General features: G+C 36.4%; 4 protein-coding genes, 1 long non-coding RNA gene and 1 pseudogene across 6 annotated transcripts; 1 reads left to right on the top strand and 5 right to left on the bottom strand.

Moving 5' to 3' along the window:
• Window positions 1–16,219: 16,219 nt before the first annotated feature.
• On the bottom strand, window positions 16,220–16,567 carry LOC130940000 (uncharacterized). The gene has a single exon (XM_057868058.1). It carries the CDS (start codon window positions 16,565–16,567, stop codon window positions 16,220–16,222), a length of 348 nt encoding a protein of 115 aa, XP_057724041.1.
• Window positions 16,568–27,275: 10,708 nt separating this feature from the next.
• On the top strand, window positions 27,276–29,436 carry LOC130940849 (ADP,ATP carrier protein ER-ANT1-like; annotated as a pseudogene).
• Window positions 29,437–29,551: 115 nt separating this feature from the next.
• On the bottom strand, window positions 29,552–31,402 carry LOC130940848 (tubulin beta-4 chain-like). The gene is made up of 3 exons (XM_057869115.1): window positions 30,978–31,402; window positions 30,626–30,895; window positions 29,552–30,356 (listed from the first exon to the last, which is right to left on the bottom strand). The coding sequence occupies exons 1-3, from the start codon at window positions 31,369–31,371 to the stop codon at window positions 29,704–29,706; spliced, it is 1,317 nt and encodes a 438-aa protein (XP_057725098.1). The 5' UTR covers window positions 31,372–31,402; the 3' UTR covers window positions 29,552–29,703.
• A 2,497-nt stretch (window positions 31,403–33,899) lies between these two features.
• LOC130941658 (uncharacterized) lies at window positions 33,900–34,587 on the bottom strand. The gene is made up of 2 exons (XR_009070690.1): window positions 34,215–34,587; window positions 33,900–34,132 (listed from the first exon to the last, which is right to left on the bottom strand). It is a non-coding gene; the product is annotated as an uncharacterized LOC130941658 (long non-coding RNA).
• Window positions 34,588–36,616: 2,029 nt separating this feature from the next.
• On the bottom strand, window positions 36,617–40,252 carry LOC130941861 (protein Iojap, chloroplastic). Its single transcript, XM_057870485.1, has 5 exons — window positions 39,908–40,252; window positions 39,149–39,275; window positions 37,947–38,085; window positions 37,744–37,832; window positions 36,617–37,120 (listed from the first exon to the last, which is right to left on the bottom strand). The coding sequence occupies exons 1-5, from the start codon at window positions 40,154–40,156 to the stop codon at window positions 36,999–37,001; spliced, it is 726 nt and encodes a 241-aa protein (XP_057726468.1). The 5' UTR covers window positions 40,157–40,252; the 3' UTR covers window positions 36,617–36,998.
• Window positions 40,253–46,019: 5,767 nt separating this feature from the next.
• LOC130941529 (protein CYSTEINE-RICH TRANSMEMBRANE MODULE 1-like) lies at window positions 46,020–47,273 on the bottom strand. Of its 2 annotated transcripts, none has more exons than XM_057870074.1 (3): window positions 47,048–47,273; window positions 46,590–46,761; window positions 46,020–46,282 (listed from the first exon to the last, which is right to left on the bottom strand). In XM_057870074.1, exons 1-3 carry the CDS (start codon window positions 47,079–47,081, stop codon window positions 46,237–46,239), a joined length of 252 nt encoding a protein of 83 aa, XP_057726057.1. In that variant the 5' UTR covers window positions 47,082–47,273; the 3' UTR covers window positions 46,020–46,236. The 2 variants fall into 2 exon arrangements, with proteins under 2 accessions (XP_057726057.1, XP_057726056.1); XM_057870073.1 differs by having other exon boundaries at window positions 46,590–46,764; window positions 47,048–47,212.
• Between the last annotated feature and the right edge of the window lie 24,816 nt (window positions 47,274–72,089).

The raw sequence follows: 72,089 nt of genomic DNA, 5'->3' as shown, positions 1-72,089 counted from the left end.
TACAAATCTTTAAGAAACGGTGACTCACAAGTGTATATGAAATACATGTTTTCAGTGTCTCTCATTTGAGCTGAGACATTGAGACACAATTAATTAGACACATAATTTTACATTTCTATCCCTTCTTTTTTTTGAAATACCAATTATGTACCTTGACCCTAACCCCTTTTTTCCCCATTATCTTCTTCATTTTGAGTTTCTAACACCAGAAAGGTAGAAACCTTCCAACATCCAGGTACCTTCTTCCTCTTGCATTTTCCTCCCTACATCCTTCTTCCATTGTTGTGTCCCTCCCTCATCCCTCATCCCTCCTTCATCTTCTTTTGTCACTACCATCTTCCCTCCATCATTCCTCCCTCTGCCACCACCGCTGCCTCCATTCTTTGCCACTCATCCAGATCTGTCGCCTACCACTGCAGCTCACGGCGCCGTCATCGTCTACCTCTCGCGACCCAGCAACTCACAGCGTCATCGTCATCCACCTATCGCGACCCATGATGACAAGTCATCTTATACTAGTTTTTTACAAGCCTTTTTCATCTATTTTTACTTGGTTTTCATGCATTTCTTATGCAATAAGTAAGTATTTGGATGAGAAATACATGGTTGTCTTGATTCAATCAAACATTGTTATATTAGTGCATTTGCATAAGATTTATGCAAGAATTGTTAGATGATATGAATGATGCAAAATCTTATGATTATGCCAAGGATTTGATGTATTTGTTTGGTTGATAATAGGTAAGGAGGAGCAGAAGAAAGGGTGAGAAAGAAGCAGAGAAGGCAACGTTGGTGGCCAAAGTTGGCCCACCAACGTTGCCATCCAACGTTCCAAAGCTTGCTGGCAAAGTTGTAGAAAAGGGTGCCAACGTTGGAGGGAATGTTGGTGAACCAATGTTACCCCCCAACGTCTTCGATAAAAGCCCAGAAATTGAAGTTGGAAAATTAGCAGTGACGCACACGCGTCGGCGTGGAAATCGACAATCCACGCGTGGGTGATACGCACACACGCAGATTGTATTTACGACGCGTACGCGTGGGCGACGCGCACATGTGAAATGGAAAAATTTACCATTCACGCGTACGCGTGGGCCACGCGTACGGGTGACTAAGCAAACGTTGGTGCACCAACCTTGAGTCAAACGTTACTGGCAACACCCAGAAATCCTTTTTTTTCAAGTAACGTTTGACTCAATGTTTTTACACAAATGTTGGTCACCAACGTTAAGACCAACTTCAATACAAATTGAAACCCTGTAAACTTGTGAACGTTGGTGAAGTTAACGGCCAAAGGAGTCATTCCTAACTGCTTCAATCATGACCAAGGCCCAGATCCAAGTACTTGAAGATCCAATTGAAGAAGAAAAGAAGGGTATAAATAGGAGGCTCTCTAATAAGATTGAAGGAGGGATTGGGGAAGATTAGGAATAGAGGCTGGAGGATTAGAGACTCCAGAGATCTCTTGGAGGATTAGAGACTCCAGAGCTCTCTTGGAGGATTAGAGACTCCAGAGAGCTTAGTGTAGAATTTTTCTTTTGTACCCATTTTACTTTCTGCACTTTCTTCTTTAAGTTTGTACTTAATTTAGTTTTACTTTTATGAAATTCCAATTTTCTGCACTTCTATTCTTCTGCAATTATACATTTCCGTTTTAAATTTCCTGCACTTGTTATTAGAGCAATGAACCACTGAATCCCCAATCATTAGGGGGGGAGCTCTATAATAATTCACATGATTGAGTGAACTTCATCTTCTTCTCAATCCGCTTGGGTAGTGGTACACGAAATCCTGATTTTTACACTTCTTCACAACTCCGTGCAGCTGACCAGCAAGTTCACTGGGTCGTCCAAGTAATACCTTACGTGAGTAAGGGTCGATCCCAACGTGAGTAAGGGTCGATCCCACGAAGATTGTCGGCTTGAAGCAAGCTATGGTCATCTTGTAAATATCAGTCAGGCAGATTCAAATGGTTATGGGGTGTTGATAATTAAAAGACAGATAAAACATAAAATAGGATAGAGATACTTATGTAATTCATTGGTAGGAATTTCAGATAAGCAAATGGAGATACTTTATTCCTTTTGAATCCCTACTTTCCTACTGCCTTCATCCAGTCATGCGTACTCCTTTCCATGGCAAGCTGTATGTTGGGAGATCACCGTTGTCAATGGCTACCGTCCGTCCTCTCAGTGAAAATGGTTCGGCTACGGGTTACGTATGGCTAATCATCTGTCGGTTCTCGATCGTGTCAGAATAAGATCCAATGATCCTTTTGTGAACTGTCACTGCGCCCAACAGTCGCGAGTTTGAAGCTTGTCACAGTCATTCTATCCCAGATCCTACTAGGAATACCACAGACAAGGTTTAGACTTTCCGGATCTCAAGAATGCTGCCAATTGATTCTAGCTTATACCACGAAGACTCTGATCTCAAGGAATGGAGGGCTCTGTTGTCAGGAGAGGCAATCATGTGTCGTGGACCAGGAGGCTAAGAGATATGCATTCAAGCTTATTTTCAGGTAGAACGAAAGTGGTTGTCAGGCACGCATTCATAAGTGAGAATGGTGATGAGTGTCAATTGATCATCACATTCATCATGTTTATGTGCGAATGGATATCTTAGAACAAGAATAAGCTTGAATTGAATAGAAGAACAATAGTACTTTGCATTAATTCTTGAGGAACAACAGAGCTCCACACCTTAATCTATGATGTGTAGAAACTTCACCGTTGAAAATACATAAGAACAAGGTCTAGACAAGGCCGAATGGCCATGCCTCTCAAATAACATGAAACAATCGAAAAAAAAGGTTCAAAGACCTGATCCCAAGATCAAAGATGATCAAAAGATGAAAATACAATAGTAAAAGGTCCTATTTATAGTGAACTAGTAACCTAGGGTTTACAGAAATAAGTAAATGCTGCAGTAATCCACTTCAGAGGCCCACTTGGTGTGTGCTTGGACTGAGCATTGAAGCTTTCACGTGCATAGGCTTTTCTTGGAGCCAACTTTGGTGCCAGTTTGGGCGTTTAAATCCAGCTTTTATGCCAGTTCTGGCGTTTAACGCCAGAAAATGGTCTCTGACAGGCATTTTGACGCCAATTTGGGCCATCAAATCTCGGGCAAAGTATGAACTATTATACATTTCTGGAAAGCCCAAGATGTCTACTTTCCAACGCAATTGAGAGCGCGCCAATTGGGCTTCGGTAGCTCCAGAAAATCCATTTCGAGTGCAGGGAGGTCAGAATCCAACAACATCTGCAGTCCTTTTTCAGCCTCTGAATCAGATTTTTGCTCAGGTCCCTCAATTTCAGCCAGAAAATACCTGAAATCACAGAAAAACACATAAACTCATAGTAAAGTCCAGAAATGTGTTTTTTTCATAAAAACTAATAATTATATACTAAAAACTAACTAAATCATACTAAAAACTACCTAAAAACAATGCCAAAAAGCGTATAAATTATCCGCTCATCAGGTAGCTATAGGATATCCGCTGTTTTGATTGAGATTCATTCACTCTGGAAGGGGGTTTGAATCTATTGAATGCTTGTGTGAGCCTCGGAAGGGGAATCATGGGTATTAGAATTGGGGCTCTATCTTTCATTACTCTCTTGATCAACACCATTCGGGAGGAATTAAGATCTTGAGAGTTAGTATGGCTACTGGATGAGAGACATGAACTTAACCTCTTCTCATGACAATTAGATCATGGAATTGACAAGATTGATTGTGATTAGAGAGACTGGGTTGCCAAGGAATTGGGATCCAATCAATTTCAATCTGCCATAGATCTACTCATATGATTTAGAAAGGAGTTGAGACCCATTTGATTCATTGTGGATTATAATATCTCCAATCCCTAATAATTTTTCTTTCTGTTAATTGTCCTTGAGTTCACTTTGAGTACTTTGGTTTACTGCATGCCTTTTTAATTTTCATGCACCCAAAGCCCTTTACATTTCCTGCAATTTATTTTTCATGCAATTTAAGTTTCTTGCCATTTAAGTTTCTGCCAATTTACTTTCAGCACTTTCATTTCTTGCAATTTACTTTCTATTAATCAATTCTCACTCAAATCACCCACTGTTAGCTTAACTAGACTAATCACCATACTAAAGTTTCTTGATCCATCAATCCTCATGGGATCGACCTCACTCTCGTGGGTTTTACTACTTGATACGACCCGGTACACTTGCCGGTTAGTTTGTGCGGAATCAATTTTATGGGCAAGTGTACTGGGTCGCATCAAGTAGTAAAACTCACGAGAGTGAGGTTGATCCCACAAAGATTGATGGATCAAGCAACTTTAGTATGGTGATTAGTCTAGTTAAGCTAACAGTTGGTGATTTGAGTTAGAATTGATTAACAGAAAGTAAATTGCAAGAAATGAAAGTGTTGAAAGTAAATTGGCAGAAACTTAAATGGCAAGAAACTTAAATTGCATGAAAAATAAATTGCAGAAAATGTTAAGGGCTTTGGGTGCAGGAAAATTAAAAAGGCAGTAAACCAAAGTACTCAAAGTGAACTCAAGGACAATTAATAAAAAGAAAAATTCATTAGGGATTTGAGATATTATAATCCACAATGAATCAAATGGGTCTCAACTCATTTCTCAATCATATGAGTAGATCTATGATAGATTGAAATTGATTGGATCCCAATTCTTTGGCAACCCAATCTCTCTAATCACAATCAATCTTGTCAATTCCTTGATCTAATTGTCATGAGAAGAGGTTAAGTGCATGTCTCTCATCCATAAGCTACACTAACTCTCAAGATCTCAATCCCTCCCGAATGGTGTTGATCAAGAGAGTAGTGAAGGATAGAGCCCCAATTCTAATGCCTATGATTCTCCTTTCGAGGCTCACACAAGCATTCAACATATTCAAATCCCTTCCGTAATGAATGAATCTCAATCAAAACAGAGGATATCTTATAGCTACCCAAGCGGATTGAGAAGAAGAAGAAGTTCACTTAATCATGTGAATTATAATAGAGCTCCTCCCCCTAATGATTAGGGGTTCAGTGGATCATTGCTCTAAGAACAAGTTCAGGAAATTTAGAACGGAAATATAGAATTGCAGAAGAATAGAAGTGCAGAAAATTGGAATTTCATAAAACTAAAATTGAATTCAGTACAAACTTAAAGAAGAAAGTGCAGAAAGTAGAATGGGTACAAAAGAGAAATTCTACACTTAGCTCTCTGGAGTCTCTAATCCTCGAAGAGAGCTCTGGAGTCTCTAATCCTCCAGCCTCTATTCCTAATCTTCCCCCAAGCCCCCCTTCAATCTTATTAGAGAGCCTTCTATTTATACCCTTCTTTTCTTCTTCAATTGGATCTTCAAGTACTTGGATGTGGGCCTTGGCCTTAATTGAAGCAGTTAGGAATGACTCCTTTGGCCGTTAACTTCACCAACATTCACAAGTTTACAAGGTGCCAATTTGTATTGAAGTTGGCCTTAACGTTGGTGACCAACGCTTGTGTAAAAACGTTGAGTCAAACGTTACTTGAAGAAAAAGGAATTCTGGGCGTTGCCAGCAACGTTTGACTCAACGTTGGTGCACCAACGTTCACTTAGTCACACGTACGTGTGGGCTACGCTTACGCGTACGCGTCGTAATGCAATATGCGCATGTGTGTAGCCCAGGCGTTCGCGAGACAGGCCAAAGTTCTTCATCCACGCATACGCATCATGGCCAAATTTTCCAAAAACTTTGTCAAAGATGTTGGTGAGCAATGTTTGAGGTAACGTTTGCACACGAACGTTAACCCAACCACGCGTGCGCATCACCCATGCGTTCGCTTGGATTGTCAATTTCCACGCCGACGTGTACGCATCGCCCACGCGTGCGCATCACTGCTAATTTTTGAACTTCAATTTCTAAGCTTTTATCGAAGACGTTGGGGGTAACGTTGGTTCACCAACGTTCCCTCCAACATTGGCACCCTTTTCTACAACTTTGCCAGCAAGCCTTGGAACATTGGATGGCAATGTTGTTGGGCTAACTTTGGCCACCAACGTTGCCTTCTCTACTTCTTTCTCACCCTTTCTTTTGCTTCTCCTTACCTATCATCAACCAAATAAATACATCAAAGCCTTGGCATAATCATAAGATTTTGCATCATTCATATCATCTAACTATTCTTGCATAAATCTTATGAAAATACACTAATTTAACAATGTTTGATTGATCAAGACAAGCATGAATTTCTCATCCAAACACATACTTATTGCTTAAGAAATGTATGAAAACCAAGTAAAAAATAGATGAAAAAGGCTTGTGAAACTAGTATAAGATGACTTGTCATCACAACACCAAACTTAAATCTTGCTTGTCCCCAAGCAAGTAATGAATGAAAACAGAGAGAGGTATAAGCCTTTATTGGAAGACATTCAATTTTGGTTAATGGGGTTTTTATGCATGATATTCTTAGTGATTTTTTTTTCTATGGCTAAGGTATAGACACCCCTTTGGATCTTTACTTGAATTACACAAAAAATGAGACTTGCTTTGGCTTGGTCCTTAGTTTTTCTTGCTCTCTTTCATGACTGAGATTTATTGCTTGCTAAGGCTAAATGCTATGTGTTAAGAAAGCTCTTTAAAGTAAGCTTTCTACCAGCTTTCTCGTCCTAGTTAGTTCAAGATGCTAGGTGTTGAGACACCCCTAAGAACTTACTTGCTCAAGCCTCTCCTTAGCACATACACATCACAGGCATTTGGCTTGTTTTATTCTTTGGACATTGGTGCCCAACATCTCTTTGGGTCACTAAATGCTTTGTCTTAAAGTAGCTTTTGATGGTGGACTTTCGGTTGACAATCCCGGGTTAGTTAACCCAAGTTGTCAGGTGATGAAGCACCCCTTAGAACCTAGTTGTCCAAGCTTATCTTTGTACAAAAACATCATAGGCATTGATGACCGGAATTCACACCCCACAAAATTTTGATTATGAATTCGTTCTTTTGGCAAGCGCACCAAAATTATCGTTAATTAATAACCCACAATGGAGTGGGATCGTATCCACAAAGATTGGTAGATTTGAGCAATTTTAATCAATTGGTGAATTAGTCAAGCTGAGCAATATAGAGTATGGTTGCAAAATTATAAATGAATAGGAAAGTAAATGACTCAAAAGTAAAGAGAAGCAGTAAAGTGCATAAAAGGAAATGGCGAGAATGTAAAGTGTAGAATCATAAATAACTTAATTTTAAATAGGAATGGGGATTGACAAAATTGTAAAGAAAGCTATAAAGAATGTAGAAGATAAGAATAGGAGAATTCATTGAGATTGAGAGATATTGTTCTCTTTGGATTAAATCTAGTTCATCTCATCTTTAATAATGCAACTCATTGACCTCTTGGCAATCATGATTGATTGAGCCCCAATTCCTTGGTGACTCAATCTCTCAAATCTTGATAATCAGCCAATTCCTTGGTCTAATTGCTCATGAAGAGAGATATGCTTGGTTCCTGATTATACCACACATCATCATAGGTCTAAGTAGTGGGTGGATTATATATCACCATATCCAATAACCAAAACCCAGATTCTACTCAAGTGTGAGAAGGGATTTCAAGCATGGTTTCATGTTTCCTCTTCCAAGGTTCCCATGAAATCCATTTTGCATTCAACCTCTTTCCCAAGATGATTGAACACTAATCATTAAAACGAAAATCCTTCTAGCAAATCAAAGAGATGATGAAGAGAAGAAGAAATTCACTATTATTAATCCATCAAGTACAACAGAGCTCCCTCTCTCAATGAGAGGGAAGTTAGCTACTCATAGCTAAAGGAAAAATACAAGAGATGGAAGAAGATGAAAAGTGAATCTAACTATGCTTTCAACAAAAGCTACTACGCAACTCCAATAACAACCCCCTTCTCAGTACTTCCAGGGGTTATTTATACTACTCCTACTACTAGAATTAGAAAAATACAAAAAGAAAAGAAAATTACAATTGGAGGGAAAAAGAAAACTCAACAAACGTGACCTCCAATGGCTGGTGTATGACCGGCGCTTCAGTGGCGTGCCACGCCCAGCTCCAATTAGGCTTGGCGCGCCACGCCCAGCTCTCAAGTGGCACGCCCCCATGTGTTGAAATCCCTAGCGTGCCACGTCTTTGATCCCAAGTCGCACGCCTAGGGTCTTCTCAAGCTTTGGTTAGCCTGGCGTGCCACGCCTTTGAGCCCAAGTGGCACGCCTAAGCCTTTGTCTTCCTCTTCTTCATTCTGGAAAGTTGTACTAGTGTGGCATGCCCAAGATCTGGCGTGCCACGCCCAGAACTCAAGTGGCACGCCCATGTCTTCTTCTTGTTGATGGGTGATGCTGGCGTGCCACACCTGAGACTTAAGTGGCACGACCAAGTGAGAAATGATAGCTGGTGTGCCACACCTTCAATACCAAGTGGCACGCCCATATGGTCGGCCTCCTATCTCCCTTTCTGGAAAATATAACTGGCGTGCCACGCCTAGAGTCTGGCGTGCCATGCCTAGGGTCTAGCGTGCCACGCCCATAGTTCCTCTTCGTTCCAGTAGCTGGCGTGCCATGCCCATCATTCAAGTGGCACGCCTAGATAAACAATGAGAGTTGGCGTGCCATGCCTTGGTACTCAAGTGGCACGCCTAAGTAAAGATGAGATCTTGGCGTGTCATGCCTTCGATCTCAAGTGGCACGCCCAGCCTTTCTTACTCTTTCTAGCATTGGCGTGCCACGGTTGGATGCTCAAGCGGCATGCCCACATGATGGTTGAGGCTGGCGTGCCACGCCTTCGACATCAAGTGGCACACCCAGCTTTGTTTAGCCTTCTTTAGCATTGGCGTGCCACGTCTAGGTCTTCAAGTGGCACGCCCAAGTGATGGTTAGGGTTGGTGTGCCACGCCTTCGACATCAATTGGCACACTTAGCTTTGTTTGGCCTTCTTTAGCCATTGGCGTGCGACGCTTGAGTCTTCAAGTGGCACGCCCAGGTGATGGTTGATGGTCCTGGCGTGCCACACCCATCTTGGCATGCCACGCCCCTCTTGTGGCTGCTAGGATTGCTCTCTGGAAGGTTGTACCAGTGTGCCACGCCCAGCTCCTGGTGTGCCATGCCCATGTACCTTCATGGCGTTTGCTCCAAGTGGCACGCCAATTTCACACGCCCAGCTTTGTTTTATTGTTTTCTTCCCTTTTTGTTGCACTTTTCACCTGAAATTCAGCACAAACCCATTTCAAAGCAATGTACCATAATACTTATCATTTGGCTTATGAAATTGCATTGAAACAATGAATATGTGCTCTTTTTATGGTCCTTTTGCATAGGTAAAAAGGGTAAATGATGCAAGTCATCACAACACCTAACTTAAGCTTTGCTTGTCCCTAGCAAATCAATGTGAGTTGCTTTGAATTGAGACTTCAACCATGAATAAGTGCATTCATTACCAAGAGTAAGGCTAAGTATTAACACATGCATGAGTATTGTTGTTTCAATGCCACAATGAACTCCTAGACTCTTAAGGACTTTTCAAGTGTTTGTCTTAGGTGCCCTTTTTATTGATTGTCACCTTGAAGTAGCAAGAGTTGCTTCTTTTTCTTTTATTTTCAATTGACCACGACTCTAAGTATTTTGTCTCAAGACGACTCTTTAACTTAGGCTTTCAATTAATACTCCCAAACCAGTTGGCTTTAGGGTGCTAGGTGTTGAAACACCCATAAGAATTTACTTGCCCAGGTCTCTCTTCTTGACACATCTTCACCACAAGCATCTACTAGGATCTTTGATTATCTTGAGTTAAATGAGTGCTTTCTTTTATCCTAGTACGTGATGCTCAGAGCCTTGGGTCTTTTTGTTACTTACTACTCCTTGGTTCTATAGATATTCAAGGGATATCCTTAGCTTTCACTTGTCATTTCCTCTAAGTCTAGTGACTCATCATGACTCATTTTCTTTTTAATTCATTCATGGCCCTGCACTTAGTTCCTTTATCTCTTGGTTTTGAACACCCTTACTTGGTCTTAATCTCTTTTACTCTTATTTTTGCAACAACTCACCATAGACTCTTATGGAAACAAACTACTTCTTTTATTGATGATTATGGGACTTCAAACATCATTGCACTTTCTTTCTTGAAAATATAAAAGACTCATAAAAGACTTTAAGGAATCATAAACTATCCTAGTATTACAACTTATTATCAAATAAAAACATAAAAAGAACTAAACGTAAATTCAGAATTTTAGGAATGGCAACCATGGGACTTAACAACCTTGAGCAGCTTCAGTTCATTGGCCCTTTTTCTTTGTCTTTCTTTTTGGAAGGGGAAGAGTCATCACCATTCTTCTTGGAGGATCCATCTTGTGCCTTTGTGTCCTTGGACTTCCAAAATCCAAGCCTCCTCATGTAGTTCCTTTCATCCTCCTTACGCTTAGCCAGAATTTCCTCTTGTCTGGCACTTAACTCCTCCATTCCCTGCATGAATATTGGGTATCTGGGGTTTAAGGCTGCCACAGTGTTGCAAAAGTGATTCAGCTTCGCTTGTGTGTTGATATCATACTGTCTCCTTGAAATGGTCCTAGCATCATAAAGATGCCTAAACTTAGCAAGGTTCCTCTAATGTCATTTATTTTACTCCACTATTTTATTGAGTGCACCATGCATTTCACCCCAGTCACATTGTTCTTGCTGCTCCTTCAATTGCTCCATACTTCCTTGGAGATGTTGTATGTTCTCATTCATGTGGTCCCATTGTTGTTGTTGCTGTTTGAGTAGGTTGACATCCTCTCTCAAGTGGTGTATGTCTCCTCTCATTTGGTGTATGTCTCCTTGTAACTGCTCCCGATTGACACCTTCAGGAAATTGTTGGTAATGGTGGTATGGTGGTGGTTGAAGTGCTAGGTGAAGTGGTTGATCTCCAGCCTCTTCTTCTTATTGAGGTTGCCCTTGTGGCTCATGAGCATGAGCTCTATGCTCCCTGGCTCTTTGAAGTGGGTTAACAGCTACCACCTTGGCCATCTTCTTGGTAGTTATAGGCTTGTCTTGCTCCACCATGACTTCATCAATAATTTTCTCAACCCTGCTTCATCACATAGCCTTTGGATGATGCTGGGGAACGCCAACCTTGAGCTATCTTTGGTACTTTTCAGTATTTTGTTGATGTTGTTGGCAATCATCTCCCCAACATTGACATTTTCTCCCTTCATTATGCTGTATATGAGCATAGCTCTTTCTTTAGTCACATCTGAAGTGTTGGATGTGGGAATCAGAGACCTTCTCACAAAGTCTAGCCACCCTCTAGTTTGGGGGCTCAAATATCTTCTCCTCAGCTGGTTGGGCCTTCCATCCTTGTCATTAATCCACTGCACATTCAGCACGTAAATTTTATTGAAGATTTCATCAAATCCTGGGTCCTGCTACTTGATCCTTTCTTCATAACTCCGGGTGGAGTTTGTTTGTCTTACCATCAACATTTTGTCTATGTTGGAGGGGCTATAATCAATGGCTTTCCCCCCTAACATAGCTCAGATATCCATAAGGTTACCTAGGTTGGGGCACTGCATTGGCATAGAATTCTCTAACCAAGCTTTCCACCACCTTCCTTGGTGGGTTGCACAAGAGTGCCCATCCTCTGTTTTTGATTTCCCGGTTGATCTCGGGGTGCTCATTTTTGCCAAGTTGGAAGCCAATTTTGGGAATAATTTGTCTCTCACTCACCCAACCATAAAATTGGTTTTGGTTGAATGATGAGAGAAACTTGTATTCATTGTTGCTTGCAGAGGATCCCGAAGTTGGTTCCTTGGTCTTTCTCTTCTTTGATGATGAGGCTCTTGGTGGTGCCATTGGGTGAGAAAAAAGTGTGAAGGGTTAAAAAAATTGGAAGAAGGGGTAGAGAACATGGAGCAAAGCAAGGATTTGCTCCACAACACCAAATTTAGGACTTGATTGTCCCTAATCAAGTAGAAGAAAAGAGAAAGAAAAGAGAGAAGAGGGTTCCTTCGCGTGTGAACTTTAGGGTGGGTTGAAGTGTGAAGAGTGGTGGAAAGTATTTGGCTTTTATAGTGGTAAGAGGTGGTGGTTCGAAGGGAGGGTTGTGGTGGGATTTAAAAACAATTTATCTTTTTCCACTTGGAAAGTGGCGCCTAGCGTGGGAAGAGGTGCCAACCCTTCTTTTCTTTTGATTATTTGCACGTGTTGAGTTCCAAAGTGCAAGTACACTTTGACTCCTTCCTTGATGAGCTATCAATCATGTGGGCCCCATCCTCTCTCCTGAAAGTAAAAACCGAAATACCATAAGTGAAAAGAACCCATTTATATTCTTTTTTTATAACATATAATTGAAATGCGTTTGATGAGTGTCCCTTGGGACACCAAACTTAATTCTCTTGCATCTAATAAATTGGTTTTATCATTGGGTATTTAATGTGTTCATAAAGGTGAATTAAATTCATTTCTTTCACATTCTTTAACTCCTTCTGAACACATTAAGGTGACCTTGTATGCATAGCCAATTTACTTAATGCATTCAGATTAAGAACATGATGGGCTCGCTATGTGGACATCATATGGTGGTGACCACACCAAACTTAATCTTTGGGCTTAATCTCAAAATTAATGCATTCAAAAAGGGTTGTAAGCCTAGATTAAGTGGGTTAGCGGCCACACCAAACTTGGCTTTTTAGCTAGTTCTCGGCCCAATCACTCATCATCAATAAGTGTGTTCATCAAATTGCATTTTCAGAAAAAAGAAAACAAAGAAAAGAAAACACATTGAAGAATTACCAACTATCAAACATTGGAACTGATATTTAAACTACCTAATCTATTACTTACAATCTACTCTAAGAAAGCAAGAGAAACAAAGGTATTAAACTGGAACTTAAACTCTCTAAATTGGCAATTCTAAAACTACTTCTAGAAAGCAGGAAATCAAAAGGATATGAATGTTGGGGTGCCTCCCAACTAGCGCTTCTTTAATGTCATTAGCTTGACATTCCTCCATCTTTAGTTGAGGTTATAGCTCACTCTCTGCTCCTCCAAAGAGTCTCCCAAGTAGTGTTTGAGTCTATGGCCATTTACAGTGAAAGTTCTCTGAGTTTTGTCCTCCATGAGCTCTACATGACCATAGGGGGATACTTTAAGTTTGGTAAAAGGTCCTGACCATCGAGACTTAAGCTTTCCTAGGAAGAATTTGAGTCTTGAGTTGTATAGTAGCACCTTTTGACCTTCTACAAACTCTCTTCTTGCTATCTTTTGATCATGCCACCTCTTAGCTTTTTTCTTGTAGATTTTGGCATTCTCATGCTTGAGATCTGAGTTCTTCTAATTTTTATAGTTGCAAGATCCTTTTCTCCCCAGCAGCATTGCTATCAAAGTTTAGCAGCTTGAGTACCCAAAAGGCTTTGTGTTCAAACTCAAAGGGTAGGTGACATGCCTTCCCATACACCAGCTGATATGGGGTCATCCCTATTGGTGTTTTGAAGGATGTCCTATATGCCCAAAGAGCGTCGTCCAGCCTCCTTGACCAGTCATTTCTTGAAGCTCCCACAGTTTTCTCTAGGATCCGTTTTAGCTCTCTATTGGATACCTCTGTCTGCCCACTTGTTTGAGGGTGATAAGGTGTTGCAACCTTATGTTTTACTCCATATCTCAAGAGGAGGGCTTCCAATGGTCTATTGCAGAAGTGGCTCCCTCCATCACTAATAAGAGCTCTTGGGACTCCAAATCGACTGAAGATGTTCCTCCTAAGAAAGTTTATGACTACCTTGTTATCATTTGTTGGTGCTGCAATGGCCTCCACCCACTTAGATATATAGTCCATTGCCACTAGAATGTACTTGTTTGCATATGAGGTAAGGAAAGGACCCATGAAGTCAATTCTCCATACATCAAACAACTCAAGTTCTAGGATAAACTGCTATGGCATCTCATTTTTCTTGGGTAGATTGCTAGCTCTTTGGCATTCATTGCACCTTGACACCAATTCCTTAGCATCTTTAAATACTGTTGGCCAAAAGAATTCACATTGGAGCACCTTTGCTGCCGTTCTTTCTCCACTAAAATGGCCTCCATATGCAGATCTGTGGCATTGCCACAACACTTCTTGCTCTTCTTCTTGTGAAATACATCTCCTCAAGATTCTATCAACACCCTTTTTGAACAAGTATGGCTCATCCCAGATGTAGTGTTTAGCATCATTGAATAGCTTCCTCCTCATGTGTTTGTTGATGTTGGTGGGCAACTCCCCAATAGCCTTGAAGTTGGCTATGTCGGCAAACCAAGGGCTTTCTTGAATCATCATCAAGTGCTCATCAGGGAAGCATTCATTCACTTCAAATTGTTGTGCTTCATCTTTTTTATGTGGAATTCTTGAGAGGTGGTCAGCCACCTTGTTCTCTGCCCCACTTTTATCTTTGATCTCTATGTTGAATTCTTGAAGTAGCAGGATCCACCATATCAACCTAGGCTTGGATTCTTGCTTGGTCAATAGATATTTGAGGGCCGCATGATCAGTGAAAATAGTAACTTTTGAGCCAATAAGATATGATCTAAACTTATCAAAAGCAAAGACTATGGCTAAAAGTTTCTTCTCTGTAGTGGTGTAGTTCCTATGATTCTCATTGAGGATTTTTCTAGCATAGTAAATAACATGCACTAGCTTGCCTTTCCTTTGTCCTAGAACAGCACTAACAGTAAAATCAGATGCATCACACATCAGTTCAAAGGGTAGATCCCAACTAGGTAGTGCTATAATAGGTGCAGAGGAAAGTCTATTTTTAAGTTCATCAAAGGCTAACATACACTCTCTATCAAAAACAAAGGGGGTATTTGAGGCAATCTTTGAAAAATCTTTTATAAACCTCCTATAGAACCCAGCATGTCCCAAAAAGCTTCTAATTGCCTTGACATTTCAAGGTGGAGGCAACTTCTCAATTACTTCCACCTTTGCCCTGTCTACTTCTATGCCCTTTTTAGAGATCTTATGACCAAGAACCACCCCTCCAGTTACCATGAAATGGCACTTCTCCCAGTTTAAAATCAGGTTGGTTTCTTGGCATCTCTTTAGCACCATGGCAAGATGTTGTAGGCAATCAGAATATGAATCCCCAAACACAGAGAAGTCATCCATAAACACTTATATGAACTTCTCAATCATGTCTAAAAAGATGGAGAGCATGCACCTTTGGAATGTTGCAGGTGCATTGTACAATCCAAAGGGCATTCTCCTATAAGCAAAGACTCCATAGGGACAAGTAAAAGAGGTTTTCTCCTGATCCTTGGGGTCTACAACTATTTGGTTGTAGCCAGAGTAGCCATCCAGGAAGCAGTAATATTCATGTCCTGCGAGTTTTTCAAGCATCTGGTCCATGAAAGGTAGGGGAAAGTTGTCTTTCCGGGTGGCTTCATTAAGTTTTCTATAGTCAATGCACATGCACCATCTGGTCACTATTCTTATAGGTATTAGTTCATTCTTCTCATTTGGTACAACAGTGATCCCTCCTTTCTTAGGAACCACTTGGACAGGGCTTACCCAAGGGCTGTATGAGATAGGGTAAATCACCCCTGTTTGCCATAGTTTCAACACCTCTTTTTGGACCACCTCATTCATTGTTGGGTTCAGCCTTCTCTGTTGCTGTCTTGAGGGCTTTGCACCCTCCTCAAGTAGGATTTTGTGCATGCACATTGAAGGACTGATTCCCTTTAGATCTGCAAGTGTCCAACCTATAGCATCCTTATGTTGTTTCAGCACTTGGATTAACTCCTCTTCTTGTTCCTCATTCAGATTTGAGTTAATGATTACTGGGTATGTATTGTTATCACCCAAGTAAGCATATTTCAAACTTGGGGGTAGACTCTTCAGTTCCAACTTTGGTGCCTCCAATTCCCTCTTGCTTGGCTTATCCATCATGATTGATTTGTCCATAGCCTCCAGTGGTAACTCGCCACATGAGACTTGTTGATCTTGCTCTTGGGTTTCTTCACATTTTTCTTCCTCTAGGAATCCTTGAACCAAGTTTTCAATGGTATCCACCATCATGCATTTACCAATGGCTTCCTTGGGGTAGCTCATTGCCTTGAAGACATTAAAAACCATCTTCTCTTCATGTAATCTCAAGACTAGCTCCCCTTTTTGAACATCAATTATGGCTCCAACAGTAGCTAGGAATGGCCTTCCTAGGATGATTGATGTGTTGGATTCTTCCTCCATGTCAAGCACAACAAAATCAGCTGGGAAGATGAATTACCCCACTTTCACCAATAGATCATCCACCACACCATGGGAGAATTTAAACGTTCTGTCAGCCAATTGAAGTGCCATCCTTGTTGGCTTGGCTTCTTCTATTCTCATTCTTTTCATCATGTCTAAAGACATGAGGTTTATGCTTGCTCCGAGATCACATAATGCCTTCTCAATGTTCATATCTTCAATGATACAGGGGATTTGAAAGCTCCCAGGATCTTTCAGTTTTTGGAGAAGCTTCTTTTGTATTATGGCACTACACTCCTCAGTGAGCACTACAGTCTCTTTCTCTCCCCAATTCCTCTTCCTTGTCATGAGCTCCTTTAAAAATTTGGCATAGAGCGGCATTTGCTCTAGTGCCTCAGCAAAGGGTATGTTGATCTAGAGCTTCTTGAAGATTTCTAGGAATCTAGAGAACTGGCTGTCTTTGCCATCCTTCCTCAGTCTTTGTGGGTAGGGTGCCTTCGGCACATAAGGCTTCAGGATTTGCTTTGGTGGGGATGATGCAGGGGTCTCTTCTTCTTTCGTGGTTTTAGGTTCCCTTGTAGCTTCTTCTTCTTGGTGGCTTTGGCTTGGGGGTGTTTCTTCTACAACCTTCCCACTTTTTAGTGTTATAACCTTGCATTCTCCCCTTGGGTTAGCCATGGTGTCACTAGGAAAGGTATGTGTAGACATGGGTATTTGCTTAGACAAGCTCCCTAGCTGTGCCTTCAACTTTGAAATTGCTGCCCCTTGATTCTTTATGTTGGATTTGACCTCTTCCTGGTTAGCATCTATTTTTCTGTCAGCTTGTAGCTGTCTTTCCAAAATAGTGGAGATAGTTCTGGTCAGTTGCGTTGACAATTGTGCTATGGCTGCCTCCAATTTTGAGAAACTATTGTTGGTTTCAAATGGTTGCATGGTGGGGGTTGATGTATCTTGGTGGTGGTTGTTGTGTATTTGTTGTGTAGAGTGATAGATGTGTTTTGTGAGTTGTGGTAAGGTCTGTTGTTACTTAATTGGTGGTTAGAGTTGTGGTTGTTGTGATGATTGGAGTGGTATAGTTTGTGGTCTTGTTGGTTCCCCCACCTAAAATTTGGGTGGTTCTTCCAACCTGGGTTGTATGTCTTAAAGTTTGGGTCATATGGTGGTCTAGAGGGATTGTTCACATAGTTTGCCTGCTCCCATTCATATTCAGCTTTTGGTGCATCTTCTTCTTGTGGTGGTGCTTGAGCTTGGACAACTGAGACTTGGCTTGCCTCTACCTTCTTTGTTAAGGCTGCTAGCTATACTGCAATTGCCTTGTTTTTTGCTAACAAGGCATCCATAGAGTTGAGTTCCAACACTCCTCTCTTTTGAGCTCTTTATGAAGTATAGAAGTATTCATTTTTGGCTACAATCTCAATGACATCTATGGCCTCTTCAATAATTTTCTTCTTGTTAAGTGAACCCCCTGAAGAGTGGTCCACAGCTTTCTTTGCTTTATATGATAGCCCTTCGTAGAAGATGTGTAGTTGAACCCATTCGTTGAACATATCCGAAGGGCACTTCCTTGTCAAGTCCTTGAACCTCTCCCAGGCCTCATAATGTTTCACCATCTTGCTGCTTGAAGGTTTGCACCTCAGTTCTCAATCTATTGACTCTCTGTGGAGGGTAGAATCTTGCTAGAAATTTATTCACGACCTCCTCCCAAGTGGTTAAGCTCTCCTTGGGGAATGCCTCCAACCACTTTGCTGCCTTATCTCTGAGTGAAAAAGGGAACAAGAGTAGCTTGTAGGTGTCCGGGTGTACACCATTGGATTTTATAGTGTCGCATATCCTCAAGAATATAGTGAGATGTTGGTTTAGGTCCTCTTGGGCACCCCCTCCATATGAACAATTATTCTGAACAAGTGTGATAAGTTGAGGTTTCAACTCAAAGTTGTTAGCATGGATTGTTGGCTTCAGAATGCTACTGCCACAGTTTCCTGGATTTTGGTTGATGTAGGAGCCTAAGACTCTCCTCTCTTGCCCAACATGATTGCCAGCTTCCTCTCCAACATGGTTATGCACCTCTTCCTCCATAGTAGCTCCCAGATCTTCCTCCAGATTTGGACTCTTCGCTTAGATTCTATGTGACTAAAATCTACTAGACCTCCTATGTGACTAAGATCTACTAGACTTCCTAGAAGTTTCATTGGCTCCCCAACATTCTCAAAAAGACGATAATAACAAGTTCAATTTAAAAATTATTGCGGCTCTGGAAGCAACAATCAAACTTCTAGAGCTCTAATAAATCTTAATAACATGAAATTTGGGTGAGAAATGTAAATTACAATGAATTAATATACTAAATCAACACGTTGTTAAAGAAGATTTTCTCAAGAGTTAATGTGAGTCACAATTATAAATTTTGAAGTCCAATTTGAGTCCATTAAAATTTTAAGGATCAAATTAAATCTGATTTCAAATTTTAGGGGTTAAATTACTCGCATATTTATATTACAAAAACTAATTTGAGTTTATTGTAGTTAGCTTACTCATTCATTTAAGTAAATAACTTAAGTTTAAATTCACCTTATATATAATAATTTACTGATCAACAATAAATTTTTAAATAAAATTTAGATTCACAAAAATTTACTATTAATCTACTAAATTGCCGAAATTAATTTACAAATGGAGTAAAAAAATAGTATAATTCAACTGTATTAGTGCACGGTATGTTATCCACATTTGTGGATCTGTATGTTCAGTGACCTACAAACCGCAAGCCATGTTTTACATAGAAGAAAAAAAAAGAAAAAGGTTACTTCAAATCGCAACCTGCATTTGGAAAGGAAGTGCAACCAGATGTGAAAACGTGTCTCCTGTCCCCTACATGCAGACAAGACTTGGTGTTTGACTACATTAAAAGTGTCCAAACGTGACCTTTGTTTGGCAGGTGGGCAGAGTAAATCACAAGTTGCGATTGGCATGAAGCTAGATTGCATGTCCGACATGTGTTGGTGAAGAAATTTGAAAGGGGTCTTTATAATGCAAAATGCATCTTGCCTGGGAGAAATGTGAGCTTGTTTTACTTTGCTGAGGGTTTGTATGTTTTGGTTACAAGGGAGGAAAGGTATATGCATTTTGGTTGCACGGGAGGGAAGAAGAAGAAGACCAAGAAGGAGAGGGAGTAGTTTGAGTGAGTGAGGAGTAAAATTTGAGAAAAAAAATAGTGCGTGATTTTACATTATCTCAAGAACATATTACTGAATATATGGATTATCCTCAATGAGTAAGTACTTTTTTATATTTTTATGATGAATAAATTTATCTATTAGTGTTTTATTAGTTGATATATAAATTAGCTGTTAGTTTTATTATTATTATTATTATTATTATTATTATTATTATTATTATTATTATTATTAGTGTTTTCGTTATATATGATTTATTATTATTATTATTATTATTATTATTATTATTATTATTATTATTATTATTATTATTATTATTAAGAATATATTATTATTCGATAGAGTATAACAATAATGATATATTATTATATTATTATTATATTATTATTTTTTAATATATTATTAACTATTATTATTAATATATTATTATTATTAACAGATTATTATTATTAATAACTAGAAAATGGTACGGCTGTTAATATTATTATTATTATTATTATTATTATTATTATTATTATTATTAACTAAAAATGGTACGATTGTTAATATTTTTTTTATGATTATGAATATTATTATTATTATTATTATTATTATTATTATTATTATTATTATTATTATTAACAGATTATTATTATTAATAACTAAAAATGGTACTACTGTTAATATTATTATTTTTATTATTGTGACGGTTATTGTTGGACTAGTTATTAATATTATTATTAACACTAATTATAGTTATGAATTAATGTTAATAATTATTTTTTTCACAGGTAATCAGAAATTTGTTAGTCTAGAATCTGCTAGAAATTTTTAATGAGATAGCTGTAGTGGCACTAGTATTAACTGGGTTTACCACGTTTCACGAATAGGTGAAATGAGAGAACATTCTAAACTATTGAGTGCTTTAGTAGAATGATAGAAGTTTGAAACGCACATGTTTCATCTTCTAATGGGCGAAGTGACTATGATAATAGAAGACGTGACACATATACTTGGTCTCCCGATTAATGGAGAGCCCGTCACTGGTAGAACGAACAACAGTCACCAGCTCTTGATGGAGAACTGCTTAGCTTGCTTTGGTCAGCTGCCCGATCCGGATGATCACGTATTGGGTAAGGTAAATCTAGCATAGGTTCGGCAATATAAAGACATCGAACCGTGTGACACACAGAAGTCTATCGAGCGGTATGTCCAGGCTCACATTTTCTTCGTGCTCAAAACAGTTGTATTTCCAAACAAATCGACGAATTCATTGAACTCAAAGTTTTTGCCTCTACTTCGATATTTTTCACTGCATTTCACTATACAGTTGGGGGCAGCTAGTCTGGCACACTTGTACAGGTCATTATGTCATGCATCGCCATACAACTATAATGAGATGGATAACCCCCTCGTTTTTCTTTTTGTTTGGGCGTGGGAGTGTATGTTGTTCTTAACTCCTATTTCTCGCAATGAGCTCACCGATGTTGGTGTTCCACTTGCACGTCGATATTGGTTATCATTGTTGTTGTTGTTGTTGTTGTTGTTGTTGTTGTTGTTGTTGCTGTTGTTGTTATGTTGATTATAACCATTATAATCTTGTTTAGGTGGAGTCATTGGTATCGGCTAACGAGATATACGCAAAAGTCTACGGCACACTTTAGGCAACAACTAGATGAAATGGAAGTCAACGAGGTAGGTTTTAACAGTTTATGTTAAGCCGCTTATTTAGTCTAATAATTTTACTAATCGTCCTTATGTTTACTGATATCTAGTTTATATGACGACTGTATATGGTAGTGGTTCTTGACGACCTAGCCGTAAATTTGTTTGTGTGCTTCACAAAGTCGTCGTTAGTGTCATTTGAGTGTATAGAGTGACATACAACAGACTAAGTTAGACAAAAATTTGGCTTCAACAACATTGACCAGAGCCAGCATTTCAGATTGGTGATCCTCATTGCAGGTGGTTGACCGGCCCACAGAACCATGACTGGAGCAACAGAAACAGTTAATGGGCTAACATGTGAAATTCTGGCCGCTATAATACACTGTAGTTAGGGGACGAGATTGTCGATTTTTATCCTCTTCCAGTGTACTACGAATGATATACACAGCAGCACAAAAACCATCTACGATTGTCAGATAGAGTTGCAGGTACAGAGGCCGACATAAATAAACCATAAGAACAATCCCATCACCACCTGGACCTCAACAGCCAAATCCCCCTCATGAGCAATAGTTTCAGGTGCTGGAATATGAGCACCAGTATCAAACACTGGTCTTTGAGCAAGGGTTTCAGGTATCATTAAAGGTTATTATCATTATTGATATGTTATTATTATTATTATAGATTAAAATATTATTATTATTATTATTATTAATTAATTAATTAAATACTATTAATGTTAGTTTGATGGTGCTAATATTATTTAGGTTCCGGCATACGAGCAGCAATTTCAAGTACCGACATATGAACAGTAGGTCTAGGTGCCGGCATATGAGTAGCAATTTTAGGTATCGGGATATGCCCAACAGTTTCAGGTGCCGGCTTACGGCCAATTGTAACACCCCATTACCCTAAGCCTTACCTCGCGCCGTAAAACGAAGGATAACAAAGTGTCACGACAGTTTTAAGGCTCATATAATATATATATATATATATATATATATATATATATATATATATATATATATATATATATATGAAAGAAATTGTAATACTAGAAGCCCGATGAAGAAATAAAAGCTCAAAGTCGCATAAAGTGGAATTACAAAAAAGCGAAGCGTTCACACACGATAACTAAATGCGTAGCACGAATGAATAAGACATAATATATATAAAACCTTGTAGATAGCTCCAGGATACACAAGGTAATAATTAAAGTAAACAAGACCTATATAAGTATGATATACAAAAGAGGACTAGTCGCAGCCTGCGGAGTTTAGGCCGGCTAGTCAAACTGAATACAACAAAGTTTTAAAGTTTAAAACAGCAACAACTTATCTCTCAAAATTTTCAGAAATAAATCCTCGAAGGCAACAAGGTTATATAAATACAAAGGGTGAGAGAGTGACTATATCAAAATGAAGCATAATAAAACAAAGATGAAACCATACTTCGCTCTGTCACCATCTTGCAACTCACTGAGGTGAGTTACAACCTACATCTGAAAAATAACAACAACATATGGTATGAGAACCGGAGGTTCTCAGTATGGTAACAGTGCCCAATATATAAGATGTAAAGTTTCTGGACGCCAAAGGCAATCCTAGAACTTCACATCGATATAGATATTCAAGCTTAACAAAATAAATAACATAAACAATAAGCCATAAAAATGGTTATCTAAACTTAGGAGATTTCTAACTAAAACTAGTCACACCACTGTATCCCACAGCCTTTGCCAACCTAACCTCCGTGCGATCCCATCGCCACCACCTACCTAACCGCCTCAGCACTAGACAATTATAAGTAATGCAAACAAGTAAAGCACAAGTAAAGTACATGTACAGCAAATTGAACAGTTAGCAAGTAAACATGTGATTCATTTAGGTATAACAGAAATTAAGCAAAGCAACCAAACAGGTAGAAGATGCATATGATGAATGCCTTTTCTATTGGCTCGTGATATCACTTGCCGGTCTATAAATGCCAACCTGACACATCCTTTCGGATGTAGCTTTTCTGCCATGCTAGGGATATAGTGCCAGGCACACTCGCATGCGTAACCCAAGGATATAGTGTCTGGCATACTCTTGCAGCAGAAAAGATTATTAATCATAATTCAGACCCAGGGATATAGTGTCCTGCACACTATCATATAATCCAATAATTGCATCATTCCTTTCCAAGTTCTCAAGTCATCATAACCATCACCAGTTTTCAATTTCTCAAATAATTATCATTACAGTAATCTGCCATCTCACTCAACTAATCCATCTTTAATACTCTAGAAACCTAAGTCTCTGTCTTCTAAAATTATATAAAAATTCACTAAAATAAATCACTAACTCATCTTTAGTAATATTAGAACCTAATTCCTCGATAGTACTCTCAAACAGCATTTGAAGGAAGTTTAAAAAGTTAGAGAACCCTTGAAAACGAAGAAAAATCATTTTTCAGAGAAACGGGGTCAATGCGTATGTATGCATTATGTATGCGTACGCATACATACAATTTGGCCTATTTCGCGTACGCATACACATGTATGCGTACGCATAGGTACCAAACAGAATGGCACTCTCGCGTACGCATGCATTCCTAGACTTAGAAAATTTTGCAAAGTTGCAGAAATCAATTTTAAACACCAAACTTTAAATGTTCATAACTTTCTCTACAAAAATTCATTTTCCCCAACTTTATATCATTTTAAAGCTCTTGAAATCATCTTTAATTTAAGACAAATTCCAATCAATTTCAAAAATCAAGGCTCAAGTTATGATCCGCCCAAGTCTGCCAAAAATCAAGTTTTACAAAATCAACAAGGTTCTCTAAACCTCAAAACTTCACAACAAACCCAAATCCAACATAACGAAAACAACCCAATTATCCCTATTAAACATTATCCAATCATATCTCAATTCCTATATCCATCTAAACCATTCAATCACCACTCAAGAAATTCATGACAATTTTTAAATCCTCAACAATTCTTCTTTAAATCCACCATTTTCAACAATCATCAACCAAACTTAAATCATACACTTTTGTACCATGTCCACCATTATTCATTATTGCACAACATCATCGCATCACAATCATCATATCACATTTATCATCCTCATATCTCAACACAAACGTTATGTCTCCACCACATACATATACCACAAACACAATCCAAACAACCATATAATCAATTCAATCCTATCATATGGTCTACTATTCTAAGTGTCCATAAACATTATATATTACATAAAGAAAACTAAAATAATACCTTGGTCGATTCCCAAAATGCTCTAAACACCAAAACGAAGCCACCAAACTCGATCCAAAGACTCAAACCAATTCCAACAAACACCAAAACTTAATCTAACATCATAAAACATACCAACATCAAACCTAAGATTCACAAAACAACTAACCACAAAGATTTAGTGAAACCTTACCTTACTCATCAGTATCAGAGGCAAAATCCAACAATATTCCAATGTTAGATCACCCCTAAACAAACAAAATCACAAAATCTACTCAAAAACAAAACCTAAAAATGTGAATCTGTTAGAGATAAAAACTAGAGCATGGATTTTGAAAATCTTACCACTTTTCTTAGATAGAAATGAAGAGATCGACGAGAGCTTTGCGTGGTCGCAAATGGTTCGTCAATCAAAGTTTCGTAGCTCAAGTTATGGCCAAATGAAGAAGAATGTGAATAGTAACTTCTCTCCTCTTCTCTCTTCACACCCAACAACACCCCTCTCTTCCTTTTCTCTCATGGCTTTTTTTCACTCACATTCATAAGCCTTTTCTCAATACAAAAGATGACACAAGACAGCCATAATAAAAAAAATCATAAATTAAGCACTAGTAGAAGAAAAAGAATTCAGCTCAAATGTGAATAGATGATGCTCTGAATTTTTTCTCTCTTTTTCTTACTTCTAAATGTTGAAGTGGGGCCTTTTATATATTCCAGCTTGCTCTTCAATTTTACCTCTTCTATTTCCTTGTCCCAGCTAACCGTTGGAGCTATCTCTGAGGACATGCAATTCTTTTTCATCTTGCTCCACTATCTTGCCTGGTTGAGAAATCCCTTCCATTATCTCTGTTCTCCTTAGTCTTACTTTCTTCCTTGGCATGCATTTTTTTTTCTGCTATCTGTGGAGCTGCTCTATTGTTTCTTTTCTTATACAAATTTGTGTTTTATTCTCCTACATTCTAAATTTTTTTTACTGATGTTCTTGGAGTAGTGAGGCTGTCCTTGTAGTATTGTTTATTCTTTTTTCTTCCAGTTGTCTTGCTTTTTTCATAGGATAAACAGATACCCTTTTTTTTCTTAGCAAATACATAGCCATCTATTTGGCTGAAAGGTGCTTGATAAGTGCTTTGGGTTTATACATTGGTTTGAAGTATTGAAAAAAAAATACTAAAACAGCATGTTGGGTTGAGAGTTGAGTAATGGACCCGTAACACTTAGCACACACATTAAATACATTTGAACTTTAACCTAAAAAATATTTGTCATCATTTATAATATCCGAAATCAAACTTAGATCAACAATTACTTTACACACCTCTATTTTAACAATTAACATCAAACCCCACGTTCCTTTCTATATAAAAAAAAATGAGCCACCAAATTGAGAGATACATTGAGAAATAAAAAACAAAAATCATACTAATATAGCCCCCATTAATTACCAAATATTATTGAAATGTATGTAATATTGTACTATTGCTTGTAGAAGAAAAGGACAATTAAAATTAAATTGTACAAGGCTTTCTCTGCAGCAACTGGATATGACAGCGAAACCCAAGAAAACTTGGCAGGATGCCAGGATATATAATGAACATAGATACAATATAATTTGGTGTGGAGCCTGGAGGAATGCACGATAATTGTTATTTTCTGAGACAGAAATAGAAAAAGAGAGAGAAAGGCTAAGGATATTCGATTTCCAACTTGTCCATCTCCGTTCGTCACACAACAACCGCACCTTCTTTTGTTCCGCCCAAACTGTAATTCATTCATTCATTCTTCTTCTTCTTCTTCTTCTTCTTCTCTCTTCCTTTTCTCTAAATTTTGAACATTTTGATTCTACAATTGAACTTTTCCTTTACAAATTACCCAATTTGCCACCCGTTGTTCTAATTGATCGCTTTGTATCGGACGTTGCCAAGCATACTTGAGTCACTCACACATTCCTAATTGGCTCGGTCACTCACTCTTCTCTCACTCTCACTCTCTCAATGTTCTGACCTCTGCCGTCCGCCATTCGCCGCCGGTCGCCTACGTCTCCTTCCTCTGCTCGGCTTCGCGCACAGCCGCACGTCGCTCTCTACTTTCTGCTCTGCTTCTCCGTACTCTTGCAGACTCTCTCTCTGTTCTGCTTTGATGCACGTCGAGTCTCTGCCACCGTTCGTCGTGTAATCTGCCGTCCGCCGCTCTGCCGTCTTTCGTTTGTGCACAGCCGCACACGTCCGGACGTCCCTGCACGACCGCGCTGCTTCTCTGCCTGCACGACTACGCTGCTTCTCTACCTGCACGACTGCGCCGCTTCTCTGCTCCATTCAGGTATGTTTTTTAAGAAAATTTTCATTGTTGTTACTTGAGTTTGTTACTGACTTGCTGCATTTTTTAGTTGTTAGTTGTTACTGACTTCAATTTTTTAGTTGTTCTGTGATAGTCTGAACTCTGAATATCTGAATTCTGATCATTGTTAATTCATTTTTCATAATTGTAATTTGTAAAGGGAAAAGGGTTGAATTTATTTTAGTTTTGTTGGAGAATGATGTTGATTTATGCCATTGAAAGCTATTGCAGTTGCAAATTTAGTAAATTACAGTGTTATTGTGTGTGTGTTCCAAAGTACTTGTTATAATTGTAGAACTATTTTAATTTATTATGTGTTTTAAGGTTGAAATTGTTAATTTTGAATGCATATATTTGAGTGTGTGTGTGTATATAGATAGGTAAACTCTTACAAGTCTATGAGTCGAGTCTAGGTCAGCTTCACGAGTTTATTTAGACTCGCAAGTTTGACAATCTTGAGTGCAAGAGATTAAAGGCTTCATTCCACTTTGGTGTGCTTGATGAATGCAACTTCCATGTTATTGGTAATCCTAAATTTTTCAACCATTTTGCTTTCCACTCTACTTGCTCATTCTTCTCTTGTGAAATTCATCTTCTGTTTTCGCTCTAGGAATGTATGTAATAGTTTAATGCTTTGAGATTTTATCTTTCTTATTATTCTGTTTTTATTTTCTTTACACCTTTCAGATCAGACAGAAGAGGGAAAAAATGGTGAAATCATCACAATATGAAAGATTCTCAAAGTATTTTGTAATGGGAGGGGTAGCAGCAATCATATCGAAGAGTGCCGCGGCACCAATCGAGAGAGTGAAACTCCTATTGCAAAACCAAGCTGAAATGATTAAAAGAGGGCAACTCAAGAAACCATACATGGGTGTGTGTGATTGATTTAAGAGGGTGTTTGCAGAAGAGGGTGTCATTGCCTTTTGGAGAGGTAACCAGGCCAATGTCATCCGATACTTCCCTACACAGGTGAGTTATTCACTTCATTGACATCTTGATTGGTATTAGACAACTCTAGACCCTTCTCAAGTTTGTGAAGTAAATAGGTCATGGCTCATTGTAATCTTCCACAGTTTTTATTGCTTTTCCATGTATCTCTTAGTAATATAGATAAAATAAGGAAGTGGAACTAGAAAACATAGCATGGATCTGGCATGTGCTGCATTTATATCCGTCCTGTATTGAGTTCGGTCTGCACAAGCATCCCGCATTAACACAGGGTCCGGGTAAGGGCCGCATCCAAAGGGTGTAATGTACGCAGTTTAACTTGATAATTACATTAGTAGCTGTTTCGACGGCTTTAACTTGTGACCTTAAGATCACACGGAGACAACTCTATCATTGCTCCAAGAGGAAATATGTTATTCTATTGCATTTTGATGGGTTGATGCAAATATGCGTTGTAATAGCCAATCTCATTTTTCTGAAATATATGTGTCCAGTTTGTTTACAATTAACACTGGAAGCCTTCTATGTGCTTTTATTGTCAATGCATGTCTAATAGCATCAGCAAGGTATTGGCACTAAAATAAAATAACGGCCAATGCATATGGAAGACTGTTTGTTTTTACTGCTATATATTCCCATCAATTAATGTGATTGTGTGTCAACTTTCAAATAATGGTTTTCCGTGTTTGTTTGAAATAATGTTTGAGCAAACAGTTGATTGGTCTATAGGCTTTCAATTTTGCATTCAAAGGTTACTTCAAAAGCATTTTTGGGCAATCCAAAGAGAGAGACGGGACATTAAGTGGTTTGCTGGAAATGTTGCTTCAGGAAGTGCCGCTGGAGCAACTACTTCACTGCTTCTTTATCATTTAGATTGTGCACGAACACAATTGGGCACTGATGCATTGGAGTGTCGTGCTACTAGTCAACGCCAGTTTAAAGGGCTAGTTGATGTGTACCGTAAAACCTTGTTAAGTGATGGAGTTGTTGGCTTGTACAGGGGATTTGGGGTGTCAATAGTGGGAATCACCATGTACCAAGGGATGTACTTCGGGATCTATGACACCGTGAAGCCTATCATTTCAATTGGGCCTTTCGAGGTAAGAAGTACTTATATTTTTGAAGGAGAGCTCAATGTTTCACAATGAATGGGAAAAAGTTGTAGTTGAGACTTGATGCTTTAACTGAAAATTCTTATGGTATCTTGACAAGTAGTCTGTTTAGTCTATTTCAGTTTCACAATAATATGTGGGCACAATGTTGAAGTAACCCTTGATTATGCAGGTCTCCATGATGATCAAACCCTTGAGTTTGAGTATTCATCTTTAGGACATTTAGCAAGTCAGATAACAGTATTTCAGATGACTAGTCACTTAGCACTAGTTCAGGTCTTTGATGATCCTTCTTTCTAATCTGAGCCTTTTTCATTTATTTCTCGACAGGGAAATTTCTTTGCTAGTTTCTTCTTAGGTTGGAGCATTACAACATCAGCAGGGGTTTGTGCATACCTGTTCGACACACTGCGTCGAAGAATGATGCTAACATCTGGAAACCAAGCAAGTATTATAACGCAAGGCATGCATTTCGTGAGATTGTTCGTCAAAAGGGTTTTTTAGCTCTATTCCAAGGTGTTACTGCAAATATGCTTCTTGGTGTCGCAGGAGCTGGGGTGCTTGCTGGATATGATCAGCTCAACCTCTTCTCATCTAGACACTAGTATGCAAGTTCTGAGGGAGAAATATAATTTGAACCTAGAAAACCTATCTACCATTTAGCTTGACTTCAAAGTGCAATTCATTTATATTCTGGACTGTGAATATTGTACATGGTCAGACATCCATTATTTTGTTAACACATTTCATTTACTTTTTATAGAAGATAAAATGATAGAAGATAAATATTAGCATATTGTTTATTCTGATATACGTACTCAATTTCTAAACCTTAACCATTGTGTATCGGATAGTATTTCAAGATTTTGACCAATGAGCTTGTGAAATAAAACGAAGAGAATAAACCAAAGCGAGGCTGCCATTGATTAGGAAGTAAAAACTGTTATGATTAGGAAGATAAACAGCAACAAGTGGAATCGCACTACTGGAGCAAATAATTGAAGAACCCAAAGAGCTTAAAATTATTGATTAATGGTGCTTGGTGGTACATTTTCAGCTTTCATCATCTTGGTCTTCTTCAGGGGAGGCATCTTGGTACTGCTGATACTCTGCAACAAGATCGTTCATGTTGCTCTCCGCTTCGGTGAACTCCATCTCATCCATTCCTTCTCCAGTGTACCAGTGCAAGAAGGCCTTTCTTCTGAACATGGCAGCAAACTGCTCGCTCACTCTCCTGAACATCTCTTGTATGGAAGTTGAATTGCCAACAAAAGTGGAAGCCATGGGAAGGCCTTTGGGCGCGATATCACAGACGCTCGACTTGACATTGTTGGGGATCCACTCCACAAAATATGAGGAGTTCCTGTTCTGCACATTCAGTATCTGTTCATCCACTTCCTTTGTGCTCATTTTCCCTCTGAATACTGCTGATGCTGTTAAGTAACGGCCATGCCGTGGATCAGCTGCACACATCATGTTCTTGGCATCCCACATCTGTTGTGTGAGTTCTGGGACAGAAAGTGCACGGTAGTTTTGTGACCCTCGAGATGTGAGTGGAGCAAAGCCCACCATAAAGAAATGAAGGCGTGGAAACGGGATCAAGTTGACAGCTAGCTTCCTGAGGTCTGAGTTGAGCTGACCGGGGAATCTTAAGCAGCAAGTAACTCCACTCATTGTTGCCGATATCAAATGGTTCAGATCTCCAACTGGTGTTGTTTGCAGGTGCAAATGAATCAAAACATGTAAGGAAAAAGAAATAAAACTATTTTCTCTCTAAAGTTTTCGAAAAATTTCATAACCTAAATACTTAATTGGTTTCAAATTTTGTTCCTAACGTTTCAAATATGTTTCAATTACACTTTGTTGTTGATGTCAGCTTTGTATTGAAACATATTTAAAACACTAGAGAAAATTGAAAATTTTCAAGAATAAAATCATATTTTACCTAAAAGGAAAAGAATATGTGCATACTTACAAGATGGAGTAGTGAGCTTGAGAGTCCTAAAGCATATGTCGTATAGTGCTTCGTTGTCAAGGACCATGCACTCATCAGCATTCTCCACCAGCTGGTGAACAGAGAGTGTGGCATTATAAGGCTCAACAACCGTGTCCGACACCTTCGGAGATGGAAACACCGAGAAAGTAAGCATCATTCGATCCGGGTATTCCTCTCTAATCTTCGAAATTAGCAGAGTACCCATTCCAGAACCTGTCCCCCCTCCCAACGAATGACACACTTGAAACCCTATAATTATTCAAAAAGGACAATTAAGACTTCAGAGTAGTAAACATAATAAGCATACAGATAGAGAGCGCCAGTAGCCTACCCTGCAAGCAATCGCAATTCTCAACCTCTTTTCTCACAACATCAAGGACAGAGTCAATGAGCTCCGCGCCCTCGGTGTAATGGCCCTTGGCGAAGTTATTTCCGGCGCCAGACTGGCCGAAGACAAAGTTGTCCGGGCGGAATATCTGGCCATAAGGACCCGTCCGGATGGCGTCCATGGTGCCGGGCTCAAGGTCCATGAGGACGGCACGTGGCACATAGCGGCCGTTGGTGGCCTCATTGTAATAAACGTCAAGTCTTTCAAGCTGAAGTTGAGAGGTTCCAACATAGTGGCCTACAGGGTCTATCCCATGCTCATCACACACCACTTCCCAAAACTTTGATCCTATTTGGTTCCCGCATTGACCTCCCTGAATATGAAGAATCTCACGCATTTTCGCTCCCTCAGAAGCAATGAGTGGGTTCGGTTAGTTTACTAGTTAGATATATTTATAACTGACTGCCACGTGCCACGTGTAAGCAAGCTGCAATAATACTGCCGGCTTCGCAAGGCAGTTTCTCATTGCACGACAATTTAAGATGTCCTTATTAATTAGTTAATTAATTAATTAATATGCAAACATCACTAACTCGAAAGCCGTTTCATACAGTAGCTTATTTTAAGTTTCTTATAGATAGATGAAGTGCTTTCAAGTTTTCTTTAATGTACGTAACATCTGTTTTGAAAATATCAAGGGGGCGGGCAAGGGCTATGCCATTTGGGATGCCCAAGCGGCCTTTCTATACTCTACATTATAATAAGATAGTGACCGGACCAGAACCACCAAATACATTCTGATTTTTTTTTTTTTTGGTTTGCACCAGGGTATCCATCAGGCCGGAAGCCCAATGACTAATCCCTCGGGTACTGCAGAGGCACACAAAGTGGGCGACCCTCCCAAGCAAGCAAGCTCCATTCCCATCCTCCAGTGAGTATCGAACCCGGGAGAGATGGTTAAGGGACACAGACCCTCATCCATCTGTGCCAACTTACGTTGGTACATTCTGATTTATTTTGGCTAGAGTCTAGTGCCTGGAGGCATCATATAATATGCTAAGTCCAACAATGGTGAAATATTAATAATGTAGAAACTAGCAAAGTGAATAATAATGATAACATGCAATAGCTGATCCACAGATCCATGAATAAAAAAGGTACGACAATTATTTTTCACTAGCCCGATCGAATGTACAGTATCTCTTCTTGGTATACAAACAACGTCTTTAATTCAAGAATTTAGTTTTGATATTAGTATAAAATTGCTTTATATTTAGGAATTATATAAAATATTTTACATGATTAATGTATCAAAATTAAATTTTTAATTTAATAATAATATATTTACAGCACCTTTTGTTTTATTTCTTTCGTATAATTTTTTATGATATAAAAGATAAATTTTTTATTTTTTAAATTTTTTGTCGACACTTTTAATACTAAAAGTAAAAAAATATATGTATATATAATATTTTTGCTAATTTAATTTGCCCATTATTAATCTGAAAAATTAAATTAAATGTTATTTTTGCCACGAATTCTATTGCTTGTTAGATAATGTACATCAAAATTATGAGAACAAAATTATTTCAACCGCGCATCGGCTAACAAATTTTGATATGGTAGTAGAATGAGTGTTATATTTTAAGATGGTGATTTTTGGTATTTTTCAAAACTATGGGGTACACAAATTGGACTCACCGATTTATGTTGAAAAAATTTTAAAAATTTGGAGTACACAAATCGGACGGTCCGAGTACAGAAATCGGACGGTCCAATTTGTGTACCTAAAAATCGGACAGTCCAATTTGTACTCCGTACATTAAATCATTCCACATTTTAAAAAAATATTACAGTAAATCACAATTTAAAAAAAACCATTATTAATCCAATATTAAAAATAAAAAATGCAGCGCCTCCTGTATGAAAAAGTTGTGTTGATATAGCAAATAATTAAAAAAAAATTCTAACGACTCGAGACGATTAGTTTAAAAGATAACGACTCTTAATAAAAAAATACTTTTTTCACTTTTTGATTTTTATTTTTGAAAGACTAGGTAGTTTTTTTGTTAATATTTTATTTTTATATTAATAGAATAAACTTATATAATATATTAAATTATTAATTTATCTGTTAAAAATTAGTTAAAATTTAATTTTTTTTGTTATTTTTTTTAAATTTTAAAAATTGGACTAATTATCAAACCACTTAAACTTTTAAGTTATTGATCCAACCGATTGAATCGAAATTTAACAAAAAACTAATTTATAATAAAATAATAAATAAATTATAAATAAACAATGTAATTATAGTATTTTATGAGAAAAACGTAATGAGTATAATTTGGTCTTAAAGTTAATAAGGCAGGATTAATAGTATTAGGTATTGTAATGAATTATGCTTAATGAAATGAAAGTACCTAGCATTTGTTTTGAGATATGGGATAAAAAAGGAGAATGAAATTTAGTATTATATTTATTGGCTTTGAGATAGGTACTAAAATTTTTGATTTTGTCTCTAAAATTTTAGTATTTTAATATTTTCAAAAAATAAAGATACAGTAGACTGAAATTTTTAAAAACAAAGACTAAAATTTTAATGACATTTTATACCTAAAATATCCCATTTCAATTAATTAATTTTAATTTTATTTTTTGTATAAATTAAATTAAAATTTTATTCTTTTTTTAGTTTCTGTGTTCCACTTTACACTAAACAAAATACTGAAATTTATTTCGATCTCTATCTCTTAATCTCGATCTCTCCGTCTCAATCTTTCTATCTCTGTGTACCGTATAGTTTCCCCTTTTAATTCTTTTCTCAATTTTGACACTAACAATTCTAGTTCTTCCTCAATCACATTCACCAATTACCTATCCACATCCACAGCACCTATCACTATTTATCCATGTCCTAATTAACGATTTCAGAGCAGAATGGTTCGCTAGATAGAACAAAATCCTAACAGTCGTAGCAAGTAGGCCAGTATATATGGTTTAACAATATGACATACATATATATTAGTAAACTAAACTCGAGGTATGTTAGAGAAAGAGAATCCCTTGTAAGTTGTAACCCTTGTAAGCATAATATGCAATCCTTGTGTAGTAGAACCCTCGTATGAACAACAGCGTTCCCAAGATGGCAAAGAACAACCCTATATCAATTATTCACACAAAAATACCACAAATTAAATATTAAAAAAATTCACCGTGTACGAACCACTCTGACGCACTGACCTTCGATGGCAGAGGAGGACGGACGGCGACAGACGATGGCCGCCGAGCTCGAGGAAGAAGCTGCGCGCCTGCGACTGGTGATTGCGAACAGACAAAGACTTGGAGAACGCCTTTCACTGCGACGCACGAAGACTTAAGGAGACAAGCCCCTAACTGCGACGGAAGGCGGCAAACACGGCTCCTCCTTGCAGCGGTGGTTGAGGTTGAGGGCTTCTTCTGCTCTCTGAACTCGAAGTCGAAGGAACTACGAAGGAGATTGGAGAAAGGGTGACTGCTGAGGGGCGCACACGCTTTTCTGATTTCTTTTTCTTTTCCTTAAGCAAAACGGCGTCGTTTTGTTCAAATAGGGCGGTTCAGTCTGACCGGCTGGTTCTCAGCCGATTCAGCGGTTCATATCTGGTTTTTTTTATTGGCAATTTCAAGTAATGAACGGAACCATTATAGCCTACGGTTTGTAATTAAACCAGTCCGACCGACAAATCCTGTCTGTTTTTAGAACCATGTATTTTTTAAATATATTGGCTAAAATTATTGTGTAAATAGAGGATATATTAGTGATTAACGTATCACAAAAGTATATTCTAGAAAGGGTTAAGTACGATTTTGGTCCCTAACGTAGAGGGCGAAAATCTTTTTTGTCCTCGGTCTTTTTTTGCCTACAAAATGGTCCTGAACGTTTAATTTAGTTTTAAAATCGTCCTTCGGACGAAAATACCCTTCCCCCTTCTTTCCCAAAATCAACTAGAAGCAGAGGCGCAAAGATACAAGCAAAAGCAGAAACAGAAGCAGGTGGAAGCAGAATCAACAACAATCAAACTACAACAACCAGAAGAACAACAACAACAATAACAATGGATAATGGAATCAGAGCAACAACAAAAGCAGGACTAGAAGCAGAAGCAAAAACAGAAGCAGAAACAACCAGAAGCATCAACAACAACAACTGAATAAAAAGGAATAAACAAAAGCAACCAGAAGCATCAACAACAACAACAATGGAATAAACAGAAGAAAAACACCTTCCTTTAAATATGAAAAATTAAAGAAAAAAAGAATAAAAAATTGAAACACCACTGCAAGGACCTCGAGGGAGAGCAGGTGATCTGTGAATCGCGAGGAGAAGTGCTGCGGCGGTGGTGAGGGAGGAGGGGCTGCGGCGGTGAACTGCAAATCGCGAGGGAAGGAGAGCTGCGGTGGTGGTGGCGGATCGCGTGGAAAGGGCTGCAACAGTGGTGGCGACGCCGCGAATTGCGATGAGAACAGCGATGCAGTGGTGGCGAGCTGCAAATCGCGACGAGGAGGGCGTTGTGGTGGTCAACGGCACTGGGAATCTCGACGAGGGCAGGGTGTGGCGAGCTGGACGCGGTCTCCCTCAGCGCCTTCGTTCCTCTCTTCTCTTTCTTTCTCCCTCTGCTCTCTCCTCTCTTGTTGTTAGTTTGAGTGTGTGCTGAAGAAGAAAGAAAATTGCGAGATTTGGCAGTGGCGAGGAGCAGCGGTGGCGAGGAGCAGCGGTGGCGAGGAGCATCAGTGGCGGCGAGGAGATTCCCCACCTTCCCTTCCCCCTTCCCCCTCTTCTTCCCTGGAAACACCCCTCCCCCAGTGTGACCTTCCCTTCCTCCTTTTCTCTTTTTTTTTTTCTTTTTTTTTTATTTTATATATTTTTAGTTAACGGGTATTTGGTAATAAAAATAAAAAATTTGGTAAAAAAGACGATTTTAAAACTAAGTTAAACCTTTGGAATCATTTTGTAAGCAAAAAAGGCCGAGGGAAAAAAAAATTTCGACTTTTACATTAGAGTCCAAAATCGTACTTAACCTTTCTAGAGAGATCATTAACAGAAAGACTAATCAATCTCACAAAATTAAATATCAAAAACCAAAATGAGTTTTTTTTATTATTAAAAGTCTTGTAATTCTTCGAAAAATTTATCAAAGACCAAGACTAATATTCACTCTTAAAAAAAATGGCAATGCCATGCCAATGCGCAATGCGTGTATGTCTTTAAAAGCTTTTTTTCTCTCCTTAAACACGGGGAGGATTTCAGTTTGGGTGTGTGTGGTTGGAGGAATTATAAATAATTCCTAGAAATTTTAAGATGAGAATATCATATTTCCATATTTGGTTCAAAGTTTGAAAAATTATTCCTAAGCAAGTTTGATTTCCGGAATCAAAATACCATCATTTTAATTTCCACCATCTCTTTGGGTATCTTTAATTCTCATGGGAATAGAATCTTTGTAACAAAATAATACTTGAACCACACACACCCTTTAGGTTTTTCGGATTTATGGAAAGTAAATTAATAAATATGATGAAACCAAGTTGGCATTGGATTATACTTACTAGGTATAGTATTAATTTGATAATTTTATTAGTTTGATAATAACCAGGTGAACGCCATAGAGAGATATTTCTGGGAGTGATAACAATAGAGATTAACAATATTCAATAAAATTTGAAGCTAGTAAAATTGCACGAAAAATTTACAGAACGAATTGAATTTAATCTAGTCTGAAAAGCTTTCTAGTTACTAGAACCCCCCTTATGCAAAACTATCCAATACAGATTGATTTCCGGGAGTGATAACAAGTAATATACATATTGGGGAAGCACTTGTGGACAAATACAAATTGCTATTATCGTTTCACCATTGAATGATCCACTAAAAAGTCTTGTGCTGATAAACGTTTATCCCATAATCTTGTAAACAAACCAAAATTGGCAGTGATTTTGTGCCTCCTCAAAGCTGGCCATGACTATAGTTAATGGTATACCAACGTCTCCTCAATTGCGAAATGGTGGTTGATTCTCGAAAGGCAGCTCTACGGGTGTTGCATTACCATAGAACTCTTCCAAGTTGTAGAAGGCTCTTTGAGGTGGAAGAAAGATGTGGACAACAACATCGCCTGTGATCAAGATGAAAATGAAGCTGGCATACATTGCAAGATTGCAGAAACAAGAACTAGCAAGATCATTGTTATTTGTTACCATTTATTGTTTGACTCAGTGGTGAACTATTGAAAATGTATCTATCTTAAAGGTTAAAATTTGGAGGAATTGTTGGTGATGGATGTTAGAGCTTTTTCGGAAAGCAAAGAGGGTTGAAAATTATTGAATTTTTGTTGCATCTGTTGGAGTTCAATGTGCAATTTTAAGAAGTTTTGTGGTTGCTGGCTAATCTTTGGTACATCTTTGAGTGCAATGTCCAATCAAAACTCAAGTAGTTTCTCTAGTATACTGCAGAAAACTGAGGTGCTTTTATCTTTTGATAGGAATTCAAGTGCTTTTATTATAGTGCTGCTTTCTGAGGCTATGTTCTCTGTGACTGTAAGCGGTGGATATTGGATTATACTCTTTAACAATGTACCCTTTTTGGTTAAATTAATATGTTAATCCCTGAAATTTTTAGAGAATTCCAAATATAATCTTCATTCTTCAAAAATTTGTAATTGTGTCCTTAAACAAAAACTTTGAAAATAAAAAAAAAATTCAATGTAAACAGAATATTTTGAGATGTGAAAACTCTAACCAAAGTCCAACAGGGTCCATGAGTTGGGTTTTGAGTCTCCAGTCGGAAATTTTCCATATTTCTTTTCAGCTAAATCTCTAATTCTGGACCTAAAAAGCAACATAAGCATAATAAACATTCTGCTTTTGACGATGCAAAAAAGACAAATCATTAAGCATTGCCAAGTAAAGATACAAGGATCAATGATTAATTAAAGTCCATACCCGATGGCATCAATTTGGGGACGAGAAAATGCCGTAGCTATGATAAAAAATCGAGTCCAGTAAACAAGAGGCTTCACAAACAAAACCTTTATATCGGCTGCCTTAACCTCACTTGCAACCTTGGCCATCTCCACAGCAACTGCAAATGTCAAAGTTAATAATAAGTTGGCACCAGATAAGCAGCAATATAATTGTAAATCATCTCACCACTCACTCTCTCTATCTCTCTCTCCATGTGCCACTCACTTCAGAGTATATTTGTATAAACAAGAAGTAACTGAAAAAGTTTTTCCAAACTTGAAAACTAGCCACAATTAGAAATTAAAGATTTTACAGACAACATAGGCCAAACCTAGAGAGTTCTTTTTTATTCAGGCCTAAACCATAAAAGGGAGAATTACAGGGTACTGCATCTATAGGAAATAGAATAATAAAAAGAAACAATGATAAAGTTCCAAGGATAAATTATCTCAAAGGAGAAGGCATATCTACATAGATCTTCAGCAGAGGATTCACCACTATAGAATGCAAAGATGGGAGATTGACAGAGGCATGACCAGAAGTTGAGAATACATGACTAGGTATGTGGTGGGAGGCAAAAAGTACATTAGATGTTTCATAGCCTATAAGTAGAAGTAGAGAAAAAATCACTTCAAAAGTACTCAGATTTTAGTAGCTTGTTATGCCCTGACATGACTGAAAATAGATGAGTCACAATGATGTTAGATGATGTATGTACCCAACCCTATTTAGTGAGCAAAGGCTTTCTTGTAGTAATAAACCTACATGTAAACTTCAGGAATGAATTATTTTAGTATGCTTCTCATTTTATCATTTTGTCCCACCGTCTGTGAGGCACACAATTCTGGTTGTTGGGAAAAATTGTAATAGCATTTGTTCTTATAAAACTACTCTGGAGGCCATTCCTGAAAACATTTGCTACTGACCCAGATTGGGTCTGGAAGTAAATGGCATTTTCTGGAACCAGCAGATAGCAGCTTTAAGCAGTGATTTTTTCAGTGATTAAATTCCTCTACAGAAGTCTTTACGTGCAATTCACTAATTTTCATATTTCAGATAATCTGACAGATGATGGTGATAAAATTCAAGAAGAAACCTGATACAAGACACACGCCACTAAAATTGATAGATTGCATATAAAAACAAAGTTGCAAGTTTAATATCCTGCTTTTGAGGCTTACACGATAGGCTTTCGGCATCATCATCAACCTCTGCAGTAGCAGGCTTTTGATCTTTCCTCTTAAATACCACTTTTCCATAATTTTTAAACAATTCATCATACATCTCATCTGTATCTTCACCTACATCCTGCAAAATTTGTCTTTCGTGTTACCTGCATCATCATTCATTCATTTGCAAGGCACAACAATTTACAAATTCTCCATATTTAGACATACAATAAAATCTAAAACATGAATCATTGTGAAAAAGTGAATGAGAGAAGGATTTTCTTAAGAAATTAAAGTGGCCATTAAATTAGTGTTGATTTAACTAAAGTTACAACCCCTCGTATTTCTCCATAAAATTTAATTTTTACTGATCTAACCGTCAATTATAATCACCTATCATGTAGATTATATATACTAGTAAGTTTCGTAAATATTGAACATCTTATAAGACTATATTCTAGCAATCCATATTCATGTACGTTATATTCTGAAAACCAAAAAGTTTCTAACTTCTCTATTCATTCCAGCTCAACACACTCTCGTATATGCCACATTGAATTAATTCTCTTCTTCCGCATTTTACTAGCATTCAATCTCATATAAAACCAGCGCCAAAATAAAAATCACAAGATACGAAAAGATTTTAGAAAAGGTGCAGTACTTATTTTCCATTAGATTTCAAAATATTCTCAACAAAATAGCAAAAAAAGAAAGAGAAAAAAGGAAGTAAGAAAATAGAGTAGGCATGAAACGTGAGAAACGACACCGTACCGAGAAGAAGCTGTCTTCAGCTTCTTTACCGAAGGCAAAGGTCAAAAGCGTGCTCCTTCTCTTCGAATTCAACTTCAAGAACCGTTGCGAAGGTCGCTCCTTTGCGCGGCAAGAGCAGCTGAAGTGAATCCTGAGTTTCCGAGAGCGCACCGTTTCAGCGTGGTAACCTAGCTGCCGGAACTCGCTGGAGAATATTGTCGGAACTCCGGTGGTGGTTCCCGCAACTGAGAACGTGGCGCAGGGTAGCATTGTGTGGTGAAAACTGTAAGAGAGATTTTTTCGAAGCAGAGCGCGGAAGAGATAGATGAGAAAAGGATCCCGATATTATTTTCATTTTCAATTATTGAACGTCTATTTCAAAATAAAACCACCACCAACCGGATTTTTTATTTTAATAAATAAAATAATTATAATAATTATTGAAATAAATAATTTAAAAATATTTATCTAAATAAATACTCCTATTTTATCTCGTTTACTCTGTAAACGAGATAATTTGCACGTATCTCGTTTACAGTGTGAGATAAGACACGTTAACTTGACACGTGTATATCTCGTTTACACTAAGGCCTGTCGACGCCTATAAGTATATGTCGTTCACAGCCTGTTTCTGGCCGAGTTTGACCTTGTCAACCACTTTCTCCTCTATATTATCCCTTTCTGACCATATTATCAACTGATACTACGATGGCACGCCAGGCGGGGAACGACGGAGACATCTACAGGTTAAACAAGACGTCGTATTACGTTAGGGTAGCCGACTTTGAGGTTAATTTTGTTTTGTTTAATTCTGAGTAATCCCATATGAAAAATTTTTTTGTATGTGGCCATGGTTAGGGTAGTCGCGAAGAACTACAACATAGTTTCTAGCTTTAGCAGTAGGTCTCTAGTAGAAATTTAGAACTCTATTTACTTGTGAAAGATTGTTACGATATAATTATTAGTTTGCAACTCTGTTTTACTTGTTCTAGGTTGTTACTACTTATAGCGTTCTAGTTAGGTTTTGTTTAGTATGTAATATGTAACTTATAAATATGTGTAAGTTAGAAACATAGAAATATGTTCTTAAGTAGAAGTAGTTGTAAGTTAGAAGAAATATTTATGTAACTTTAATGTTTTGTATATCATATTAAATTGATCTAATTACAAGACTATAAAAAAGTGTAAGAATTCAATAAACAAAAAATTTAAAATTATTTTCATATAAGGCTAAATTTTTTTTTTATTCTTTAGAGGCCTCGCCTTCTAATACCCCGGTGAGTGAGTCATACCCTTCCTCCATTGGACGCCATCGTTTCGTATCTGGTTGAGACTGGATTCGGCGACACGGTGCCCCTCAGGGTATTTACTTTTGACAATAACTTGATTTCGGTATTCGTAGAGAGATGGCGTCCGAGGACGCACACGTTTCATCTTCTGTGGGGTGAAGTCAGTATCACCCTGCAGGACGTGGCGTACCACCTAGGGCTACGCGCACACAGGGCCCCAGTTGGGGGTGCCTCCGTGACTTCGATAAGTGGTACCACACGGAGACGTGGGCGTTAGTGGAGCAGCTACATCGTGCCAGGCCTCCGGTGACTCCACAGCAGGCGACGCAGAGGAAGGAGTCGTTCACGCTCAAGTTCGTTTGGCTGCAGGATCGTGTCCACCAGATGCCCCCTACAGACAACCCGGAGACCCTCCAACAGTACGCCAGGTGCTACATTTTGTTACTGATCGGAGGATATCTGATGATGGACAAGTCAAACAACTTAGTCCACGTGCTGTTGGCTCCCTCTTCTCCGGGACTTTGGGCAGTGTCGGGCGTTGTCTTGGGGCTCAGTCGTGCTGGTCTGGACGTACCAGTCACTGTGTTCGGCGGCACAGTGGGGTGTCACGGACATCGCCGGTTGCACTCCGTTGTTGATGTCCTGGATCTACCAAAGATTTTCTCAGTGATGTCCACCAGAGGGATCTACTAGTATCCTATGGCTGCGATGTAACAAATGTTTATTTCTGTATTTAGTTAAATTAATTTGTAACTTCTTACCACCTGTTACTTAACAAACTGTTTATATTCTCTTAGTTGGTGGCAGGTTGGTTGGATTGCAGCAGCAGAGCAGGGATCAACATGAGGCCAGGGTCCTGCATTTGAGAGTTTCGATCGACCGATTATGATTCGATGAGGTTAGATCCATGTTTACCACCACCACATATTCATTTTATTTCTTAATGTTGTCTTGTTTTTGGGTGGCTGACTATTATGTCTATTATGGTTTTTTTTAGTTTGCATGAAGAATGTACGATGACCCTACTATGCAGGCTCTCTGCCCTCCTTGGTTCCTTGAGGAGGAGGAGTGGGGGACATGGTTGTCAGCCGTCCCCATGGTATGTTTCAACATTGTGCTGTTTTACCAGGTTGATCGAGTGAAACGGCAGTTCAATGGAGAGCAGTAGGTGCCTGGCACTCCAATGAACCTTGACAGGTATAAATGATGTCTTATTTATCATTGCTTATCTAAGTTTAGATGTCAGTTATTCAAATTATGACGTGTGTGTCACTATGTGACAGTAGATTATACACTTCCTATTTTTTCTTATAGGTTCTTATCGTCCATGGTGAGGATGTCTGGTGGCCAGATCGACATGCAGATCGGTACGATGGTTGGCGCAAGCGATTTGATCCCGGTCGTAGGATCTCCATACATCATTCATTTGACACCAGGCTGACCCAAGAGAACTATAATTGGTGGCGTGGGGCTTGTCGTATTAGGCATCTGTCGGGTCAGGAGGTTTTGGAGGATCTGAGACTCGTGGAGTTGCCCCCCAACATACAGCCCACTGCTAGCCAGCCTAGGGACGATCTCCACCTTCCCTGGGGCGTGCCGAATCGGCATAGACGTGCGAGTTGAGTGCAGGGAGGATACTCGGCGACCTGCTAGGAGGGACAGAGGCGCTAGAGAGCGTCGACCAGGCGGGCCGGTTAGGAGGGAGAGGGCCCTGCCTCGTCGGGTTTGAACTTGTGGCCGACCTAAAACTCCACCCCACCGTCTAGGTTGTAATCCTCTTCCCCCGTGTCAGAAAATGGTGTCTTCTCATGCATGGCGTCCAGATCCAGACTATGATAGTGACTTGGCACTGTCGATAGTGTCGAAATTGGGTGAGGTGGAGGCAAGACATGGCGCGCCACAGTTTGGGCGGGCGTCTCGGGTACAAACTCCTCCTCATCACCCCCTTCGGAAGACTCACTGTCGGCACTATCTACCACATATTCTTCATTTGACTCCTCGTCGCCCTCCTCTGCCTCGTCAACTGGAATGGCGAGATGGATCGGTGGTGGTGCAAGAGGTCAGTCGTCTTGGACATAGGTCGAGTGTATAGAACCACCACGACGAACATCTCCAACCTCGACGGACAGCTCCATCACCTGTTCTGCCATTATCCTCCCATAGATGTTGAACATGAGTCAAACATGCTCGTCCCCTAGAAGCTGAAATAGTCGAAACCAGAAAACTCCATTACCCATGGTGCTAGCAACCTATACTCCACCCTTCCGACCTCTTTGGCTTTTGTACCATCGAGGTTGCTCAATATCAAACTCTTGAACTCCGACAACGTACTTACACGCTGACTATCCAATAGTATCGAATTTTCACACTCAAATGTCACCCCATTGTCGCCATTTCTCATACGACAATTGGGATAAACACACACAACTATGTATACATTGTTACTGGCCATTGTTGCGATATTTTTGTGAGAAAAACGAGACAGAAAAAGATGGTGCTCAGCCTCCTTTTCGAGTTGTTTGAGACGATCTTGTTGAGCTTGAAGTGCCTCCAGAATTTGTGTGTTTGGTGAGTTCTTGTCTCCGTTTGGTTGAGACGTTTCCTTTGGTGTAGTGTATGCGTCCTTCTGCGGCGTTCTATTTTCTAAATTTGAGTTGTGGTTATTGTCAAGGTTGTCCGCCATGATGATGGGATGACTTCCAGGATTCCCGGCAACGGCGCCAATGTTCCGAGGGTTACCTGAAACTGAAGGTCAATCTCGGACGAAATCTTTTGTGCTGGTCGGTGCAGTTGTGTCCGACTTGTTGGATTCGGTGGTTGTGCTGATCCTTCGTCACCGGAGGGTGGTGGTACCTGCAAGGGACTCCGATGCTTAAGTTAGCAAGGGTATTAAGCAGGTTTTTAGTAGAATCAGAGTATGAGTTATACATAGGTGCTCCAGTGTATTTATAATGGTGTGGAATGATCTTCCCTTAAGATAAGATAGTTATCTTATCTTATCTTTGAGTGAAGTCATCTTATCTTTAAGGGAACCGCCTTCATCATTCTAGGCTTTAGGCTGCCTTTAGATTTGGGTCGTGTTTCTCTGTTGGGCCTTCTTAGGCATCTGTAGCAGTTTGGCCGACCTCTTTCATAAAGAGGTCGGGTAGTCCCAGTCTGAACAGGTCGGTCGACTTATCGTCAATCAGCCCGGGTCGTACAGCTCGACCCGGGGCATGAACAATACCCTTGCTAACTTAAGCATCGGAGTACCTTGCAAGTACCACCACCCTCCGGTGACGAAGGATCAGCACCACCACCAAGTCCAACAAGTCAGACACGGCGGCTCCAGCCACCATCATCAAGTCGGACACAACAGCGCCGACCAGTACAAAAGATCTCGTCCGAAATCGACCTACAGTTTCAGGTAACTCTCGGAACACTTGTAAACCTTAGGTTTTTTAGCACGCAACTAATCTCGTTTCCTGAGCGTTGTGCTTTTTTTATTTTGCGATTTTATTTTACCTGTTTTCCAAGGCTCCTCGTATATTACTCTCTTTTTATTTTAGAGGTAATAATACCACACCACCTCTAGTTTACGGCTTAAGCGTAAAGCTTTATGTGGTAGGGTATTACACATGGAATGAGCTGAAATGCTTAATAATTAAGATTATATATGTTGGGCTTGGGTTCAATTTGGGTCTTATCTAATGCATTAGTGTTTTTGGCCTGTTTGGCCGAATTTTGGGACAAACCTTTAGAATTAGCGCTCGATTTTTAACTTTAATTATTTTTCCAAATTTTTTTATAGTTTTTATTACTCTCACGCAGTACCAAATAAACTTAAGCCGACAGTGCCAGCTAATTTATCAGTATGCATTTTTACATAATTTTCCACAGAAAATTACATTTTCCAACTCAAAAAATTCTACTGAATTCAAATCTCACATCTAATTTTTAAAATTAAGACTTCTAAATGTTTGACCTATTATTTGGACAATTAATTTATTATTATTTTACGTTAATTAACCAGTTAATTATTTTCGATTCTTACACTATGTATAACTGTATCTTAATAAAAAAACAAAAAAATTTTGTCGAACACACTTAAACACACTTAAATATCATTACGTGTCAGCGTATTTAGCTTTATTCTTAATATGTATTCTTGAAATAAATTTAAAAATAATATATATTATTATTTATTAAAATAAAAATATTTTAAATATTTTATATAATTAAAAAAAAATATTAAAATTTTAAAAATTATTTTATATTTTAATATCAATAAAATAATATAATATTATTATAATTTTTTTTAAAATATTTTATATTTTATATATATATATATATATCGTATTTTCGTATCCTATAAAATTTTAAAATTTATATATCTGCATGTATTGAGTTATTTGATGTTAACGGCACATTTGCTATCTCTGTCGAGTTTCTCAAGTTCCTTTTTATTTAAAAATTTATATATGATGTAATGATGTTTCATGTTTACAATTCAAAAGCTAATTTTATAGTTATGAATTTTTGTCTAAATTTTTTATAATAAATTTTAATTTTTTAAAAATTATTTATTTTTATATTTTTTAAATTAAATAATAATTTTTAATCTTTTTTAGTAAATAGACACTATTTTTTAGGCACCATAGCATTCACTAAGCGATAAATGGATTACATAATAATTTTCTTTTTCCTTTAAATTTAAATAAGTTATCTAAATTTCAATTGACTTACGATAATGACTAAATTAAGTTGGGTACGAAATAACTGCCGAAGTGCCGATAATGATCAATACATTTCTCTGACAGTTGTAAGAAATAGGGAATTAAATTAGGAAATAAAAACTATTCGAATTAGGAAATAATGACTAATATATCATAATAAAAAAAATCTCATGGTACAAGGCTTCCGATCCATATAAAACAGCGAAAGAAAAAAGAAAAAGAAAACATACCCAAGTGAATGAAGATCCTTATTATTGTTCTATAAACTACAAAGAATTATACAAAAGGAAGAAGGAAGCATGTGAAAAACAATGATTAGCATGCACAAATCTATGGAGTGACCCAATCAAAAGCAGATATCCAGGGCACAACAGCAACATAGAGCAGCACAACTGTAATAACAAAAAAAAAAAAATAATAGAAGGTCAAGAACCAGTAATTATAAATTGATTACGTATATATCTTAATAATTTTTGTATTAATTCAGTGTGATATATATTAAATTTTTATTATAAACAAAAGTTTTTTTAGTCAATAATTATTAGCCAATGAAGTAGTAATAAGCAAAGATTAAAAAAAATTAAAGAAAAGATATTAATTGAAAAATTCATTCCAAATAATCTGATTTCCTTATATATGATATATCTTAACAATAATAAATAAATAAATAAATAGGTGAAGTGATTTTGTTGAACTTACCAACCCTTCCAGAAGCCATCACCCTTGGTTGTGGTGTGTTGTGGAACACTCTGCTGGGGGTACCCTGCAGCTGGAGGACCATCCTTTGAAGGGTAACCCATTGGTGGTGGAGCACTAACATATGATGCTGCTGGTGGAGGAGGGTACGCACTCATTGTTGGCGGATATGATACTGCTGCATCAAATTCAATTATGTAACTATGTTATTTAATTCTTGGCGGATATGATACTGATAAATAAATCAATAAAACTAGCATAAAATAGATGTACGAATTGAGCCACTCTGTTTTTTAATCAGAAAATTAGTTCAAATTATTTTATTATATTCAATACAATCTTAATTAAACTTTTAAATACTGTCTGGTTTCCAGAATTTGGTATACACTACGAAAATAGAAATTAAAGACGAGAGTTTTTGAGGCAGTTTTCTGTTGAGAGAGACAAGAAGAAAAACTAACCAGGTGCTTCGTGCTGATTGTTGAAGTGACTCATGGTGGTGATGATGATGAATTGATCGAAGTTGATGCTGTCTTTCAAATGCAAACAAACAATAAAGGCGAAGTGATTGTAATTTGTAAATGACAATGTAATAAGTGGAATCAAATCATATGCATATTTATAGATTGGGGAGCAAAGCGTGGCTAAGATTCCTTAATGGGATGGAAGTATAGATTGGAAGTTTCTGAGAAGTCGTGTGGGACAAACGCGTTGCAGGTGAGAAACAGATTGCGACGGTGTTTCAATTTGGATTTTCTACGCTAAGTGGCTGTGCTCCTGACATGCCATATTGCATCTAACACGTCATCAATTATCATAAGTGATTTTGTTGCTTTTGGTACTTGCTTTTGTTATTTTTTATTTCTTTAACTCATATTTTGTTTTGTTTTCTGTTTTAATAAAAGTAAATTTTGTTTCTTCTAAAGTTTAAACTTAAGGCTATTTTCTTTTTGTGAACATAACAAATAAAGGAGAATTAAAACAAATAGAAAATAAACGCCCGTAAAAGTGTAAGTAGGGATGGAAATAAATTATATAGAATAATATTATATGACCAACATAATTTATTTATTTTTTTCAATAATTAATTAATAATATTTAAAAATATTAACTAAAAATATAATACTATGTGTGTGCTAAAGGTCTGATTTCAAACCTGACTAAATTAAAAGCAGTGGCTAGAATTAAAATTATTGATTTTTAGAAAATTTTTTCAAATGAAATCAAGGTATGTAAGTGTAAGTAGGAATGGAAATAGATTGCACTAGTCACATGTAATATAATTAATTGATCTGAGCTTGATTTTTAGTTTATTATAGTTATTTTTCAGATATTATGTTTACTTTTTTTAATTATTATTTAACTAACTTGTTATTTAACAAAACAAGAAATATTTTTCACATTCAAGCAATTTTGGCATCTAAGTTCGTCCAAATAATTTTAGGTCACACATTTTTTCTACTTTCTTCTTCTCTTCTTCTTCTTCTCTTCTCTATCTCGCTTCTTCTTCTTCTCCCGCGCTTCTTCACTCTCGTTTAGCGTACGGAGCGCTTTCTTCTTTTTTGCCTTCTTCCTCACGTTCCTCCTCCTCCTTATTCTCTTCCTTCTTTTTCACATTCCTTTTTCTTCACGTATTTTCTCTTTATCATCATTCTTTTGTTGTTGTTACTACTTTTTTTTGTCTTTTTTTCCTTCTCTTCCTGGTGAAGAAGCAGTAGAAGGTAAGGAGGAAGAGTTTTGAATTGTGCATGAGAGAAATGAACCGAACATGTTATTATGGTGAAACAATTGTATAGTACTAAATGAATGTAACACTATCCATTATATAAATTCAAATTCGAACAGCTTTTTGCATAATGAACCAAACACGTACTCATGGTAAAACAATTGTATAGTACTGAATGAACAAAACATAATCCATTATAATAAAATCAAATTTAAACAGGTTTCTGCATAATGAACAGAACACGTACTCATGGTGAAATAATTATATAGTACTAAATGAATGAAACATAATCCATTATATAAAATCAAATTCAAATAGTTTTCTGCATAATGAACCGAACACGTACCCATAATGAAACAATTATATAGTACTGAACGAACGAAACATAATCCATTATATAAAATCAAATTCTAACAGTTTTCTACATAACGAACCGAATACGTATTCATGGTGAAACAATTGTATAGTACTTGTTCTTGCTGAGTTTGGCCGGTGTATAGCTCGTCCGTCGATGAATGTCTTCAAGCTTCTCGTCGGGATGAGTTATACGTCGGCAAGGAGAGAACAAGGGGTGGGTACCTGCAAAAGACACTCCGACGTTCAAGTCAGTAAGTGTTTAAGAGGTATATAATAATTCTATGAATATAGAATGTAAGACATGAAATGAAAGCTATCATGTGTTATATTGTGTTTATAATAATTCTATGAATATAGAATGTATTATTGAGATTAGATATAGAAGGTTCTTTTTATAGGCATAAAATTGATGAATAGAATTGATGTTATGACCGTTTGGTCATTAAGATAGAAATGATGGTCATTAAGTCGGTAATGAAGGTGTCAGTTACAAGCAAAAGAATGAATGATAGTTAACACCGAGTTATAACTCATAATGCATAATAAAGACTGAGTTATAAGGTGACGGATCACAGCCCCCAAGCTTTGTCCGCCGATCATATGATCCAGGCTAAGCTTAGAAAATAAAATGAGTTATAACTCGATTAAAAGATGAGTGAATAATGATATAGTGAGCCCTCAAGCTTAGTCGGGTTATTATGTCGGCACTTATTCAAAAAATAATTGAGTGATAAGAGTCATTCAATCAAGATAGTTGTGTGGGGGATACTTTTCCGCTTAAGAACAATTTTAGCATTTGATTGTATATGAACTGAAAAGTTCAGAGATAGATATCCATTGACGGAATCGATTATATGATCCGAGGATATAATGGTTAATTGTCTTGGAAATTTTTCCGACCCACAACAACTTATTGATAAATTTCTCTCTCAAAGCAATTAGTTATTGAATATTTACAATTTACAGTGAAGGTCTGACATAAATAACATAAATTGAGAAAATGAATAGGTATAAAGTCGTAACATATATTGAGTAATATATATTGTAAAAGTAAAATAGTTCAAAGTAAAAAAAATATACCTTAAAAGTTGATAATTATAGAGAAGAAGACGATATATATGAATGTCATACATGCTAAATGTGAATATCTGAATTTTGTTTTGTAGGACATGCTTTAATTTGATAATAAAGCAGTAAAATAACAGTTACTGATGAATTATACATTTAGTATAATGTTTCTAGCAGTTACAGTATGACGAGGGATATTCCTCGTGTAATAATAGTAAATTGCCTGTTTAATTTTCTACATTAAACAAATAATAACATAAAATTTAATAGTATAAAATAAATAGTGTAACAGTTATATACAATTGATATATAATTAATTTTTGATGGAATCCAATTTTAATATTTAAACTCATCATTACTGTCATTTAATTGTATAAATGAAATCATTAAGCAGTAAGAATATAATACATAAGAAATAAAAATGCAATTGATATGGTTGTTATATGTCATTATTGTATAGAACATATATTGAGTTTTGAATATAACTAATAAATCAGTAAGTATTAGTTACTCAAAATATAAATGTAAAAGTATGTTAAATAAAATATATAATTTTACTTGTGTAAATAGAGAACTTTAAAAAAAAAAAAGCAAATTTGATAAGTGAATTTGTGCTCGGATTGATTGAAAACTGAGTTCGTTTCGGATTGATTGAAAGCCGAGTTTATTCTCGGATTGGTTCATTAATCGATTATGAGATGTGAAATATTATAATACGTAAAAATGAAGCAATTTGAATGTATAAAGTAAATACTTTATAAAAAGTTACGATAGATTAAAATTTGATAAGAGGTATTAAATAAAATCTTAAAAAAGATTGTTAAGATTGGTTCAAAAATTTGAATGTAAATCAAGTTTTATGAACCTAAGGGGAGTGAGAATTATTTTACTCATCCCCACAGACGGCACCAATTGTTCTTGCTGAGTTTGGCCGGTGTATAGCTCGTCCGTCGATGAATGTCTTCAAGCTTCTCGTCGGGATGAGTTATACGTCGGCAAGAAGAGAACAAGGGGTGGGTACCTGCAAAAGACACTCCGACGCTCAAGTCAGTAAGTATTTAAGAGGTATATAATAATTCTATGAATATAGAATGTAAGACATGAAATGAAAGTTATCATGTGTTATATTGTGTTTATAATAATTCTATGAATATAGAATGTATTATTGAGATTAGATATAGAAGGTTCTTTTTATAGGTATAAAATTGATGAATAGAATTGATGTTATGACCGTTTGGTCATTAAGATAGAAATGATGGTCATTAAGTCGGTAATGAAGGTGTCAGTTACAAGCAAAAGAATGAATGATAGTTAACACCGAGTTATAACTCATAATGCATAATAAAGATTGAGTTATAAGGTGACGGATCAGTACTGAATAAACGAAACATAATCCATTATATAAAATCAAATTCGAAACACCTCTGTCTACAATTTAGAGATTATCAATTCAATTCAATTCAGATTCAGAACATCTACGTCAATTCAATTCAATTCAATTCAATTTAGCTATTGCATTCCATTCAATATGATATTGAAAAAATAATCCATTAGCAAAATGCTGGTGTTGTTGGTGATGACGATAACGAAATAAGAGAAGAAGAAGAAGAAAAGGAGGAGGAGGACGAGAAGAAGAATCTGCGTGCGCGAAGAAGGAGGAGGAGGAGAAGGAGGTATACATGAATTTGAAAGAAGAAGAAGATAATGTATGCGTGTATTTGAAAGAAGAAGAAGAAGAAGTGTGTATTTGAAAGAAGTTGCGTAGGGGAGAAAAAAAAAGAAGAAGAAGCGTCGGGGAGGAGAAGAAGATAAAGCGCGTGTAATAACGCCCTTTTAATGAGAGTGGTTTTTGTTGGTGTTGGACCTACTTGGATAAAATTTGAATGAAAAAAATACTTAGATATGTAGCATAGCCCATTTAATAATACATGTTAAAATTATAAATTAAAATTTTTTTATAAAAAAGTATTAAAAAATTTTAAGTTGTTAATATATTTGTTTTATTTATTTAAATAAAAAATTTTAAAACCTTTTGTCAGTAATAATAATTTATAATATGCTCGATCTAAGGACACATTCTAATTAAATTATTTCGTTAAATTTGATCTAATTTTACGTTACTAAAAGATTTGATAGTTTTTTTTAAATAGTTTTATTTTTAAAAAGGTTATAAATATGTAATATATACTAAATTTAATATATAACCTTTTTAAAAATAAAACAATATTTATATTACATATATATAGCAATATCTTAATTTTATATAAGTATATATATTGTTTGATTTATTTGTAATATATATTTTATATAAATAATTAATTTGATATTTATTTTTTGTGTACACGTAGTTAATTTAAAACATAATTTATTTATAACAGCATATAATAAATTAAAAATATTTAAGCTTAGTGATAATTGGATATGTATAAGTATCTTTAATGTTTATATATTTTGTATATTCGTTGTTATATAAAAGGAAATTAAAAACTATTATGAAATATTTTAGTTGATAAGATATGTAAACACTAAATAGATTGCCTAAAGAAAGATATTTAAATAATTAAATGACATTATTATTTTTCTTAAATTATTAGGAGATTCAAATTCAACAGCGTAACGGCGTAAGTATCCTAACATTTCGGCCTTTCTAGACAGAGTCGTCTTAAAACAAAATTTTTAGTTTCACGTTTCTTTACTCTCTCTTTATTTGTTTGTTATTCTTCATTTATTTGTGCTCTTTCTCCTCCCTCTGCCAGGTCTACATAACTAGATTTAAATAGCTAACTCTTCTAGTTAGTTTCTCAATAAACCTTTTTAAAGGGAGAATTTAGTATTAAGACGCAGGAGCCAAAATATCTAAATGGGCCAAAGTACAAATATATTCTGCCTCTTCTATCTACGCTGTAGTCGGAATGGCAAATGTTAAATGTGTTAGTGTGTTCAACTGAATTTCCTTGCCTCTTTACATGAGATATCTGAGTAGTTCTAAACTGATGCAAAAGAACTTTATAATTTCAGATGATGGTTCCAAAATAATTATCATAGTTATTATGAAGTATTCAAAGATTGAATTACTTTTAAATTATCTCCTTCAATCCAAATGTCTAAAAAACTTGTTTGATGGGTCACCTTAAAACCAACACATGCTCGAGCTTTTACCTCTTGATGTGAAGTTCGAAGGTAGTTTTTAAATTCCAAACAGTTGTTAGATTTTTATTGGATCTATATCGAAGAATTAAAATACCAAATAAAAAAGAACTATATACTTATCTCTATAGTTTATGATTACCGTATAAGTTAAGAAGTTGAAGGATTATATTTATGTGAGCGTTTGAAACTCGAAAACACACGTTCTATTTAGGTGCCTTCTATGGTACCTATTGTTTTATTGTACCTATGGTGACTACAAAAAAATTTTTCAATTAATTGTGGACATTTGGTCTTCTTTTTTTTTTTTTTTTTTTTTAAATCGTATCACTAAAAATGTTGCTTAAAGAGAAAGTGTTACCCTTAATCGTTAATTTGGTTCTGATACCAAATTTTGAACTTTGAATAAAAATAATTTGTAAATTCTATAGTATTGACCATTTCTACTACTTTGATGTATATTTATAATTTTTTAATCTTGTTTTAGTTTATAATATTCTTTTTTGCATGGATTACTGTATATAAAATCTTTTATCTGTTTGTCTTTTTCTTTAATATAATTTCTCAAATCCTTAATTACTTCTTTTATTTCTACACTTTCTCTTGTTTCTAAATATCTGTTTAATTTTTCAATTTCATTCTCCATTTTTTCTTTCAGCAGCTTTAATTCTTTTAAGTCGTAATATGGTTTTCCAGGCATTTATAAATTTTTTAAGTTTAATTCCAACTTGTTTATAGTTATTCTTATTTCTATCCTTTTTATTATAAGATCTTCAATTTCAATCTGAAGATTATTTAATTCCCTTTTATACTCCTTTATTTTACTTTTTAATTTTCTCGTCCTATTTCTTCTTATTTTATTTTCTGGTTTTTCAATCTTTTTATGCTTCATTATTTAAAATTTCCGCAAACTCTATCATCGATTCATCACTATTTTCTAGAGATTCTATTAGTTTTTCTAGTTCTTCAACTTCTCTTTTTAACTTGTCATAAATTATTTTTAGGGCTTCAAATGCTCTTTGGTTTATTTCAGAAAACTGTAAATAATTCAAACGATTTTCTCTTTCAAAGAGCTCTTATTTTTTGTCTTGATAAGTTACATATATTTCTTCTTTATTTATTGTCATAGTTTAGTGTTTAGGGTCTCATTTAATTTTTCGACCTTTTTTGTTAGTTCTTTTATTTCAGAACTTTCTTCTTTAATTTTTAACTTAGATAAACTTAAAGGGCTATTAATTTTAGATTCTCTTATTTGAAAATTCGATGAAACTAATTTTCCTGATGGTTCTTTTAGTAATAGAACTGGGTTTTCAATAGCTTTATATTTTGGTATTTCTGTTTTTACAATTTTCTGAAATAATTCATCAACATAAATCCTTTCTCTGTTTTTAAATATTATACTATGATGGCTGTTTGTTAAAGCATAATTTATTGCATATGTAATTGAAAAAGGTTCATGGTCTTGTTCCATTAGATTCTTTCTATGAAATTTATAAGCCAAACTTATAGATCTTCCAAGGTTTTCAGTTGATAAAGGTATATCATATCCAAGATGGGCATTTGAATTTAACATTTACGTTTGCCAAGTTTCCATGAACAATTCCAATGATTTGATCTATTGGGTCATCAGTAATTCTTTTATCACAGATTGCTAAGCTTATTGGTGAATTAATTCCTTTCATATATGTAGATTTGATTAAGACTTGTATAGTACTAATATGAATCCATCCAATTTTAGATCTTTTTTGTTGATCCTTAATTTTCTCAATCTGTTTACTCAATTCTTCATCATTTATCAGAGCTATTTCAAGTTCTCCATTGGCAGATTTTATCTTTATAGGGGCTTCAAGTTGAATTTTTCCATAGTATATTATATTTTTTTCTATTAAAAACTTCTTTTAAAAGATTTTGTTTATTGAAATTTTCATTTGATTTGAGATTTAATTCTGTTTTTAGAACAGCCTGTTTTTCATTATCTAATAAAGCAGTTAATCTATAATAATCAGATTCTTCTGTTAATTCTAGGCTTTCTAAATAATTCATAACTAAGAAATTAGGATAAAGGCGTACCTTTCTAGAGAAAAACTTCCTTTATTTAGTATATTTTACATAGGATGTTTTTATCTCCAGAGGGGAGATTGTAGATACTAACTCCCCTGGGAGTTTAGAATTGGTTTTTCCTAAAGGAATTCTTCTTCAAACTATAGAATCGCCTCGGCAGCTTCCTCCTTGCTCTCCTAGCATATGAGTACTTGTAGCCTCCTGCTTTCTATGGTTTGATGCCTTCTACAATTGCCTAAGCAACCTATTTATAATGGTTGGCTCTGATGGACAATTCCCATCCTTACCCTTCTTATGACGTCATTGCTTACGTCATTGTTTATTATCTTGCACCAGCAACATTGTTGGTGCTCTATGACCTAAGCGCTTACGTCACTATGCAATAATGTTGAGAGATGCTTCAGATGTGCTGTCCTCCTCTTTCATTATGTGACCTTCAGATGCGTTGTCTTCTTCCTTTATCATGTGGGTTGATTCCGTTTTATTATTGCTTTCTTCAGATGACTCTGAGACACATAGCTGGCACTTGTGGTCTTCTCTGTCTTTTATCAAATAGCAGAGATTCCTCTTTATCCCTTCGGAGAGCTTTTCTAAGAGTCCAGATAAGTTGTAGAATGCTGATTCAAATTCCACTAAGAGTCTCATCTCTCTTTCTTCAATTTCATTCCTTTTACTGGATACAAGCAAAGTATTTCTGCTTTTATAATTGATTCTTGTGTGAGATTCCCTTGTTATCTTTTGAGTTCTTTCGAAGACCCTTGCTAATGTGCTGGCTAGTCTTCCTTCATGACTGTAGATTGTTAAATCTTGAACTTGATCAATTGGTTGAAAATTTCCTGGGAAGACGGACATAAAGATTACTTGATGTGCTGGAACCAAGCATTCTTCTTCTTCATTAAAAATAGGTTGACTATTCGTAAATTTTAGGGATATATCCCTTGGATTTACGTTGTCAATCATATTTTTAAATCTCTTTACTGCATCAATGAATCCTGCAGGAAACTCACTAATAATTTTCAAATCATTAAAAATTAAAATTGTATCAATTAATCCATACTGGAAAAACTGATAGGTGTCAGATGGGGAAGCATCTGGAAATATAACCAGCTTTGTTAGCTGTTCTTTGGCAATAGGATAATATCCCAAGATTGCCCTTTTTTCTTCAGTCCAATTCAGGACTATGTTAAGGGTTTCTCTGAGATTTGATCTACAGACCCTTTTCTTTTCCTTGATTTCAGCCCTTGTAGGAATGTTTCTTATTATTCCTGTTCTCTGGATTTGAATTGGAGCTTTATCTGCTCTTTTTAGGGTTTGCTCTGGATGAAGAGCTTCATATTCCCTGAAAGATTCCTTTGCTTCTTCCAGTGTTAAAAATCCCCCTTTATGAATTATCCTTGATTGATGTGTAAATGGTGCTGCTTTTTCCCAGGCATCATATGTAACACCCTAATATTCAAATCCTTATGCTCGAGTCATAAGTCAATGATATTACGGTGGTACGACTCTCAGGTGGATTTTTTTTATATATAAATATAGGTAATTTCGAAAGGAATATTAATCGAGAAGCCTGAAAAGAGTAGAAATAAAATCGCGAAGACGTATCACTCACGTTTCGACAATGAAAAGATAAAGCGTGAAGCCGAAAGCGATATACGGACAAGGCATAAAGGAGATTAAGAGATAGGTAATGGATAGATATATATATAACATAAGTAAATAGCCACTAGTCGCGACCCGCGAAGTTTAGGCCGGCTAGGGTACAGTATGAAAGTAGTTGACAACAATATATCCTAATCTCTCCCAAAGGAAACATAAGAGCCTCTATAGGCAAGTTCCAAAAGAGTTCAATACATAATATAATCTTTTCAAAACGAAGATGGAGAGATTCTAAGCAAAACACAAAGTAGAGAAAATAAAGATCTTCGCCGTCTCTCAGACGTACCACAGCTCACTTCTGAGCACTTGGACCTGTATCTGAAAAACAAGAGATATATACGGAATGAGAACCCCGGGCCCATGGGTTCCCAGTACGGTAAAAGTGCCAAATAAATACAATGCACTGCAATAAAAACTCGCTAAGCATCCTAAACTCCTTTTCACCAAATATCCAGCCTAGATTCTCACTAATCCATAAATAGGCATCTGACGTAAGGGGATACTAAATCTAGTTCATATTACACATATTTCCCAATTCGCTGATTCTTTCACGAATCAGACTCAGAATCATAAGCAAAACCATTACCAGTTGTTCTGCCTCAGCAACTCTATATCAATACATCATACCCTCGCCTGGAGCTAGTGAAATCACATCACTGCGTCTACCCAGGGGGCTCAAATGATCTCATTCAAAAATCATCATCATTATGCAATCGCATTATCAATTCATCTCATCAAGAACAGCCCCCAACATCCACCAACACCATCATGAGGGATCTCTCAATTGTACAAACACAAGCAATACAGACAAGTAATACCCAAATAAGGTACAAGTAGAACAAGTAGCATGTAATCAGGTAACATAGCATATATGATATAGAAATCCAAAACAAATAGGCAAACCCAAACAATTCAAACATATGCAAATGATGTATGCCTGCCCTATGGCTGATGATATCATCTGTCGGTTATATAGCCAACCCGACACGTCCTGGTAGCTAACCATGGACAGAAACACCCCTTGCGGAGCAAGTAGGTTTGAGCTACAACCCCCTTGCTACTACCCGCTCAGCCCAGAGCCAGTAGAACAACCACTACTGTGGCTACTACCCAGGCAGGTGTTTAACAGCTCAACCTGGAGCGAGTGGATTCACCACTACTACCGCTACTACCCAGGCGTCACAATCTCTGACCTGGAGCAAGTGGGACGAACCACAACCCTTGCTACTGCCCAGGTATCTCAAGCATTAACCCGGAGCAAGCGGAACGAACCACAACCCTTGCTACTGCCCAGGTATCTTAATCATTGACCCGGAGCAAGCGGGACGAACCACAACCCTTGCTACTGCCCAGGTATCTTAAGCATATATTCATTCAATCTCAATTCAAATTATCAATCCTCATTGTTATCAAATCTCAAACATTAACCTGGAGCAAGTGGGACGAACCCCAACCCTTACTACTACCTAGGTATCAGAGTTACATTCATTCAAAACTCCATAATTAACTCATTTATCATAAACATCCTTTTCCGTCTCATACCCGGAGCAAGTGGGCAATGCCACTGCCTACTACCCGGGGTTACACATCACATTTCAACATTTTCCATTATTATCCATTTAACACATTCATTCATTAATCATATATGCATTTATACTCAGCCATAATCAATAATGGCTTTGCCGTGACCCGGCAATAACTCAGCCATCCGGCTCATGGTTCAATCAAGAACTAACCATTTATCAATAGATATAGCCCTTCGGCTCATGGCATACACGGTACTCCTACCGTCATCCTCCATATCTCATATAATCATCGTTGATCACCATTGATCATAACTCTTCCCCTTGCTTCACTCGCAAGTTACCACATTCCCTAGCTCCTTTCTCATTACTAGGCATATCATAATGATTTAATACATAAGGGGGTAAGATCGGAGGCTTAGAAGTATGAGAGTTAGCTTTTAAAACTCAAAAATCAACTTTGGCATGAAAACAGGGCCACGCGTACGCGTACTCCACGCGCACGCGTGGATGCCCACAAAGCTCATCGACGCGTATGCGTCATACACGCGGACGCGCGGATTGAAACACAGCCAGACGACGCGTAAGCGTCAGCCACGCGTACGCGTGGGTGCATTTGCGCCCCAGGCACAAAACTGGCATAACTCTGGCACAACTCTCGGGAAAATGGCTGGGCATTGGGTGCAGCGCATCGACGCGCACGCGCACACCACGCGCTCGCGTGGTTGGTGCCTTCTCGAAGAACGACGCGTACGCACCAAGTGCGCCTACGCGTGGAGGGTCATTCTGCTAAAAAATTTTCTAAGTTAAAAACTGCAGAATTCACAGATTCAACCCCCAATCTTCCGACGGACATAAGTTCCTCATTTTAAATCGTTTTTCACCCGTTCTTCGAACGACATGGACTTCCCGGATCCAATTTCATTTCTAAATAGATTTGGTACAAAACAAAGATCCGTAGTCCAAGTTATGTCCCGTCAAAGTATGCCCAAAACCATGTTTTCATATAAAACCACAAAGTGCCATTTTCAAAACAAGCCATTTTCAACTCTTTTCAAAATCAACCAAAACATGCCAATTTCAACCCTTTTTGAAACCAATCAAAATATACCAAAATCAACATCAAGCCTCCTCAACTCATACATTAACACCTTACCACAATTCACAAAACTGCCATATAACCATCTCTACCCATTGCAAACAAATGGCTAAATTACAAACATATCAACATGTCATACATCCTTTCTCATCCCAATTTCCAACAATACTATTTCCAATCAACCATCATTATACATAACCAATATCATACTCACTATCACGTGGTTTCACCCCCAAATCAACCTTAATCATTCCACAAGCATATGTCACAACATACATATCTCTCATGCATTATCATACCATCAAGGCATCAATAATCATACTCACATATATGACCACATAATATATATCAACCAAAATCAAACATACTTCATCTATACAATTTCACCCAAAATTACCGATTTTCACACTTCAACTCCTCAAACCTCATTATTCAATAACCAACCCAATCATTCATATATTCATTATATGAAATTCATCAAATCACTTGTGTCATCATACAATGCACACATCAACTTACCTCCCTTACCTCTTTCCGGCCTCCGGCCCAAAATTTACGGCCTCCGGCCCAATTTCACAATTTAAATACATAAACCACAAATTAATACTCATTACCCAATACATCAAATTTTTAATACACCAAGCATACAAGGCCACACAATTCTCAACCCAATCATCAATTCACATTACATACCAACTATGCATATTAGCATCAACCATTTACACAATCCAAACTTAATCCTAGGGGCATCTAGCCTAGGAATTCTCATCACACCACACGGTACTTAAATGAAACTTAAACCGTACCTCTTGTAGCCAAATCAATTGAGTCTCTTCTTTGGAAGTCTCCACCAACCTTAGCCCCAAGCCTCACCAAAGCTCCTCAAGCAACACCAATCTCCCAATTGTGCACCAAGATCATCAAATACACTAACATAACCAATATCACATACATACATCAACCTAGGGCTCATAAAAATCACAAATCACAAGGGTTTGAGCACTTCTTACCTCAGCCCATATGAAGTAGGGATAGAACCCACTTGGAATCCATGTCGGAGTATCCCTAAACACCCAAAATCACAAGATTTCAACACTAACTTCCCAAAAACGTGTAACAGTGGGGAAATTCGAAAACTGGGCAGAGATGAATGGAATACTCACCACAAAACTTAGATAGAATTGTAGAGGATGAGAAGAGCGATGCGTGACCGTAAACGGCTCGTCAATTGGAGCTCCGTAGCTCAAGTTATGGTGGTTTGAAGATCAAAGAGAGTTAGGTTTTCTCTCTTCTCTTCTCTCTTCTCAATTCAGCGCCCCACACTCCTCTTTTAGGGTAAAAATGAGCTGAAATGCTCATAACTAATGTTTATATATGTTGGGTCTTGGGCCCACTTAGGCCCAATTCACTTATTTTTGTCCGTTGGCCCAATTTTGGACCAAAACCTTTAACATTAGCGCTCTAAATTGCACTTCAAATATTTCTACCTCCCCTAATTATAATTCCTCATTTCTTAATCTTATTTACTCATAATCAACTTTCTCAGCTGCAGTACCAGACAGGTCTCAGCTGGTACTGCCGGTCAAAATTTCACTGCGCACTTTTACGCAGAAAACTATGTCTTCCGACTCGGAAAAATTCACTGAATCCAAATATCATATTTAAATCATCAAATTCCAATGGCCAAATCTCCTAAGCATATTCTCTCCTATTTAACTTATTATTCAATTAATTTCGGTTAGACCGGGTATTACATCATATATTCCTTTCATAGGGCCATTATAAATTACATAATATTTTTTATCTTGGGTGGATTTTTTGATAATTTCGGCAATTGTTTTATTTTCTGGAATTTTTTCTTCACCTGATTTGTCCACCACGCTTAGCTGGCTGAACTCTGATGGTTTTGGTTGTTGTGTTGATTTCATTGCTTCGATGGCCTTCTTGAGGGATTGGATCTGTGTCCTTATTTGCTGACAATGCTTGCATTTTTCGAGTTCTTGTTCGTATTTCTGGATTTCTTGATCTAATGCGTTGTAGACGAACTCCATTCTCTTGTTAATGTATCTGCAATAACATTTTTGTCACCCTTAATATATTCAATTTTTATTGGATATTGTAACAAAAATAATTGCCATCTTACCAATCGTCCATGATTATAATCAACTTTTAAATTATATCGTATGAAACCTGTTAGGTAACTTGAATCTGTCCTTAATGTAAAGTCTCTGGGTAGTAAATCAATTTTCCATTTTTTAAGAGATTTAATTGCTGCTAGAGTTTCCTTTTCATGAGTGGTATATCTCTGTTCTGTTGGAGTAAAAGTCCCTGAAATATACCTGCAAAGTAATTCCTTTGGGGAATATTTTGAATCTAGTGATTCTTTTTCTTGTTCCAAACTTTTTATAGCTTTCTTAGCTTTTAGACATCCTGACCAGGTTATGTCTGAAGCATCTGTTTCTACTATTAAGTAGTCATTTTCTTCTGGAATATAAAGTTCTGGAAGTTTTTCACAAAGTTCTTTAATTCTTTGAATTTGCATACTATCTTTTTCATCCCATTTCCATTCTTTTTAGTACTTATTTTGGAAATAAGCTTTTAGTGTATTCTGTTATATTCTTTAAAAATCCTTGATCAGAAATATAATTATACACCCTAAAAATCTTTGTAATGTTTTCTATCTTCTATTTTATTAGGAAATAAATTTACCTTTTCTAGAATATTTGGTTGAAGTTTTAGCTTACCTTGAGTAGATAGAATTAATCCAAGAAACTCTATTTCTTGTTTTGCTATTCTTGCTTTCTTTTTGCTAAGAACTAATCCTTTCTGCTTACATCTTTCTAAAACTATTAATAATTTTTGAAGATAATCTTCTTTATCCTGTTTTGTAAAAATTAATATATCATCAATGTATACTAAAACAAATTCATTTAATTCTTTTAGATTTTCTTCCATAAATCTTTGATAAATACCTGGGGCTTGCTTTAATCCGAATGGTAATACATTCCATTCATAAAGCAACACACTTGTTGATTCTTTTGTTGGGCAAGTAAAAGCAGTTAATTTCTTTGTTTCTTCGTCTAAACGAAGTTGCCAATATCCTGATTTTGCATCAAGAGATGAAAACCAAGTTGCTCCCTTGATTTTTTCTAAAATAGAATCTTTTCTTGGAAGTTTATGAGCATCACCAATAGTTGCTTCATTCATTTTTTATAGTTTATTACCATTCTTCGTTTTCCCCTTTTAATTTCATTATTGTTTTCAACGTAAAAAGCTGGAGCCGCATGAGGACTTTTACTTAATCTTATAATTCCTTTTTCCAAAAGATCTTTACATTCTAATGAGAACTCTTCTCTATCTCTTGCGGAATAAGGAATTTTATTTGGAACATTTATCTCTTTTGTGGGATCTTTTAATTTAATGCTTACTAATTCGTTATTTGTATTTTTAATATCTAAAGGATTTTCAGCACAAATTTCATCCAAAAGTTCTTCTATCTTTATTTCAAGATTATTTTTTGGAATATTTATATGAAAGTATAAATTTAAATAACATGTTTCTAATATAGAAAATATTTTAAATTTTAAGATCTTATCTATAGTAGTAGTTGGTATTTTATACGTTTGATTTTTGATTTATTGAAGAATCGTGTGGGGCTTTTAGAACTATATATGTTAATTCTTGAATGAATGGATGATATAACTTTAAAAAGTTATTTCCTATGATAAAATCCATTCCAGAATCTAACATATATAGATGGAACAATGAACCTATAATTTTGAATAAAATTTCAACCATCTCTGCTTTTTGGTCAATTTTATGTATTGATTTGTCAGCTATTCTAACTCTTAATGGTTTCTTTAATTTTTTCCAATCAAGTTTATATTTGAACTAGCAAAGCATTGTGTTGCCCCAGAATCTATGAAAGCATTTATAAACTTTTCTGTTATTTTTATAGTAATAAATGTAGCATTATTACTCAGTCTCTGAGTCTGTTTCCGAGACATATTCAAAAATATAGTCTAAGTTATCATCAGATTCTTCTAATGGTTCCATGAAACAAGACTTAGCAATTTCTATTTGTTTAGTAAGATCCTTTTTATCCTTCTTTTTCGGGCATTCATTTGCGTAGTGTCCTTCTTCTTGGCAATACCAACATTTACAATTTTCTTTTTTATTCGGGCAATAGTTATTTCTTTGTCTTTTGTTTTTATTGTTATTTTCTTTCCTAAAATATCTCTTTTTTCTCCAGTTTGGATAGTATTTTCTTTTTCTAAATTGATATTTTCTTTTTCTTTGAAAATTTTTATTAAGATCATATTTTTGGGGTATCTCTTCATTATCCTGACAGCAAATTCTAATTATATTTGCAAATCTTTTTTGAGTTGCTTCTTGCATACAACGTTCTTTTATTTCCTCTCTTATTGCAGAGGTTGCTCCACCAAAATTATTTTCAATTGTTTCTCTATTTATTTCTCTTATAAATCTTCCCATTATAAATTCATTAGCAGGATATGGAAGTTTTGTTATGTACATACTAAGATAATGATTTTTATCTTCTTCTTTTAATTTGTAATAATGTATTCTATATTCACATATATAAGATTCCACATTACATAAATCATATATCTGGATATTAGCTAAATGGTTTTTTGCTTCTTGATATTCTTTATTATAGACTTCTTGTCTATGATCTATAATATTTTTTCCAAAAAATTCTTTATATAGAATCATCATTATATATAATATCTTATCATAAGCTGTTGTTTTTTTGTTTCTAATTCTTCTATTATTTGGTTTTCTATTGATGTCATATAATCTCTTATAGTTCCTTTAGTATGAAACCCTATGTAATTCCAAATGTCTCTTCCAGATAATTCACTAAGTTTTGGATTAGTAAAGGCTTCTAATAAGAAGGAATTTAACCAGTTTTCGAAAATTTCTTTTTCGTTCTTTTTGCAGTCTAAATCGAGCATTCTTTCTCCTTCCATTTCCTGGATTTTAGGAACGTATTTTGATGGTATTTTTGTATATTTTGAATCTTTATTTATAAACCCTTTTTTTAAAAGCATAATTATCAAAACCTGTTTCCCATTTAAATTGAGATTGATTATCCTTAGATGTTCCAGCTTCATTTTTTACTTGTATTGGAATTGCTGGTTCTTCGTCACTTGAATAATCTAGAATGTGTTCTTCATTTTCTATATTTTCGGAATTTACTAATTCCTCTTCTATTTGAAATTCCTGTTCCATAATATTATTTTCTTGAGCCATTTTTAATTGTTTAAAAAGCATTGTAACTTCTTCTAATTTTTCTTCAATATTCATAATTTTAGTGGTGGTTTTACTTTTAAATCTGTTATGTTAATTATGTTTTGAAATTTTTCTTCCTTGGGATTCTCTTTTTCCTTATTTCTTTGAAATTTTATGGATGTTAATATTTCTTCAAGCATATCTACTATAGAATTTAATTGTGGGTTAAAAGTATGATATAGATGTGGGGAATCATTTCTATGATAACATTTTTTAGAAATTCCGTGTGAAAAATAAGTTTTTTCAGGTTTTTGAAGTCCTTCAATAAAACTTATAGTAAAATAAAGATTTTGAGAAAAATCATTTTGTATTGATTTTAAGAATTCGGTGTCATTACAGTTAACATTAGTTAAAATCATTAATTTTTGATCTATTAATTTTGATAACGTAATTATTTCTTCTCTTAAATCTTTTAATTTACTTTTTTCCATTAGGTGACGCTTTTCTTTGTGAAGAGTTACACTTTTAAGTTAAAAGTGTGGCTCTAGCCACCACTAATTACCATAGACATAGCCACCAGAGACTTGGCTTTCTATTTAATCTCCTCAGATATGGCACGTAATGGATTTATTAACCGTTAGGAGAATTAGATGAAAGTATAGATTTTTTTTTTTTATAATATGTGTACATAGTGATCAAGTTAATCATTAAATACTTAGATCAAAGGGGCTTTGATGTGAGGGTTAATGTCGGTTTAAAATTTTTTAATAAAATTTTATTGTAAGTATAGTTTAAATCAATAATTAATTCTTAATTAAAGTTTAATTTTATTTGTCATAGCATAAACTAATAAAAATCGAAAATATTAGATCTCCGATCATCTTTAAAAAGAGTCGCAGTGAGGTATGTATATTATCAGTTATGAGAATTAAAGAGTGAAAATAGCAATTAACAAGAATTTAAATAACAAGAAAGTAAAACAACCAACTAATCAAGTAAAGAAATTTAAATGCTAAAATGACACTTTTAGTAAGGGTTGAGAGTTAAGGGTTCTTATCCTAATTATTGACCACAAATATGGTAATTATGAAAAGTTAATCCCATTTAGTCAATTCTAACATCGAGGATAAGTCAAATAGGCGTAAGTAATTTCAATTCACAAATCTTAGCCAACTCACTAATTAACTTAGTGAAAGACTAACATTAATGGCAGTGACAGACCCAAAAAGTTTTAAGAGTTGGAGTAAAAATATATATTTTAAAATAAATTTTGTTAAAAATTACTAATTATATTAAAAATATAATAGAGATACAAAATTTAAAAAGAGTTAGTGAATATTTTCATTCTTAAACTACTATTTATTATATATAATTTATAAAAAGAATATTTTTTATTTTTAAATTTAAATTTAAAATATTTTAATTAAATTATACATAATTTGCCATTCTAACTAATTTTATTTTTATTTATTTTTATATATATTTAATAATAAAAGATTGAATCAATTGACATGTTAGCACCTATTAATACACTAGCATTTATAATTTGAAACTATAATTGTATATAAATACCATAAAAAAATAAATTGATATATGAAAAATATGTTTATATCAAATAATAAAAATTTAATTTACATTTTTTCTCTTTTTTTTAAATAATTAATTTTTTATACATTTTTTAAATTAATTTTAATATACTGTTAGATTAAAGAATTTATGCATCTATTTAATTATATGTTATAAATAAAAAATAAAATATTTTTTACATTCATCACATAATTAATTATCTAAAATAATAAATATAATCAAATAATTATGTAAAAAAAATATATTTTAATATATTAAAATTAATTTCTATGCTTTTAAGTTTTAAATAATTATTCTACTACTTCCTATAATTTTCAAATATTAATTGCCTCACATTCAATTAGGAAGTTTATTTATTAAAATATTTATGACATAAAATATTTTTTAATCCAAAATAGTTATTATCAGCAAAATTATTTAAGAGATAAAATTAAAAAATATTATATAATTTTAAAATAAAAAATGTTAATTAATAGATAAATACTATTTTATCTTATCTTAACTAATTTTTGAAGACAAAAAAAATACTGATAATTTTATTTATATTTAAAAAATTGAGATTTAGTTTATAATTAATTAGTTAATTAAATTTTAAAAATTATATTATCACTGTTTATTAATTTTTTATTAATTGTATTTACTTATTTTTAATTTTGATATTAAATCAAATTTAACAAAATTAATATTGTTACACGTTAAATTTAATAAAAAATTATTTTTAACATAAATTTTAAAATAAAATTTTGTAGATTTTTGTGGGGCAAAAATATGATTATATTAGAATAAATATATTGATTTATATAAGATTTTTTTTTCTTATACTTAGTGGGGGCAACTGTCCCCCCTCTTCTAAGCTGGTCTGTCCCTGATTAGTGGAAACCAAATCAACTAACAACTCTAAGTCACCAATTAATATTGGACATCAATGACTCAAGGTCACCTAATTCCTCAATTCCAAGTCAAGAGTGTGAAAAACTACACTAAAACTAAAAGAGGAATTTTCACAAACATTTGAAAAGCATAAAATAAAAACATAGTAAAATAACAAGAATTAACAAAATCTACAACTATTAATTGCAAAAAAAAATAATAATAACAACTCAATTAAGCAACAATAAACATTAAAAATACTAAATTGTATTAAAGAAAATCAAAATTTAACAAGAATTCATGAAACATAAAAGTAAAAAATTAGAGAAATAAATAATTAACAATAAGAGAATTAAGATGCTAAAACAAGAAAGTGTAATTAAAACTAAATCAAAGCAAATTCAAAACCTAAATTTATGGAGAAAACTAAATCTAAAACCCTAAATTCTAAAAGAGAAAGCTTCTCTCTCTAAAAAACTATCCTAAAACACGTTCCTAAGCTATCCTAATTGCTTCCCCCTTTCATCCTTCTTGAATTTGGTTTCAAATAATTTTAGAAATGAGTTGAATTGGGTCTGGAAAGCCCTAGAATCGCGACCCACATGTTCACTTAAGTGAACTCACGTCCTTGCAGTAGTTGTTCACACGACTGACCATGTGTACGCATGGTTGCACGAACTTCAAAATGTGCATACACATGCACAAACATGCGTACGCACAACCCTGAAGAGTTCCAAACTCTAATTTTTCATAAATTCTTCACTTTTGCATGTTTTTTCCTTACTTTTTCAATCTATATTTACCTTCTAAACCTGAAATCACTTAACAAACACATTAAGGCATCGATTGGAATTAAAGTGAACTAAATTTAGCAAATTAAGAGAAAAAAAACATGTTTTTAATTTTAAACACAGTTTAGGAAGAATTTACAAGATAAACCATAAAATTGTGATTTATCAGTTTTATATTATTATCTTATATTATCATGTATACTAATAATTAGGCCCAAGGCCCAATAATAAATGAAAACATCCAGAATCTAAAGTGAGTTAATTATTTCATGGGCTTACAGGAATGTCAAGCTTTAACATTCAGTCCATCTTCACAAAGACAAAAGCCAACAATCAATAGATGTCCACCACAAAAAATTCTAACGTTCTCCTAGTTGGACAATATTGATTGGATTTTATTTAATTAAAAAAATACTTTAAAAGTGACTCTCAAATTGAATAACTATAGCCATAAATTGCAATCTGAAAATAATTCACTATAAAACAGATTACTCTAGTTAATAAAACTATTAGTTAAGATCCATAGGCGAATTCTAGACCGTAAAGCGTCTAGCTCCCCCACAATTATAAAACCAATAACTTTGCAACAATAATTAACCGAGTATGCAAGGTGTAGTACATACACAATATAGCATTATAATGACATGAGTATTCATAGTGATCTTTTAAAGCTATTGTGTATTCATTGATAGTTATTGTATCTTGTCAAAAGACAACCAATTTTTCATAAGAAAATCACATGTTTCTTATGAAATATCAGTGTTTTTTCAAGAAAACACCCATATTGAGAAATTGAAATGGTATTGTTCATACCCTGACCCAATAATAAAGGCCCAGGTCCAAACGAAAGGTTTAGTCCAGATGATTAAGCCTTGCTGAGCACCGACCTTCGTACTAAGAAGTCGGTCTTGACTACGATTTGCTCTAAAGAAGTCGGGACGGAGCATAGCTGACAGACAAACACTCATTCAAATAAGTAACTGCCCCTAAAATCTCTCTAACCACTTCATCGAGCCATATCTTAACCTCCCTAAGATAATGGGACGGTTAACACCCTAAGAATATGGCACTACTCCAACGGTGGTTATTGGCTCACACTATAAATACACTGACACCCCTCAGGTATCTCTAAACCCAATACATTCTAAACTTACTCACACCCTTGCTAATTTAAGCATCGGAGTGTCTTTGCAGGTACCACCCCCCATTCACTCACGTACACAAGTCGGAAGGAGGTTCCAGCGTGCGAACACTGCTCGGAGGCTACCATCCGCAGACGATTGGGCCGGCCAAATATAGTCCAGTCTATTAATCTCCGGTTACCCACCGTAACATTGGCGCCGTTGCCGGGGACCCGAGAGATCAGCCACCGATGGCGGACAGATCCCACGAAGAAGGTCATGTGGAGACAGATTCTGAGCAAGAGAATCTGGACACAGGCAATAACGATACGGACTTCACCCTCCACCAGGAAATTGATAATCAACACAGGGAAGGTACCTCCGGAGTAAAAAACCCGAAGGTAAACTCCTCAGAAGGGCGCGAATCAGAAAAAGAGGGACCGTCCCATGTAACCGAACTCATGGGATTAGTCCACAGTCGCCTGGAACAGTTAGAACAAGAACGGGAGCGACAAAAAGAAACCGAAAAGAGCCTAAAAGAGGAGATGGAACGACGAAAAGAGTTAGAGAGAAAACTCTTAAAGTTAGAATCCTCCCTCAAAGGTCGCAACTCTCGTGACGAAAAGGAAGAGCCGCCCTTAGGTGGGGAGGATCCCTTCAGCGAAGACATAATGAGGGCAAAAGTTCCGAGGAACTTCAAAAGTCCTGATATGGACCTCTATGACGGAACCACGGATCCAAAGCATCACCTGAGCAACTTCAAAAGTCGGATGTACCTAGCTGATGCTTCCGACGCTACGCGATGCAAAGCCTTCCCGACCACTCTATCGAAAGCAGCGATGAAGTGGTTCGATAGCCTCCCCCCGAGGTCGGTTACCAGCTTTGAAGACCTCTCAAGGAAGTTTTTAATGAGGTTCTCTATCCAGAAAGACAAAGTGAAACATGCATCGAGCCTCCTGGGAATAAAACAGGAGATCGGAGAATCCTTACGAGCCTATATGGAAAGGTTCAACAAGGCATGTTTGGAGATTCAAGACCTGTCCACCGAGGCAGTAATAATGGGGTTAGTCAATGGACTTAGAGAAGGTCCCTTCTCGCAGTCCATATCCAAAAGACACCCCATCTCCTTGAGTGATGTACAGGAAAGAGCTGAAAAGTACATCAACATGGAGGAAAATGCCAAGCTGAGAGACCTAAGTTGGCGACCTGGGCACCCTCCCTCAATAAAAGAGAGGGAGAGGGAGCCCAAGAAGAAAGAAGAACTCGGTCTCGACAGACCAAGGAAGTACCACTCTTATACTCCCCTAAAAGTTTCAATAGTGGATGTGTACAGAGAAATTTGCAACACTGAAAGGCTGCCACCCCCCAGACCCATCAAAAATAAAAAGGGGGGAAGCCGCAGCGACTACTGTGAGTACCATAAAATATATGGTCACTCCACGAACGATTGTTACGACCTTAAAAATGTGATAAAAAAGTTGGCTAGAGAAGGTCGACTTGACAGATATCTCATAGAAAGGTCGGACGGTCATGGGAAGAGGAAGCGAGATGATATCGACAGAAGAGACCAACCACCGTCGACTCCTGAGAGACATATCCATATGATCTCAGGAGGGTTCGCGGGAGGGGGACTCACAAAATCCTCTCGCAAAAGGCACCTCAAGAGAGTCTACCAAGTCGGAGGAGAGTCATCCGATCTCCCCACCATCTCATTCACTAAAGAAGATGGGCAAGGAATAATCCCTGGACACGATGATCCAGTAGTAATAACTATGATCCTAGCCAATGCCCATCTCCACAGAACCCTAGTAGACCAAGGAAGCTCAGCGGACATCCTTTTTAAGCCCGCTTTTGACAAGCTAGGGTTGGATGAGAAAGAATTAAGAGCCTACCCCGACACCCTATACGGATTAGGGGACACGCCAATAAAACCACTGGGATTTTTGCCCCTCCACACCACTTTTGGAAAAGGGGAAAAATCTAAGACTCTAAGTATAGACTTCATAGTCATTGATATCGGGTCAGCATATAATGCTTTAATCGGCAGAACTACCTTTAATCGACTCGGAGCAGTGGTATCCACTCCCCACCTCTGCATGAAATTCCCGACCTCAGCGGGAATAGCAACGGTAAGGGGAGACCAAAAATTAGCGAGGAAATGCTACAATGAAAGCCTAAATCTGAGAGGGAAGGGCAGAGAAGTTCACACAATAGAGCTCGGTGGTGCAAGGGCCAGAGAAGAGCTGCGACCACAACCGGGAGGAAAAATCGAGGAGATACAGGTCGGCAAAGAGGAAGGGAAGAATACTCACATAGGAGCCAACCTAGGAGAGACCCTAAAACAAGAATTGACTAAGCTCCTAAGAGATAACTCCGACCTCTTCGCCTGGAAAGCCTCTGACATGCCTGGGATAGACCCCGAGCTCATGTCCCACAAGCTCTCGGTTTATCCGGGATCCCGACCGGTACAACAAAGAAGACGCAAGCTCGGCCCAGAACGAGCCCTAATAGTAGAAGAACAAGTGCAGGCACTCCTGGAAGCTGGCTTCATCAGAGAAGTCAAGTACCCAACATGGCTAGCCAATGTAGTGCTAGTCAAAAAACAGAATGGCAAATGGAGAATGTGTGTCGACTACACCGACTTAAATAAGGCATGTCCCAAAGACCCTTATCTACTGCCAAGTATTGACACCCTAGTGGACTCCAGCTCGGGGTATCAATACTTATCATTTATGGACGCCTACTCGGGATATAATCAAATCCCAATGTATGAGCCAGACCAGGTGAAAACATCATTCATCACACCCAGAGCTAATTTCTGCTACGTGGTCATGCCATTCGGATTAAAGAATGCAGGAGCCACATATCAAAGGTTGATGAATAAAGTGTTTTCCCCTCATCTGGGGAGTCTAATGGAAGTATACGTCGACGATATGCTGGTAAAGACCAAGAAAGAAGTCGACCTCTTGTCAGACCTCTCACAAGTCTTTGACACCATAAGGCTGCACGGGATGAGACTAAATCCCGCAAAGTGCGCCTTCGCGGTGGAGGCAGGGAAATTTCTAGGATTTATGCTAACACAAAGAGGGATCGAAGCCAATCCCGATAAGTGTAGAGCAATCCTAGAAATGAAAAGTCCGACTTGTTTGAGAGAAGTCCAGCAGCTGAATGGCCGACTTGCAGCCCTCTCCAGATTTTTGGCAGGATCAGCACTAAAATTCCTTCCACTATTCTCCTTATTAAG

Source organism: Arachis stenosperma, chromosome 7, assembly GCF_014773155.1.
Source record: "Arachis stenosperma cultivar V10309 chromosome 7, arast.V10309.gnm1.PFL2, whole genome shotgun sequence".
Taxonomy (NCBI): Eukaryota; Viridiplantae; Streptophyta; class Magnoliopsida; order Fabales; family Fabaceae; genus Arachis; species Arachis stenosperma.
The sequence above is the reverse complement of the archived record's forward strand: the minus strand, read 5'-3'. Positions and strand labels throughout refer to the sequence as shown.

Excerpts from the sequence above, each read along its gene's own strand:
- LOC130940000 (XM_057868058.1), bottom strand. The coding sequence starts at position 16,567 with ATGCCGCTCTATGCCAAATTTTTAAAGGAGCTCATGACAAGGAAGAGG.
- LOC130940848 (XM_057869115.1), bottom strand. The coding sequence starts at position 31,371 with ATGCGTGAGATTCTTCATATTCAGGGAGGTCAATGCGGGAACCAAATA. Across the intron at positions 30,896-30,977 it reads GAATTGCGATTGCTTGCAGG|GGTTTCAAGTGTGTCATTCG; the intron begins GTAGGCTACTGG and ends GAATAATTATAG. Across the intron at positions 30,357-30,625 it reads CAAGCTCACTACTCCATCTT|TTGGAGATCTGAACCATTTG; the intron begins GTAAGTATGCAC and ends AAACAACACCAG.
- LOC130941861 (XM_057870485.1), bottom strand. The coding sequence starts at position 40,156 with ATGCTACCCTGCGCCACGTTCTCAGTTGCGGGAACCACCACCGGAGTT. Across the intron at positions 39,276-39,907 it reads CTGAAGACAGCTTCTTCTCG|GATGTAGGTGAAGATACAGA; the intron begins GTACGGTGTCGT and ends CAAATTTTGCAG. Across the intron at positions 37,833-37,946 it reads CCCCAAATTGATGCCATCGG|GTCCAGAATTAGAGATTTAG; the intron begins GTATGGACTTTA and ends GTTGCTTTTTAG.
- LOC130941529 (XM_057870073.1), bottom strand. The coding sequence starts at position 47,081 with ATGAGTCACTTCAACAATCAGCACGAAGCACCTG. Across the intron at positions 46,765-47,047 it reads CAATCAGCACGAAGCACCTG|CAGTATCATATCCGCCAACA; the intron begins GTTAGTTTTTCT and ends AATTTGATGCAG. Across the intron at positions 46,283-46,589 it reads GATGGCTTCTGGAAGGGTTG|TTGTGCTGCTCTATGTTGCT; the intron begins GTAAGTTCAACA and ends TTGTTATTACAG.